Source organism: Numenius arquata, chromosome 2, assembly GCF_964106895.1.
Source record: "Numenius arquata chromosome 2, bNumArq3.hap1.1, whole genome shotgun sequence".
Classification (NCBI taxonomy): Eukaryota; Metazoa; Chordata; class Aves; order Charadriiformes; family Scolopacidae; genus Numenius; species Numenius arquata.
The window spans coordinates 43,460,891-43,532,979 of NC_133577.1; the positions used below are offsets into that span (position 1 = coordinate 43,460,891).

At 40.1% G+C, this 72,089-nt stretch overlaps 1 protein-coding gene across 1 annotated transcript; it reads right to left on the reverse strand.

Moving 5' to 3' along the window:
- Positions 1-2,179: 2,179 nt before the first annotated feature.
- On the reverse strand, positions 2,180-41,450 carry LOC141474298 (spermatogenesis-associated protein 7 homolog). The gene is made up of 10 exons (XM_074162143.1): positions 41,390-41,450; positions 36,641-36,733; positions 33,718-33,765; positions 20,177-20,298; positions 18,182-18,687; positions 17,903-18,074; positions 16,732-16,796; positions 16,017-16,088; positions 12,797-12,854; positions 2,180-2,305 (listed from the first exon to the last, which is right to left on the reverse strand). Exons 1-10 carry the CDS (start codon positions 41,448-41,450, stop codon positions 2,180-2,182), a joined length of 1,323 nt encoding a protein of 440 aa, XP_074018244.1.
- Between the last annotated feature and the right edge of the window lie 30,639 nt (positions 41,451-72,089).

Consider the following 72,089-nt stretch of genomic DNA (forward strand, 5'->3'; position numbering starts at 1 on the left):
ACCTGCCCACCCCGTAACAACAAACTGTGCTCGCTCTACCAGTGATGGCCGTCTGCTGCTCCTCTGCAGATCACCCTTCACCCTGACAACACTTGGCCTCAAATGTGTCACTTTAGATGAAAACCCTTGCAGACTTCTCCCTGATGTAACTTGTGCCTGAGTGGATGTGTTGGAGGAAATGGTCAGGTGTCAAGGAATATCTGCATAGAATGCACTGAGTTTGCCCCTTTTCATTGAAGAAAAATCCTATTTGAGATCCCAAAAGAAGGCAACTCACCTGGAAATAGCATTTAAGATTCTGGTATCATCAATATAAGAAAATAACTCCATCTAGTTCATGAAAGTGCACTTGAATTTAGGATGATTTATTACAAATAAGCTCACCACAAGCAGCTTGTACTTGCAGATTTCAAAGGTCTAGTTAGGCTTGTTCAGTAGCACAGAGCAATTCTGTGCAAGAGGAAAGGGTGACATCCACTAAATCAGTCATTTTCGAACTGAACAGAAATTACTTTCCGATAATTCATATTGCTTACACCTACCTACCCTGGCCAGGTATTAGGAAAGCCAAGCTCCTGTAGGTGAGCAGTAGTGCTCTAAGACTCCAAGTTGCACAGCAGAGAGGCATTTTCAAGTTATTCTTCCATCAGAAAGGTGGTGTTTTCCCTTTCAACAAAAATGGGTAATAATCTTTTCTACTCCTTGACAAGATTCCTTAAAAGACAATACTTTTGGTCCAGGTTGAACTTCCGAAGTATAACAAGTGCTTTTCTAATGATACAAAGTTAAGGTTCTACTTGAAGTTGTTAAGTTTTATACTCGGAGTGTTTTTTCTCTATTTACATATACATCATTATTCTGCCTTGCCTATAGCATTGTCCATTAGAACACAGTTTATGAGAACAAATAATCTACTCATCAGTGTAGCCGACAGGCCTTTAAAAAAATTCAGCATTTGTCTGAAATAAGTGTAACAGAATAACACAAACCCAAAATGCTCCATATGGTTCAAACAAAGAAAACCAAGCTATCCTTCAGTAACTAGATATACCTATGGTTGGAGTCAGATTGGTAGATCTTGTGATTTTTTCTTAAACATCTCTAGTTGTTTGTTAACTCGAGTATTAGGTAATTAAAACAATCCTTGTGGCACTATGCCTAGAGGCATCTTCCAGGGACAATGAAAGAGGCCCATCTTAAAGGATGCATTTTGATTGCCTCATCTTCTGTCAGTACAGCAACAATGCTGCTCGTAACAGTGAAATTATTTCAAATAAGGTTTTGTATCTTCAAACTATTTAGGGGTCATGTGTGGAATTGTAGTAATTTAAAAAAAAATAACTTTCTTGAGGTAGAAGTGTGGGTGTGAAAATGCATTGGTAGTGGACAATGGGGAAAAAAAACCCAACAAACCAAAACTGGTGCATTTTATTTATCCCAGTCATTGTTTTTCTATTTTAATCTGATGCTTTGAAAAGTGTCCCACTTGGAGAAGAGTGTGGAAAAAGTATCTATCTTTAGAAAGCTGTCTAATCTTAACCAGACAAATTTAAACAACTATGTTATAATGAAATAAGTAAGTATCACTAAAAGAAAGGATTGAGGCTTTAGTTATTACATTTTTTCCAACTTGGCCGTGTTTGGCTAATATAAGCGAAGGTTTTAAGAAAGATCTTAAGGTACTTAGATTAATATCTAAATCACTTGAAAATAAGACTTAATATTCTAGATTCTACTGTAAAGTGATGAAACCAGGTCACAATACATGTAGAGTTTTGAAAACTGTATCAAAAACTTAATTTCAGACCTATCTGTAAATGAAGCATGCAGTAGGGAAAAATCGAAATGCCTCATCAGAATTCTTAGTAAGAGGAGCACATAGCACATGTGCTGTCGGTGTCAGCTATCGGTAATGAATGAAAGGACTCCTGCATCTGGCTTTCTATTGTGATTGTGAAAGTCCCTTTAAAAATATCATCTTTGGTGCTCTGGTATTGTTCTTAGCATGTGAGCCCCAATGGTTGCCATAATGACACCGTGTTACATCAGAAGAAGATGCATTAGTTGGTTCTCTTCTTCATTTTCCTGTTTGCGCAAGGTTTACATTATAATTGGTGTAAAATCTAGTTTGCTGTCCTAACTAATTTTGCGTGCTCTCTGAAATGCCCAAGGCCTTAGGTTAAAAGTGTGTTGTGGGAATGCTGGCGGCCTTTTGCCATGTGCCATTGCAGCTGATGGAAGGGTCCAGTTGGTTTGTGATGTTCAGCTCTTTCTTCAAGCTTTGAACTATTCTTCTTCTCTCTACCTAGTAACGAAAGGAAAACAAAAAGAGGTTGGTTTGTCTGCTGCTCTTCCAGGATTATTATTATTATTATTATTATTATTATTATTATTATTATTATTAAGGGCCAATGTTTGAGCTGATCTCTCATGTGTCAGAATCTAAAATGCTTCCAGGTCAGATCCTGCCCTGGCTTCTTGCAACCCACTCAGCTGTGGAGATCCTCAGGAGTTCCCCAAGCCTGGAGCTCAGGAACAGCACAGCAGTGGCAGCCTGAGACAGCCCTGTGCTTCCCATAACAGCCAGAGTCTAATCCACTACCGTTTGGACAGAGTTTGTACAAAATTTTTTAAGCTTAATCCTTGGTAGAAGAGATGCCATTTATCGGCCATGGGCCTGTGGTACTCTCTGAAGCATCAGCTTCCAGAAGATGCTCTGCATTGCACTGCAGTTCCACACTTGGGTACGGTGCTGCCATGGCTAATGTTTGTTGGCTCACAGTGGGCTTGCTCGGAAGTGTCTGCCAGCCCAGTAACCACCAGTGGGAGGGAAGGATGGAGCTTAAGGAAGAAACACATTCTTGCTATCCAGTTTACTAATTTTGCTGATATGCCCTACAATTGATGCAAATTGTTATACTTTAAATAGAGGAATTAAAATACCAGGTAGAGCTGTGGTGAACGCAAGTCTATCTAGTCTCAGGCATGCATATTGAGCAATAATCCCGCAGTGCCCTAAAACCTCGAAGGCCATAACAGAGAAAAGCGCAACACATGTCTAATGTGGATTGTCTTTGTGCTATACATTGCAAATGCATTCCCTTTTAGACAGGGAAACATAGCTGAGCAACATAAATACTGTGTATGGTAGTCACTCCATGGCCCAGGTTCTCACCTCTGTGAGAACACTCTGAACATGACCCAGAACTGGTTTCAGCTGGCTGATCCTTGTTACTGCTGTTTGAGATTTCAGCTGTCTGACCCTTAAAGTGAGTCCATCTCCCTCTGCTTTTGCCACCTTATCCTAAATAGCCACAAATTACAGTAAGTAATTTTCTGCAGAAAAGAGTAATTCAAAATAGTTTTTTGAACTTTTTAAAGTTGTTGACAACTGAATACATGGTGGACTACTGTGAAAGCAGATTGCAACAGCAGTATTCAAAAGCAACGTTGTGGATTTGCTTAAAATATGAACTAGTATATCTGTAGTTCCAGTGACAGGAGATAGGCCCATCTCCTCTCTTATATACATGTGCGTGTGCATATTCTCTGACACTCTCATAGGCACAACCAAGCACTTATTTCAGTGTAGAGTTCAGAAGCTATATGGAACTTGGGAAAACAGGATGTAGCTATAAAATAGCTAAATCTGCTTAGCTTTTTGCATTGTTTTATTTGTCTTCCTGGAAGCTTTTTTAACAGCATACAAATAATGATCTCTATTCATAATTCAGCTGTTGAAATACTGAGGTGAATGCACTGATGATTGATGGGTGCACAGAAAAATCAGCAGCTTTCTGTGTTTTGCTTCTCTGCTTCTGTGGTTCATAAATTAAACAGATGAAAGCTTAGTGAGAATCTGCTCTCAGTACTGGATGGTGTTTCAGGGTTCCTTTATTTAGAAGGCCTGCTGAGTGCCACGTAAAATACAGCGTAAACGCATCTGATACCATGAAGGAAGATTGCCTTTCGCCCGAAGTTTGTGTATCCACTTCAGATTACTGATTTTTATTTTTTTAAGAGGCAAAACGGGGGAGTGGAAAATTAACTATGGTTGTGGACTGCTTTGATTTTTCCACTATAGAGAAAGGAAAATGTTCTGTATTCTCTTGACCCTGTACTGAAAATTAATCTGTTTTCAGTACTATTGGTGATGTTTAAAGATATGCGTGGCTTTAGTCATTGTGTGGCACTGAGTGATTGAAGATTTTAGTTCTCCTGAGGAGCATAGTTTGGATCCTTTTTAATTAACTTAGGTTCAGAAGGCTAAAAGTAGTAATGGAGATGACTGATGCTTCATACTTTTGGATATCTTTTTTTCTTGTCAATTTCTTGTGAGCAATTCCAGAGCGAAAGACTCTGTTTTGTGATTCCCAGATCTCCTACTTGCTAAACTACTTGTTTAACTTGGTTAGCTGCTCTTTTACCTCTATTTAAGTGTTTGGTGTCTGGCTCCTGGTATTATCTCCAGATCAACAGATCTGCTGCTGAGACAGGCTGTTACACGTGGAAGTACTGATTTATATCAAAGAATCTAAGTAACAGTCTCCCATTAACTGCACATATCCTTACATAGTGTTTTTAGTATGAATGGGAAGGGTACCAAATGATTGGTTTGTTCAGGCATCTAGATCCCCATTGCTGGCTTCGTTGACACAGCAAAAGGGTTGTGAGCATCATTTTGATGTGCTAAAATGACATGGAAAAAAATGGAAGGTCAGTGAATCAGCTGCAGGAAAGAGAGCACAGCCTTGAAAGTTCTGCCAGAGCTTCCAAAATGTACGTAAGTTCATGGGTAGAGTTCACACTGTGTTTGGCTACAGCTTAGAACTAAAAAGGGGGAAAACAAAAGTCTTATCTTTGCTCTAATGCTAATGCTTCGAAAAAACACACAGTCAACCTACCCTGCCATAGGTCTGGTGCTGGAACAGGCATATTCCGTACCCTGTGAACTGGTAAAGGGTTGTGCTGTGCTCTGGTGAGCTCTAACAAAGGAAAGCAAGTGTCTCTTATTCCATATCTCTTCACCAGCAGAGGAAAGTGTGGAATTACAGTCATTTTAAAGGCAAGCCTCCCAGTTTCAGCTACCACAATTGCTATTTCTGCATTGCTGCCCAGGGTACATTGTAAAAATGTTGATGAGAATGTAAGCGATTGCTGGCTTGCTGTAACAGGCAGGAGGATTCCACAAATTTGCATCATCCCTGTGGTACGCTGGAGATACTTCTATAAATGCAGTAATGCAGCTATGGTTATTCTTCTCCTCGCCTCTCAATTAACCAGTACTGCACATATTGTTCCCTGTCAAATATCTTATTTTGTCAGATGCTAGAGAGCAGTGTTGTTCTCTTTTCAAATTGCTGGTTTGATTTCTGGCAGTACTTGATTGTCTTAAAATGTGCTTTCTACATCCATTTTCCTCAATACTTAATTAACTGGAGAAAAAGACTGAAATGAGGTTTCAGTTAAGTAGGTGTTTCACTTTTGTCCCCACTATCTCATTCATTTAGTTCCTCTGGCTCACTCAAGTAGTCTCAGAGACTTTATCTTTCATTTGCAAGAAATTTTACAGTCCAGGATATCTGTGTTATATATAAATCCCCCCAGAAAATGCATCCTGTGCTGGGAAGAAGCAGAGAAGCAAGGCTGCCGAAGAGGTGGTGAGAAGCAATCCAATATCAAGCCAAAACGGCAGGGAGTGTAGGTAAGCAAAGCACATCTGGTCATCTGAGAAGACTGTTCCACCGTGCCTGAGATGATAGCGGTGCAGTAACAGCTCGAGAGCTGAGTTACTCAGGAGTCACAACACACTACAGGAATTCTTCTAACTGCACAGTGAGGAGTTTAGTTTTAACATTGCAAATGCAGATTCCATCTACACTAAATAGCACAGTTAGAAGTAAGCGCTGCTTTACAAGACCACAGCTATCACAGCACTAGCAATGCTTGAGCAACACCCGGGTACTTCTCTGCCTGTACAGGGATGTCTCTGGGCATCTGTGGTGCAGGTCACTGCTGGAAAGCACATGGCTCTCACCTTTATCCCCCTTCCCTTGGTGTGACCTGTTCTGTCATAAGTGTCTGTGTGAAGGTAAGAGTCTGCATGCAGTAAACTACTCTGGAGCAGCAGTTCTGTGACACACGTTGCATAAGGTAGTGGCAAATTCACCTTTTTGTAAGAATAATGTGGAAGACTGCTACTAAATCACAGCCCAGGACTCCATATGGTCTAAGGTTATGCATACCATGGGCGCAGGTTCCTCAGAGGTAAGAGGTAAGACACAAGCTTGAAGTTCCAGAATTCACTGGAGCAAAACAGGCTTTTTTCCCTTTTTTTTTTTTTTTTTTTGGCATGTTTTCCTGCAATGCCATGTGTTTATCTATTTTAGCCTTACAAAGAGCCAAGAGCATTTGAGCGAAAAGCACCAGTGGTCCAGGACAGTCGTAATGGGAGAAGGGAAAATGGTGATGAACTATGCGGTTTGCAGTTTGGAGTCCAACTAGTTAGTAAGCAGCCAAACAGTTCACCTACCTTGAAAAATGCAAGAAAGATTCTGAATGGCAGGTGGTTGCAGAATGGACTGAGAGCGCCTGACCACTGTGGTTTGACTTGCACAAGACTGAGAAAATTATTAGTATTACAGTAAGAATGAATCAAATAGAAAATGGATTACAGGTTAATCAATTAGGATTACTAGAGCTTCCCCATGGAATTTTGCTTTATTAAGAGATAATAATCATGATGACCTCTTTTTCGTCTGTGGAAGAAGACCTGTGGGTATTCATGACACAAAATGAAGCCTAGAAGCTGTCATGTAGAGAGGGAAAAAGGATGGGTGGAGTGAAAAGCTGTTCAGTAGATTCTGAGGAACTTATTGGGAAAATCTTAAAACTCCAATTTGAAGGTCATTACAACAGGCATTCAATCTTAAACACTTTAAAAGAAAATTAGTTGTTCTAGTTGAAGCACATTAAGGCCAATGGATAATCCACTCTTCAAGAGCTGGAAACGCATAATGTCCAGTGCTTCAAAAGGAATCACTTTTCTAGCTCAGCATACTGGTGTCTAGAAAAAAATCCAAACTCCCTGAGATAGAGATCCAATGGATTTCTCTGTGCACATGCTTTGTTAAACTGATTTGCAGTCTTAAATGTCAAGGGATTGCTTTTTCTTTTGAGAAGTTTGTGGCCTTGTTAGACATTAAGAAATGCCCAAGAACAGTGAAAGGAACAACTCTAAAACCTCCTCTGTGGCTCTAAAGCAATCCTTACAATAATTTCTGAACTAATCTAAAAGTCACTAAAACCTGTCCGCAAGGCTGCTCTTTGTAAATACTAGACTTTATATCTCCTGTGTTCTGTTTTGCTAAGTTGACTGCTAAAGTGAACCTTCAACAAAAGGGAAAAATCCAGTACGGCAGCCAAGGTTATGGAAGGCTGAGGGACTGTTAGAGCTTGTGGCCAGACCCACACAGTGCTGAGCCAGCAGATTTCATCCTGTGTTTTAACTATGCGAGTGTCACCCTTTCCTCTCTTTTCCCCTCTAAATCTAATTTTGGAGCTTGCTGACATACAACTAAAGCGTGGCCTGGGTTAGGCTTGGTTTCAGTGGTTAAAGTAATCAAAGCTGTCACCTGTGAAGGTGTATATGTGTGTCCTGTGGTTGTGAAATGGACTTTGTTTAGATGATACTCATCCATTTATATTTTCCAATCATCTCTCTGTTTGGAAACCTTGATTTACATAGGCAGATACCTGTGTACTTGAAGAAAGTGGTATTTGCCACTGCACATATGCATATGAAATGCGAAGAACCAGAGCAACATTTCAGTATACTGAGCTATGCAGTATATACTGCCGGAGCAGGCAGTGAAATGAGTATGTTCAGCTGAAACTTCAGAAGAAATTTAAGAAATTGAAATGAAACTATTCATGGTGGAATTTATAAAAATTTTAGCCCTGCCAGCTTGCCAAAATAGAAGATTCCCACTTTAAGTAAGTCCCATGCAGAAGAGAACTTGTTTCGCAGAACATTTCCCCTTCTCTCCGTGATGGGGCCACTGGGTCAGTACTGGTTTGGAAAAAAGTTTCCACATACCAGGTCACTGACATTTTGTGTTGTGAGAAGAATAAACTTGGGTCCTGCGCTCATCTCAGAGCAGTCATTTTCATTTTTACTGGTTTACTTTTAAAACTTTCCCATGTGCAGTATCTAATTATGGTACATTACAAAGATCTGTATTTAAATGGTAACAGTGCAGTGCTGAAAGGGACTGTTGGTAAATTGCTTATTCACTTTGATGATTAAGCCAGTAATTATTGCATTAGCATCCTAAACCACACTTGTCTGCTGATATATCTCCTCCTAAGGCAATCCCATGAGATGCAATGGGCTAAGTAGAAAGGGTATGGCACTTGAAGAAGGGAAGGGCAAAGAATATGTAGGAGTTAGTGCCAGGGATGAAGCGGAGGTTGCTTTCTTCTGTATCTGCTTCAGCGTGACTCAGGATAGTGCTGGGGTGTGGTACATCAAAAATGTCTGAGAAATGTAAAAATAGACCTTTCCACTGCTGGCTATGAAAGACTCTATGACACTTCCTGCCAGGTCTTGTCACTGAGGCTATACTCACACAGTAATCAAAGCAAATAATTTTATTTGGTAGAGTAAGATGGCCTTTCAGCTTCCACACTGCTGCTGCGTTCAGCAGCCTGTGTTAGTCTGTGTTCCTGTCCTGAAATGTTTGGTAACACTGCTGGGTGCCATTTATCAGCTGTCTTCCACCTCCCCCTCACCTGAGGTAAATCTTTTGGTGTCTTTGCACTGCATTTTTTTGAGAATGAACGCTTTATGATCCTCCTAAAAGCAAAGGCATAAAACAAGTGTAAGATGTTACTTTGTATTTTGGCTTTATATGATAAAATTCCAGGAAATAAGTTACTTGGAACAGTTTGCTCACTGGAAGACAGATGGGCACCGGATCCCGCACCCCTGCAGGAGCTGTGTTAGTTTCCCATCAATTTCCTGAAATGATGCACTTACAGACCCATTTCAGTGGCTATTTCAAGCCCAGGAGTGACATTTTTTTTCCGCTGTCGTGGATTCTAAGAGCTACTCTCTTACCTGTACCTTTTAGCAAGAACCAGCTTTTTTTTCTTTTTAAGGAAATATTTTTTATGGAATTGATGGCTTCTTGAATTGTATCTGAGTATGGATCAGGTTTTGAGACCACTATTCTGCAGCTGAAGCGTCATCCTTGCATTTCTAAGATATAGAACTGCCTGGTGTTGGTTTTGAGCGAGTGGCTAGCTAAAAAAAACACTTCTACAAGCTTTCTTGAGTGGCAGCCATTTCATTACTAGAGAAAATGGAGGAATCTATTAACTCCATGAAAATTTTTTAGGAAAAACTCTCCAGTTTCTTAAGCAGTGTGCTAGAAAAAAAAAATTATACTTCTAAAACATACAGGAATGTTTGAACCTCCAGGTCTGGGCAGGTGAAAAGCAACCTCAGCTGAAGATACTAAGCAGACCACAGAATGCAGCCTGCAGAGGTAGTAAAACAGTGTGAACAGCAGAAATAAATCTTGGTGGGAGGAGCGGTGCATGCTTTCTCCTGGGCACACTATTTGAAATTGCATGTTCTAAAGCAAAGAAAATTGCTCCTCAGACATACCTTGATGAACCAGACTGAAAATTGCCTTGTGCTGGAGTACAGTGAAAGAACTGCCCTCTGTGCCCCTGACTTTCCATCAATAACTGTGCCATGAAGGTACATAGAGAATAACATAAAGGGGAAGGTGCTAGTTGTTTTAAAAGGCTCTTGTCTTTGAGCACTGTCCTTTCCTCCACGTGTGTTTTTCATATATTCTTTCTTCACTGCCTCCTTCCCTCCTATGCAGTTACCATCTTCTTTTTTCCTAACAGAATTAGGCAATTAACTGTTTTCTTCTACTTCTCGGTCCCCGTTAATGTCCCATTGAGTGCATATCCTTCTCCCCGGAAGAGCAATGGTGCTACTCTCTCAAAGCTGGAGAAGAGGCTACAGGTGCTACAGCCACAAGTTCGCTGGTGAGTGGTGGGAATTGCTTGGCTGATGGATGGCCAGACATGGATGGTGGGTCAGGCAATGCAGCTGGATTGCCTGAACTGGCAGGAGACCTGTTGGTTTAGGGAACAGATCTCAGACTCTGTGCTGGAGTAAGTGCTAGCAGGAACTCGGAGCGGGGCATTGGTTCTGTATGGCAAGTACCCAAATAACAAGTTGGCAGGCATCCAGCATGGGTAAAAAAACCATTGCTAAGACCTTGACAAATGTTTCCATCTTCTTATTTTGGCTGCCTGGTCTAGAAAACAGTGATAGTGAAGAAAAAAAAGTTTAGAAAAAAACTAAAAGAGGAAAACATATTTTTGTAGGACAAAAAGCCCACTCACTATAGAATTCCTTTCCATCCGCTGGCCAATTCACTTTTAAAAGTCTCAAAGTGATTCAGCTTTCATTACTACTTTTGTGGGGATCTGTGCCTGTTCTAATAAATGTCATTGCCCACAAGCTTCTCCTGGTGTTGGTTATGCTTACACTTCTCATTTAATCCCTGTTCTCTGCCAATTAATTTTATTTGTCTTTTCTGAGTTTTTTCAAAGTCTTCAGTTGGTATTTTTGCAGAGGAAAACACTACGCTTAAGCTTTATTCAGGTGCAGAACATTACGTTGCTAGATATCAAACATGTCACAACAGGATATAGTCAAAATCCACTACTGTTTACAAAACTCATCCTTCTGGAAGTGCTGGGAGCCTTCTGGAAGAAGGAATCAAGTACCTTCAGTCTCCTGTTAAAGGATTCTCAGCTCAGTCTCTAAGGCACTCAGAGCCTTGCAGGAGTTGGCTTTAGCAATATGCTCGGCATTCTCTAGCCAGATGTAAATTACATATCCTCTCAAATTGAGGTTCTGGTGTTGATTTTTTTTTTTTTTTTTCTTTTTTCCCACAAAACTGACTGAAAATTCACTAATTTCAGCTCGAATCATTCCTCAAACACTCTTGCTACATACTGGCTGTCACTCTGACCAGCACCTAAACAGATACCAAAACACCATCGCTCTCCTAATCGTGGCACTTTGAAAGACAAAATAACCATCTGCATCCTAATTATTTTGTAATTACTTTGATTGTTACTTATTCATCATGCAAAGCATATGCATAACTCCCACATGCCTAGTGTTGAAGAAAATACAATACAAAATGGCAGCATTACAAATTTGCAGAAAAAATTAAGCGAAGGTAGCCCATTTAAAAGCCACACTATGCCAGTTCCTCAGAAATACTCCCACCTGAAGCTGCTGCAGCAATATGAGCTTTAGAATGCAAAATCCAAACCCCGGACCGTGAACCACGAATCCTCTGGATCATCAGACTGAATGAGGTGCCTTCTTGCAGAGTGGCCCTTAAAATCAGATCTAGAGGAGGACTGAAGCATCAAATCCCTCTCAAGGCTGGAGTTAGCAGCCTGCTCCCTGCAGGACATGGGAGAAGTGTGGGACAGAAGAGCCCCACGACCCAAGCTCTGTGCACTGGGCCCGGACCCTCCGACAAGCAGTTGGCAGGCAATGCAAGTGGAACACTGTGACTAAACCCTTGCACCCTCTGTGGAGCTCAGAGTTCTGCTCCAGGCCCTTAGTAATGTGGTTTTCTTTCCTTTCTTTTCCTTTAATGCAGAGACTGTAAAGAAGAAATAATTTAAATTTCAGTTATTGGGAGGGAGGAAAACATAGTGACTTTTAAATGAGTGCTGCAACCTCAGTTTATAGTGCTAGTGTCCCCCATTTTGCTCCTACTGTCTAAGCTAGAGGAACTAGTTCAAAAGCCCAGTTGAGTCATCTGCTCATCAGATGTGGTGTTGGATTTGGGTGTCCCCAGTTGGGGAAGGCATTGAAATCTGCCTACTCCCATTTCACGGGCAAATGCTTCAACCAGTCTGGGGTAACAGCAAAGATAACAATGACACTGCTAATACCATCTTCTCTGTGAATGACTTCTTTTAAAAGGAAAACAGTGTGTTCTTTCCAATTTTTCAAAGCGATTTTAAGCCCTGTTCTCAGAAGAGGGCTCCAAGATCTGGATTAAAACAGGCAGAGGTGCTTATGCTTATCCTAGAGAAGATGCCAGACTTGCAGAGGAGAGAGACAGGACTGTGGCCATGTATTTGTGCCTGGCATTTCCTATGGTCTCTCCACAGGCCGCTTCCCTCTCAGCATGTGAGATTTTTCAGATAAGCATTTTGAGGTGTATAATTCTCAGCAGGCACCACATGGAGAGCCTTAATGTTGAACTTAAAGAGTTTTATATTCTGCCCTGGTGATGAAACTCCTAAAAGCAAGCTATTAAACAAGGTCTTCTGACTGGATGTAGTCACAGCCAACAAGCTTTTCTTGCTGGTCTGCTCCAGAAAATAGCAGTCACAGCAAAAAAGTGCGGCAACAAAAATTCTTTGTAAACATTTTTTATGTAATTAAAGCCATTCTGCACCCTAAGTACATTATCTGTCTTTTAGAAACCTTGTTAGACTAATACACAAAAATGTACAGAAAAATCTCTTTGCCAGTCCTCCATGGAAATATTTGTTGGTGTGCTTCTTTGCTGTGACTGCTATTTTCTGGAGCAGACCAGCAGTTGTTTCTCCTTGCCTTGTATTTAAATTGCGTAGCAGTCGATCTGCCATAAATTGTTGCTCAGCATTGATGTACAACATTTCTACTGGAGATGACAAGAGTATTTAATAATAGACGTTTTTTGCTCACCTCATCAAGGTTATGCCTCTTACTTTTAATGTGCATTTGAAATACATCTTCCAAGGCCCTTAAAAACGAATAAAAAGGAACATCAGTGAAAAAAAAAAAAAAAAGAAAAAAAAAGACTGTTCAAAGGCCATGTACTTGCAAACGAAAAATACCACTCAGCGTGTCTTTCAGATCACTTAAAATACATCCCAGCTTTTCACTTTTGCTCCATCCCCTACCTGTCCCTACCGTACCTGTAAATGAATTTAAAAGACAAAATCTGAAACATTTTAAGGTTGTTGAATATTCTCATTCCAAGTGCAATGCAGTTTGTCAGGATCTCTGATGGGGAAAGTCTTTCATGTATATAATTCCACTTTCTTCTTTCATATTTCATACAAATATCTCATATTGGTGCTCTCCATTGCAACACAGTAGTCATAGAATGGTTAGAGTTGGAAGGGACCTTAAAGATCATCTGGTTCCAACCCCCCTGCCATGGGCAGGGACACCTCCACCAGACCAGGTTGCTCAAAGCCCCATCCAGCCTGGCCTTGAACACTTCCAGGGATGGGGCATCCACAACTTCCCCGGGCAACCTCTTCCAGTGCTTCACCACCCTCACAGTACAGAATTTCCTCCTAATATCTAATCTAAATCTCCCCTCTTCCAATTTAAAACCATTACCCCTTGTCCTGTCACTACATTTCCTGACAAAGAATCCCTCTCCGGCTCTCCTGTAGGCTCCCTTCAGATATTGGAAGGCTGCTATGAGTTCTCCCTGGAGCCTTCTCTTCTCCAGGCTGAACAACCCCAGCTCTCTCAGCCTGTCTTCAAAGGGGAGGTGCTCCATCCCTCTGATCACCTTCATGGCCCTCTGCTGTATTTTCCCCCTCTGTAGTCCCCCTCTGCATTTTCATGGGGCCTAAGTCTCTCTGTTGCTATTGTCAAGCACTGTCCCACCACATTAATTGGGTGAAACTGAGGGTACTGGGGTGCTGGGCAGTACTGCAAGCATCTTCCTGGATGCATTTATAGCTGTAGTTCCTTTTTCTAAGATACTGCATTACTCAAAGAGGACTTTTGAGCTGCTTCTACTGCCCAACACCTTCTAGACCTCTGAAAGTCATTTGCATAGTCTCTTTGTTCTTGGGCCACCTTTTTAATAACTTTTAAGGGAAACACTGAAGGTTGAACTTCCACGGTCATAGCTTTGTTAGCTAGGTGTACTAGGGAAAGAGAGAAGCCATCAGAAAGTGCTCTCAATATTTTTCCTGATGGCTATGACCAGCTGCAAGCAAAAGATGTGCTCAAGCATAGGTAAAATTAAAGACCTAACTGACTAGGGAAATTAGGTCTCTAAGTTCTACAATCATAATTCAGTTAAATCTAAACCAATGGTTGCATTTTCAGACAATCTTAAAAAATGAAAATATGTGCAATGAGCTGGAGGGCTCAGCAGAGCTGTATACTTGAATTAGGAGGATGTTTACAATTTTATCTGCAGAGAAACTGGTCTAAATAAATCAAGATATTAAAATATGCATCTATCATATTATTCCTGCAGCAGGCTAACTGAGGCCATTAGTTGTGTCTTTTCTAGTCTGTCACAAAATCTATTTAGAAATTCAACTTTTGATTTAAAATGAAAGGCCACTATTGATTATTCACTTCTATTCTGCAGAGAAATTAAGGTCTGTTATTAGAGGCTACCCAAGAAAACAATGGATGATTTTTCATGTACTTTTAGTAACATTTATTTTTGAGGGAGGTAAGAGCACCAAGCACCTAAACAACTTCCATTTAAGTCAACAGAGAGGTCCATTCCCCCTACAAGCCCAAGCACGGACAATGTGGTGCCCCACAATGTTCTGAATTGGGCTCAATGTGGAGCACACCCACGACCCCTGCTGCTGTCACATCATACAGGGACAAGTTTGTGTTCTCTTGTTTGGTTTTCACTATCTATAGAAAAAAAAGTTATTTTCTTAAGGATACCAGTCCTCCTGTTAATATGGGGGCTGCCATGCAGTAGCTTTCCGAGGCTTTATTTTATTTTAATGTTATTTTCTTTTTAACCGCATGTATGGCCAGGTGTGGTACTTAGCAACCTTTTCAATGTGTGGTGAGTCGGTGCTTTTCAAATCTACTACTGTTGTGTAATCTACTCCCAGTGTAACCAGAACATTCAATTCTAATTTGGGCCTTGAAGTTTGTCTGCAAACTGCTATACCTAGAAGGAAGGAAGAGAACTCTTACCTTTAACTGATCACTCAGAAAACAAACTAACCACTTGTGCTAACGGCCGCTTAAGAAAAATATATCTAAAAGAGCCTTAGGGATTTTAATTGAAGTCCTCTAGATTGAAAGGGAAATATTTTGGTTTGGTGTCAGACTGTCAGACTCCAGAATCAAAGCACAGCACATGACAGAGACCAAGATCTTAAACACTGGGGTTAAATCCTCTACCAAAGGAAGAGTTTCTCCCATTTAAGATAGAGGCCAGGAAATGGCATAGAAAAGGAGCACACAGCGTTGCTGCTTTCAGCAGGCCTACAAACAGACCTGGGGTTTATCACAGCTCTCTAAATATTAGAAATGTGATAGATTTCTACTAGAAATGGAAGTGCAAGGTGGGGGGTGTGTGACAGCATGTCACGTACGGAACATGAAACCAGAGAAGGATGATGCTGCAGTTAGACACCAGCAGCACTGGGTGCATTTGGCTCTTGCCCTTGTGTGTGGATCATTAACTTGATAGCACATACATCCTAAAGAAAGCAATTATTGCATTTATTTATTTTGCTCTTATAGGAGGGAGGAAGAACTCTAAATACAAAATCTTTTGCTGTGATGCACTTTGCTAGGGAAGATTTATTGTAGCTCCATGGATTGTTAGCTCTGGATTGACTGGGAACTGGAGTAAGACTGTTGTAACAATAATGTGTATCACTGTACTATATAAGGGAAAGAGCTTGAGAGCAGGGTCAGAGAACATAATGTTTCCGTGTTTCTACTAGAAGTCACTGCGAAATAGGAGGCTGGCTGAAAATATTTTCTGTTCAGCTACTCATTTTAAATCATGACTCCTGTAAAGTACAGTCACAAAAGTATTAATCAAATTACACTGATTTCAAGTTTCATGTTAATCTCATTAAACACACCAATTCTTTACACTGATTGAATAATTGGTTAAAATTTTGTTACTCAAAGGAATAAATAAGAAATGCAAAGCACTTACTTTTCCTGGTAACAACTTCTAATCAAAATATCATTTGTAAGATCTTGAAGAAAATGAAGATATTCTTCTTCTCTATACAAATACACAAGCTGTCAGCATCTTTCTTTAACATACACTGCATACAAATAAGGTTTACAATACCATGCAAAGAGATAGCAGTTTTAGAGCAATTAAACTAACTCAGAGTTTTGACAACATATGCAAAAGTGATGAATCTATTTACTAGTTTGCATTTTTTTGCTATCCAGGTTTATGCTTTTTTAAATGACTAATTTTCACAGCTCTGTTAGTCAACTCCCTAACTACTTTAATCCAGTAATTTAATCCATTAATTTCATTAATCAAGAATATCTATGGTTTTTGTGAATAATCAGTTAAAAACAGTAGTTCCAATACACAAAATGTAGGTATCAGAAGATAAATTATTATTAAACTTGTTTGTTTATTTACTGTTTACTAATTCTTAACATATTTAGTTTGCATACAGCAAGAGGGGACTGGGTGGCATGACTCAGAAAATCTCTTCCAACTTTCTGATCCCACACTTCCTGAGCAAGCAGCTGAATCCTGTATCCCTAAGAGAGTCCCTTCTACTCACCACATAAAGTAATAGGGTCTTGTGCTATGCTTTCAATTTTCCTCTAGATTTCTACTTTAATAGTCTGATATAAAACTTAGAAACAGTTAAAAGGGACAAACAAATATTTTAACTTACTTTTCTTCAAGTTGTAATCCTGGAGAAACTGGCATTTCAGAATCAGGGGTCTGTAATTCATGGTTCTGCCACAAACAAGTAAAGAGGAAAAGAAGATTTTTTTAATCTTTGTATTGACATTTTATATTTCTGCTCAGGGCACCAGGGGGAAACCTGATTTCATAATACATCAAAATCACAACTACATCATACTGAAGTGACGGGCCAGCTCATGTGAAATAAATGTCCTGAGTGTCAATCATTCATATAAATAAAGTTGGTTTGTGTTAGCAGAAATGGAAGCAAGCTTGTATAACCTGAGAAAAATCATGCAAATATTATAAAGGAAATCAGAAGTTCTGACAAAACAGAAAATATTTGCAGACATCACTCGAATAAGACAGTTGTTTGTTTAAGATGATGTGCAAAATTGATTTGTATCTTTGAAAGAAAACCAGATTGATATTGAAATTATGTTTTGCTGCAGATTATCAAATGGGAATACGAGCTTCTCTTGACAGTGCTGTAAAATGAAAGTTTTGGTGGTTGGAACAGGGAATAGAATAGTCCCATCTAACACAGGGCTAGCACAAGTCATGCCTGTGGTGCTTTTGCTGAGCTGTATAGAAATTCAACACTGATTTTGTAAAGGGATGAGCAAGCCAAGGAATCTTACAAAACCTCTCTATCTTGTATGCCTTTGGCTACTGTTAAGCATCCCTTATTTTTAAGAGCACTAAGATTTACTAAATGAATTCCCCATTCATCTTAAAAATCCAGGTGACTATTGGAGTGCAGCTTTCAGACAAAGTCTTGTATGGCATAGCACAGTACTGACCGTAGGCTGAGTGATCAGCTCTTTGCCTGCATGTTTCTGGGCTCCAAGTTATTATTGAGATGGAGTGAAAGGCTGTAAATCAATCAAAAGCTGAAATGACCACTTGCAATGTTAGGAGTGCAGCAAGATGTCAATCACTGCTTTCAAAAGAAGAGATTTGTGGTGGAATACACTGTTTTTCACATTGCATAAGGCCTCATTTGTGTTTCTCAGACCAGTTACTTTAGCTGTTCCTGTGTTGAACACAGAAGTCTGTTGACCCTATCTAACCACACATGCTAGATTTCTCAGTTGCCATCTTAGTGACTTCTCACAAGATGACTTTATTTTTGGTTTTGCTCTTAACATATATACACCAAAGCCAATGATTCCATTATCCATCTCATTTCCACACAACCAGGACAACTTTTGTGTATGAACAGTGAGCTCTGTTCTTTTTATTTGTAACAAGCTGGCTACACCAACCTCAACTGGCTGCTGAGAAAAGTGATCTGAATGTGGTCTCACATATGTATCTTCTAAAAATCTGAAAGATTAAAAGCACAGTGAAAACCAGTTAAGCTTAAAATGATGTGTTTGAAAGGAAAAGTACTTAACTTTTAGCAGTGATGTATAAACAAACTGAGTAAGTACCTGTGCAACTCTCTTTTCTTTTCCTTATTGACATCTGCTGATTTAACTGCTGATTTGCCAGGGGAGATCTGTTTTTTGGTAGGGGGATTATAGTACCTATGTTTTACAAGAAAAGATTGCTGTGATGTCTTTAAGATTTGAGGGGTAAAACGCTGCTTCTTTTCTGTGAAGTAAATTGAATGTCTGTCAAGGAGGTCCCCAGAATATGTTTTATTACAAGAGTTTTGAAATGCCTTCTTCCTGTTGTGAGTGCCTAAACTCATGTGAGACTGCAGATGTGGTGAAGCAGGTGATCTGTCTGTACGAGAGCTGTGAACAGGATTCTGAGAAAAGGCATGCTGAGCAGTACTTTGGATAGTCTTTCTTGCAGTAGGAGCTGGCATCAGAGTCCTTGAAGTGAGCTTCTGAAAAGATACAGAGGGGGACTGCTCTCTCTTTGTCCTGGAATGGTTGTTTGGACCAGACGTCAAATATAAGTGACCATTTTCCAACAGTGACCACCTCGCCTGTAAGTTAAAGAGCAAAATAACTGACACAAAAATCGCAAAAGCAATTTACTGAAGACATTGTCTCCTACAAATTGATTAACGCAGGAGGACTTTTAAGAAACTATTTTCAAACTGTCTCAAGTGGTCTAAATTACTTGTGGAGTTTTGGGAACTGCAGTTAGGAGTAAAGCCACCCTGTCACTGTGCTAGAACTAGTTAACAAGTCCCTTTTCCAGTTTCTTTTTCCTTCCTTCACTTTACAAGGTTGAGGTTGCTAATGACAAATAGTCTTGGGAAATTACAGAAATTCCATGTTGCTTGCCAGGGCCCACAGAGGGAGAACGTGAGATTTTCTTCTTCCTTGGACATTGTGCATTCTCATCTGATGAGAACTGATGTCTCAATGGCAATCTCACAGCCCTTCTTCAATAGCATCTTCTCTCTTCTTGTACGCCTGTGCAGGTGTGAGCATGACTCCATCTTGTGAGTCTGAAGTCAAACAGAACCACTGTTATCCTCATAAATACCATATGTGAAATTGTGGCCTATCACTTTGCTATTTCTGTCAGTGGGAGCAAGATTTTACAAATCAAAATAATGTGCATGTTTGAATTGGATTACATTCTTTATAAACAGCATCATTGGTAATATAGTGGTAAACCCACTATAATTCTCAACAAAAAGAAAGTTTTATAATCTAATGATAGTCTACTGAGGAACTTTTGCCCCAGAGAGACTCTGGACTATGGCAGAATGTTTTGCAAGACTTAGTCTATTAAGTTAAGGTCCACTGGCAGAATTTGGTGAAGAGCAGGCCTACTTGCACTTGCATGAGGTTGTACAGTTTCTGGTATCTGGCAGAATATACAGAATTAGGATTAATTACTTGAGGATCTTGCTTTTACCAGTAAATACCATTCTGAAATTCAGAGGATACTGTTAAACAATGTAAAGTTACTGCACTGTGTTCAGTGGGAATACTAAGAAAATCATTGGGATTTAGTTCTCTTGAAAATATTGTGTACAGAAATCATCCTAATAAGAATGTTGTCACACACATCAGCAAATTATTTCAATAAATTAATTCAATTTTTTTTTTCCTGGGCACCCATATAATACTTTGTTAAAAATTCTAATTCCATTTGCCAAAGGAGCAAAGAGAACGCATGTAGGCTTGTGAGTGGCATGTACACATTCATGCTGTCCGTGCAGGGACATATTTTAGTCATGTACTTGTAGTCATGACATGGGTACCTGTCACTGTATGCCATGTGGGGATAGCAACAGTTAGATGAGAGGATAGCTGCCACCTGACAAAACTGAGAGTCAAATATTATATCTGTTTGACCAGACTATAAAAAGCCACACTGAATAAACCTGCAGTTAACTTCTGTGTTACGGACACTTCCGGCACTTCAGAGTACAGCCAACTAAGGGGAAACTGCTTCCTTCATGCGACTCAGAACTACCTGCATCACAGGTCCTACACAGTCAGAATATCACGCACCTTCAGCTGGCTTGGAGAAACACTTCTGGAGTTGAACGATGAGGCAGGAAGACCAGGTACAAGATCCTTCTTATATTTCTCAAGGGCTTGAATAAGTCTGTCTCTTTTCTGCTGATCCTTGTCTGTAGATGTAAATTTGTAAACGCGTAAACACAACCCTTTCCAGATTAATCAATGGTCAAGTCATGGAGTATTACTCTTCGTTCTTCTTTTTGCCACTATTCTGTCTCCTCCTCTTAATGCCAAGTAGCAGACAAAGAAGACAATCACTCTCTCACTCTCTACAACTACTTGAAAGGACATTGAAGAGAGGTTGGTGCTGGTCTCTTCTCACAGGTAGTGATAGAACGAGAGGGAATGGCTTTAAGCTGCAACAGGGTAGGTTTAGACTGGACATAAGGAAAAAATTCTTCACAGAAAGAGTGGTCAGACACTGGAATAGGCTGCCCAGGGAGGTGGTTGAGTCACCATCCCTGAACGTATTTAAGAGTCGTTTAGATGTGGTGTTGGGGGATATGGTGTAGGGGAGAACATTGTAGAGTGGGGTTAATGGTTGGACTTGATGATCCCAAGGGTCTTTTCCAACCTGAATGATTCTATGATTCTGATTTTTACAGTTGGTGCTTGCTGCCTCTATGCTCAGCACACATCTGAATCTGAAATAAATGCAAGCCAGGACTCCGTTACATCACTCACGCAGTAAGTAATGAGGTATTGGAGGGATAAAAGAGTATGGCAACATTTTTTTTCCACCTCTTGCACACTCTTTCCCCTATCCTAGTCAGGAGCTGAGGCAATCAAGTAAGGATTCAAGTCTATGTACTAAGTGTTGAGTGACTATAGACTGTGGTCTATGCAGACTGTAATCCCAAGAAAGCGCACCTTTTGTATTGGTCAAAATCAGGCTGCAAAGAGTAGGGTGACACTTCTGCTAACATCTCTCACACAAAAAGGACAGAAAAAGACATAGTCCTTTGGATCTTCCGATCTTACTGAAAATATGCAAGTGAGAGTAGGAATAAGAATACTTATTCTCATAATAAGCATGATTGTTATATATCATATTTTTTATGTATTATATTATATATCAAGTATTATAAACCAATAATAAGAATACACAGGAATAAGAAGGGGATATGCGTTACCCAAGACCACAGAGGCTCACAGGGGCATATTCATGGGTAATGCAAAGCCTCTCACAATTCACTGTCTTTTGTCAGAACCTTACTTTTAGCAATGCAAACAAGAATGATGCATGACCATTTTACCTGCCGTGTTCCTTCCAAGCATAGCTCTGAGAAAAGGGATATGAATTGTGACGTGCAATACCACCTTTCTCTTTGTAGATGGTGTTTAAAACATAACAGCCTCAGCAGTTCTACCTGAAACTAAGGATTCACGCACAAAATATCAGTAAAGTTGGGTCCACTGAGGTCCCGCAAGCTGCATATGGTTTTTTCGGGTTGAAAATGTGGCTCTGTCAGAATTTCCTTGCCCTGTGAAGCTCTGGCACATGGCAGGCCAGCAGAGAGATGTGCTCTACTCCTTCCCCTCAGCTGCAGAGAGTCCTCAAACAGGTAATTCTAGAGGGTTAGCAAGGCTTCAGGTGAGCTGCTGAAATGTGACTTCTGGCTGTGTGATGTTACTGTGAATAATACTGACTTATTCCTGACAAAATGCACAACTGGTTCTTGATTAGCCTAGGGCCCCCTTACCCTCTTACACTGCTGTTGTGGCAACGTACTAGAATTTATGCTCACAATTACCTGCAAATTTTTTGCTAATAAGAAGCAACTCCTCCTGCTCTGAACTGGTGTAATTGCAGCACATCTCACTAGTAACGTGACAGAATAATGCTTGAAACATGGCAAAGCAGCACTTACTGCAGATTTTCTTTTGAGGGGGAGACACATCGACCTGAATTTAGTATTGCACATTCTGACTTAGCAGAAGGGTTACGGAGTTTTCGTTTGTCTTAAAGAAAGTAATATTTCTTTCAGAAAACGAATAGCTGAGACTTGTTTTTAAAAAAAACAACAAACACTAACCCCAACATTTAAATACTGCACTAAATAGTTGGCTCCTCTGAAGTTTGTGATGGCTTTTGTATGGGGCACCCCAATCCCTTGACAATTCCCCTGAAAGGTGGCCTCAAGGCCATTGAAAAAAAAACAGATTTCACTAACAGCTAAAACTGATATAGTCTCCCGGGACATGTAATCTGGCTTTCCAGTCTTGCATAGACATGAGTTCGTAGCATCATCCTATTAAGAAAAACATGTTGACAATGCTAAATCCTATTTGGATGACTGGGAAGCAGGATTATACAACTCACTGGAACAAATAACAAAATGTACTTGCTCAATCGCATTCATGCAGAGATTAATACCTTCCCCTTTTATCTAGGTTTGTACAGTGCCCAATCAAAGAACCCCCCAATTCTGATTAAAAACTGCATTCTGCAGTCATATGAAAAATGACAGACAAGGCAGCTTGCTGAAGTGTCTGTGCAACAGCACTGCCAGTCAGGATACCTGGCTTCTCTCATGGCCAGTGCCAATGACTTGTGAGGCCTTGGGAAAAGGTGACGTCTGTGCCTCTCCGCTCTTCTGCATGTGCTGTCTGTCTGTGCGCAGGTGAGGCAGGATGACAACTGTCTACTCGAGGCATGGCTGAGTCTTCAGCAAGCCTTGCCAAGGACAAGAAAATAAAATGTTCCAGGTCAAAGAGCCACAGGTTTTTAACAGGCTTTGTCTAGTATTTTACTGATATTTTTACTATAAATACAGGTTATAAATGCGCCACAAGTCATTAAGCCTATTTAAACAACTACTATTCCACTGCATTAGAGTTTTTTTGTTTTGATTGGTTAGCAAAAGCTCCTGGGCCAGAACGTCTCATAGCAATTCTCCTTCCCCTTCCCTAACAGACGCCAGGATTCACTGCCCAGACTGTTAGGTTTTGTGTGTGCCTTGGCCACGTGAGACGGACTGAGGGGTCCTGCAGCACATCCTGGTTTGCTGACACGTCTGCTGAGCGATTTATTTGCCTCCCCACCTTCTAGCCCTGCTATCTCCAGTTTCTCTTCCCTCACTATTTTTTCCTCATTCACATTTTTCCCTATGCCCCTTTTCATAATACCAGGGCTGCAGAGTCTCGCCAGCTCCCAGGGTCCATCGGCTGCCAGCAGAGCTCCAGGCTGCTTCCTTTTGAAGCTTCCCTCCTCCTACACTTCCCTTCCTAAAATGACCTCGCCCCGCGGTGACCTGGCATGCTCCCCAGATGCATGAATGAAAGGCCTAAGAGAGGAAGTCATTCTTAGGTCTTCAGGTCACGTTGTTGGCTTTCACATGTATTCCCTTATGGTTCTGTTTGAAAGTCAGCTGCGACCGTGCCACACCGAGCAGCCCGGCCCAGCCACACGGGCTGCTCCTCGGCAAGAGCTGCGTAAGGAGAAAAGGATCACCTGCCCGTTCTGCCTTTCTCCAAATACTTTTTAATAACAACTAGTAATGACCAAGAACAAAAAAGAAATTAACATGCAAAGTTTGTATCCCAAATTATAGGTGTTTGGGGTTTTTTCTTTTTCTTTTAGAAAAGCAAAAATTAGACATCCCTTGCCTTCTGATCTCATGTCCTAGCTGAAGTCTTTAAGAACTGGCTGTAGTTTACAGTTAAAACCATATCTGGGAATAATTAATTGGGGGAGAGGGGGAGGGCAAGGTTTCACCTACAGAAGCATATAATGATGCAGTGTGTCACCTGAATCCTCTCAGGACTTGACTACTTTTATTCCTGTAACAGCCAGTATCTCTTGACTACCTTTTTACTGCTTCCCAGGGAATCGAATCATGTGGTATGGCCAGCAGAGCAGTTATTTAGACAAATGTATTCAACAGCCTTTCTGTTAAGCTCATTTATTTGCTAATTTATCATCCTTCCTACTGTGGCAAGTGTTAATTTATCAGTGCTATTATACAATTTCACTGGTACTTGTACTGGTATCTGGTACTTGTCAATGCTTCAAATGTACAGAAAATAGAAGAGATTTAGTTGAAATCTGGTCCTTTGAAAAACACAGGAAGATTCAGATACTACAGCCCCCACTCTGTTTTCCTGGCAGTTCTTGTTGCTTGTCAGTTAATAAAACATCTTGTCTCTCCTTTGCTGCTGTATGAAATGCAAAATGAATGGACACAAACTTACTCAACGTAGTAGAAGGAGCTTAGCTGATCATATTGGTCAATAGGAATGAAACAAACTAAACCACCTCTTTTTTTTTTTTTTTTTTTTTTTTTTTTAAATCTAATGCTTTTCTGTTATCTTTATCTTAAATAGAAAGAAGAGCCGGCAAGCACCTCAGACTGATTCCACAGCTGCCTCCTAGAAACAGAAGGTTATTTTCAGGTCTAAGACAGAACATTATGGCCCAAGTATGAACATGGGATATGAAGCCGGAACAGCCTTCCCCGAAGTTGTTTACCAGATGTTACAAAACTCAGTGATTATAGTTAGAAATAGAATCCACACCTTGGCTCATGCCTTCATTTTTGGCTTGCAGTGGGAGTTCTGGTTTAATTCCTACCAAGTGTTTTAAAAGAGTTGGCTGATATTTAACTCCTGATGAGTTTTGAAACAACAAGGAAATTTTCAAAGGGCTGTTGGGGAAAAAGAAGAGCAAAAGTGGTAAATGAACTCCAGGCTGATATCGGCTCTGAGCATAACAACTGAATGGCTGTTAAAAGACTCTGTTAAAGTAAATAATGTGAGCAACCCCAATCAAAATGGTTTAAAAAAGATCACCATGCTAACTTGATAAGAAGAAAAAGAGAGATTCTGATTGTGGTTGAGTGAGATAAAGGTGCTAGTTTAAAAGACTTCTGGAAGCTCCCTGGCTTTGTTCTGCATGACATTTTGACTAAGCAATTGGAACACTACAAAATTACATGGGTTTACAAAATGGCTAACTGGCAGATCTGAAATAGTAATTAGAAGTGAGGACTCCTTGCAAGGCAGGTGTTTCTAATGCAAAGATCATTTTTTATGTTATATTATTAGTTTATTTCTTTCAGTTATCTGAAAGAAAACATAAAATCATTCTTCATAAAGCTTGAACAACTACCATTGGGGAACTGGTGAATAATAAAGGGGTGGTTAACACAGTGATCTGTATCACTCAATGAGGTAGATATAGGCAAGCAGTATACTTTTCAGCATGGATAATGGAACATGTCCGTTCAGAAAATGCGGGCTCTAACTTAAAGGAGGTGAGTCTTATCTGGAAATCAGTGTCACTGAAAAACATTCATACCTTCTCCTAGACAGACAGCTGCCTGTAATTTCCCACAGTGACAGTGTAGCCAAAACCGGTGTGATACCATTGCCTACGAAGAGTGGATATCTCAAGTGTAAGTCCAATGACCCTTTACTGCATTTTCCTTTGACAGGTGAATGGCTGCTACTGGAATTATATATCCTGCTCTAAAACTTCACTACTCAAAAAACATTTATAATTTGGGAAGGATGCAGAGAAGATCCATAAGAATGATGAAGTCTGGAGAACACTCTTCATGGTGACAGGTTTAAGGAGCTCAATGTATTTAGTTCCTCAAAAGGATGGTTAAGAAAAATCTTTATTCTAGTTTATAAACACCCGTAGAAAGAGCAGAAATTAAACAACACAATTTGTCAAGCACAACACAATTTACCAAGGCTGAACAAATTCATCCTAAAAGAAAGTAGTGTGTTCCTCATAGCAAGGTAAGTTAGCCTTTGGAACAGTTTAATGAGAAGTGGGATGTAAATAAATAAGGTTTGGACATACTTCTAAACCCTTCCCCCCAACTCTGTAAAACAGCAATGAATGGAGAGGAGACTTAGGGAAAAAACAGGCAATATAACCACAACAGTTTACTCTCACTGTGTCTGTGAAACATGTCAGTCATCATGGATCATCTATCAACTTATCTCAAATATAATTTTTTCTCAATTTTTGCTGCTATATTTAACTGATGTAATCTCAGATTTTTCAACCAGTGCAATACAAAGGGACACAAGGACAGTTGCTCATGATGTTCACATCTATGGGCCAAATGCTTCAGTTTGCACTGGTAATAGTTTGTCTGGTGCAGGCACTGCTTATTTTGGCATTTCAGAGCAAATAAGACCATTCCTTTAGCAGAAACCAGTGAGTGAGGCTCAAGTGCTTAGACTTGATTTCTGATGCTCTTTGCCTTGCTAGCTATCATTATGAAAAGCCTATGTTGGCACATTGATCTGCAATATGTGGGTGTTTTTTAAGCCCCAAGCTCTGGTACAGCATTATTTGTTTTCTTCAATATTTAAATGCTGCAATACTAGCAAGTGACTGGATAACAACAATTTTTTAGGGGAATAGAAGTCTCTGAGATGCCAGGTGTACTCAGTACACATTGCTAAGCAACACTGCCTGTTGTTTGCCATGTTGTTTTCTAATCCCGTGCCAAATTCTGCACATTTTGTTAACGTGAGTGCTCATGCTGATGTTAACAGGAATTTCCACAGGAGAAAGGCAAGAAGTAATGGGCTTTCCATAACAAACCAATTCTGCAATTCTGAACTGCTTGAAATCTTTGGCCATAACCCACGTCTGCTGCGACTGGTTCTGCCTTATTGACAAATTAATGGACACCAATGGAGCTGACAGCACGTGACGCATCCTTCATAGACCACATCAAGATAAAGAAAGAACACACTCTTTTCTGTTATTTGAGCAAGGACAAGATTTGGCATTTGTTTTACTTGCTTACTTAGGGGAAATAGTCTTTCTTTCGTAATCTTTTAGTGAGTATAGATAAGATATAGTCAAAAGGTGAGGTTCATAGCTCAGTAACTACCACCCGCTCTTAACCTCTAAGTATTCACAACTTCCCGCATAAGCAAATAAGAGCAAACTCTGACACTTAGTGCATCTCCCATTCTTGCAGCCTGTTTCTCATGTAAAGCATGTTTCAGCACATTTCTGATACAAAAGGCCAGATCACCCTCCCTCTGATCAGTACAGATTTACAATTGTAATTTACACTGGGAAAAGGTGGTCCAACAGAGGGGTACATCCAGCATATTGCTTTTGATTTTTTAAGAACGTCATCTCCCAAGTTACTGAAAATTGGTAAAATTTCTTTAGCCAAGGTACATATTTCCATCTCTTACCTGAAGCCAACAGTGGAGGATGCTCAATTGTCAACTCTGCTTTATGCCAAAGAGTGATCAAGAATTTCTTTCTAGAATTTCTGTTGCATTACCAAACAAAATTTCCTATAGCGAAGTCACTCGTTATTTGAACTGATTCTATATTTTGTGGTGAAAAGACATTATTGGAAAGGCCAGAAGTAGAAGTCATAACATCTGTCTGCAGATCACTGACAGGAATGTACAAGTCTCTAGAGGGATAATGACACTTTGTTTTGGTACTGATGTTGTACAGAGGTAGTCAAGAAGGGAAGGAATTCTAGAAGTACAAGAGAAATGTCAAGATACCTCATCCCTGTTTAAAGTACTGTCTGATTTCTTACATATGCTACTTTCTCCTTTGGCAGCGTTGTAGGAACGCAAAGTTACAATTGTCAGCGCACAATGGTTATGACAAGACTGCTGCTCTCTGCATCCTCCAGTAGCTCCCACTACCACCTTCCTCCCCTTTTACAAATACTCCTTTCAACAGCGCTGACTCTCAAATTGACGGGAAGGATGGTTTTGTGATTAAAGCACTGCGGTGGGACTTAGAAAACTATCACTTAATTTCCAGCTCTACAACAGGCTCCAGTGTGATCACAGGTATGTTAATTAATCTCTGGTGTCTTAATTTTTTCCCTGTAAAAGAGGATGATAGCACACATTTACTCTGTTCTAGCTGGCACATCATTTTGGGCAGATATCCCCAGAAGATATACTGTGCAGTGGCTACCATAATGGAACTCAGATCCCAAATGGAGCTGCTAGTGTAGCGTAGGATTCGAAGTGTGAGAAGAAGAATTTATGAACCAGACTGGTTGTTTAATCATTGATAGCTGAATGACGCAGTGTAGTCATACACTGGATATTCCCTTCATTGCAGCTCCCTTGTAATGGTGATATACACATTTATTTTTTACAGACTGCAAAATTTATTATTAAAAACCATCTCACTAACGCTCCATAAACTTACAATGATAGAAAATTGATGTTTGCATATATAAACACATTAATATTCACTGTTTGCTAAATGATCCATTCAATTGCCCAAGATTAGTGACAGCTAAGATTCTACATCTGAAAGAATAAAATTATGTTTACATAATTGACTCTATAGATTATGCACACAAACCGTAGATAAAATGCTGCGATTTTGTATGACTTGAACTGCCTGGAGGAACAACTTGTTCTTTTTCACAGGTGTTATGGTCTTGAAAGTTGCAAAGCAACTTAATTTTAAACTGGTTAAACCCGAATGGAAATTATTATTTTGACTAATGTCTGTCTCATGCAGAGAATTAGAAAGGGAAAAACATAGGTTATAAAAAGACCACTGTGTGCCATATCTAAGCACTTAAGTACTCTGCTGGTACACAGAAAAAATAAAATTCCTCTTAAAGAGAGCTACTATTCCATTTTCCAATTACTAAAGCATGTGTTTCTGCACACATTTGTATGTACTTTTGACTTTCATATTTATAAAAATTAGTCACAGCACATGGAGCAATTATATGGTCAATACTCCATAAAAGGTATTTTTGGAGTATGTGGCAGTTTCTCATGTACTTACATGCATGTAATGGCCTCAGGTACTTACATGAGGCCACATAGCCTCATGTACTTACATATAATATTACTTGTAATTCCTTTTGGGTAAATGTATAGACTTTACTTCTAAAAGTGCAAGGGAATTGTGCAGAATATGCAACGGTCTGAATAGCTCATTTTGCCGTTGTAAGTAGTTGACCTTGGCTTGGTAATCAAATCATAGCTCAACAGAGAGGAGAAGGAATGGCTTTGTCTTACAGCCAGCAACACGGAGCCCTAAAGGTGCACCCAGAGAGTCAGATTTACTTTAGGTCTTCCTTCAGGAGATTCTTTAACTTGTGTAGAGTAAGCCTGAGGCACCTGACCACTTCCTACCGCAGCTTCACTATGTTGGTGTGCTTGTTTTGCTGGACTGCTACCCAATACTCTGCTAACGGAAGCAGACCAGATACTACAAAAACAGGAGTAAAACAAGATATGAGACCAGGCCTTGGTGGAGTCGCTCTCATTCCTGGAATGGGAGAGTAGGAAGAGAATTAGGGCAGGGTGTCCTGGACTACCACACTTCCTTGGAGTGGTGGACTGAGTGTGACGGAGCCAAAGAGCTGAGCTTTCGTAAGGGATTTTCAGAACTGCAGGACCAACTAACGATTTGGGTGGCTCACTTTTCTCTATGAAGTGTGGGTTACCTTTATGGATTCCCTTGTTAAGGACTGGTTTTGATTAATCTTTCATGAGTGTTAAGTTTTTCCTAGTTTCCTGCCAGTTCATCTGGGACAGCTTCATTGGTACATCAGCCAAGGTTTCTGTTCCTCTTAGTGAGCTGATCAGCCTCAGGAGACCTGACTCAAGCTTGGGCTCTGTGAATCTGGGGCAGAGCATCACAGTATCATGGAAATGCTGGTTGGAAGAGAATTCTAGAGCTGGTCATCGGAACACTCTCTCATGCTTCCAAGGTCAACGAATGTTATTCAGCTGCTTATTATTAATTAATTGTTAATTGTTAATCCCTAATAACTGAGAAATTGGGAGGACTCCCTGGGTGCAAAAGGTAAGTTTAATTCTTAAGCTCAATGCTGTATAAATAAATAAAGTATCTGATTTAAAACAAAATTATTTTGAATTTTCTCCTTTGTTGAAATAGAAACAATGCCTCAAAATGAATTATTTTTTTTTCCCCAGAAATTTCACATTTCCATTGGAACAGAAATTCTTCTTTTTGATCACGAAGACACCCTTCTGAAACCTGGTCACTGGCGTGTTCAGCAGAACATCGTATGCTCTTTCCATGTTTATTAGATGCTCTTTCTAGCAAATGTGGCTTCTGCTGAGAGTAAGAAATGCAAATATCCTCCTAGCCAGACATTTTCCACACTACGATGGCCAAGGAATCACTGTTTTCACAGTAGTTTCATAAGTCATGCTGCTCTCATGACTCTTAAAACACCTCTGTTTAATTTTATCTCCACAAGAACACTTATGATGATGAACTGTATCTCCTATATTCCTGATCTCTGATGCACCTCCAGCTAATATACCTAGTCTTAAAGCAGGGGACAGATATGTGTTTCCATTGATGAGAGCTGAAAAATGGACTGTGATTCTTAGAATGAGAACACCAGAGATGCAGTCTTACTGCTACGACAAAGCCAACAGCATGTTGGAGAGAAAGGACTGCTCAGGAGGCTTCATGTTACCTGTTTCTCCCTGACTTATAAGTTTGTGCGATTTCAACAGCATTTCAAATGTTACTCTGACAGAAAAGAGACACAACTATTCTTTCACCCTTGTATCCAGCGACAGGATACATGGGAACGGTTCAAAGCTGTGCCAGGGGAGATTTAGGCTGGACATTAGGAAGCATTTCGTTACCGAGAGAGTGGTCAAACACTGGAACAGGCTTCCTAGGGATGTGGTGTATGCCCCAAGCCTGTCAGTGTTTAAGACGCATATGGACATTGTCCTTAATGACATGCTTTAACTTGGTCAGCCCTGAATTGGTCAGGTGGTTGGACTAGATAATCGTTGTATGTCCCTTCTGACTGAAATATTCTAGTCCAGTCTAGTCTAGTCTAGTCTATTCACACAAACTGATGAAAGCTGGCACTTGTAATGCTTTATGAACTTCATTTAAAGATTGTTAGAAGAATTTTTCATATGAAACAATATCAGCTAATTCAATGACACCCTTACCAACTGCAACATTAGTAACTTCATGAAATCTAAACCAGCAAAAAGCCCAATGAAGCACTGAATTTAAAACAGCGCCCTTCTAAACCCCAAAATTGAAAATCCAAGCTATAACTGAAGACATTGAGGAGAAAGTCCTATATATTGCACGTCTCCCACTTTGTCTATACAGTTCTAAATCTAAAGTGCACCAGTACAGACAGCTTGTGAAATCGTGCATTTTCAGATTGTCAAAAAAGCTAATTATTTGCAGTGTTTTGTCTGCAGTACATTTATTCATAAAGTGAAACAAAGCACTGCACATTGTATTTTCTTCTGTCTTTTCAGAACTAATCTTTGTAGCTGTTTGAATTTTTTTTTTCTTTATTTTAGTAGGTTTGCATATGTCTGCATCACTACGGAGTGACCTGAATTTTCTTCTTGCAGCCTACCATTGAAACACATGCTATCCAACACAGATCAAACATTTGGAAAACAAGGTTATACCTATCTGAGTGTTTGGACTGAGAACAGGTTAGAAATCGTACTGCATCAGAATGTGTATCTGTCAAAGCTCTGATAAATTTCAAGGTTTTAAAAGCACATCGTACTTAGTAACTAGTAACAGCAATAGCAGGGGATTGTTGTGGGAGAAAATTTTCATGGAAAGAAGAAAACGCTGTAATCTTGTACTAAGCATAAAATTAATTTTGTCCTCCTATTATTCTAGTAGGCTGGCAAAACAGCCTTCATTTATTTTGTGTCTTTGAATATGCAAATGATAAACAGAAGCCTATTTTTGTAGGCATAAAGTCATTTTATACTGCTCAAACAATTTGCACATCAACCCATTAGCAGCAGCTGTACCTTCATTGTGCTACTGCCCTACTTAAAACATCTGAAGACCTAAGTTCTGCTGCACCTTTTCATTGTGACTTCAAAATTTTCAGTTTTATCCTTTGAGGGACAAAACTTCTTGAGCCAAAATGGATGTTTCTGGAGCTAACCTGTTAGAAAAAGGGCTTAGGTGATACATAGTATCTTTTAGTGAAGATAAATATTAAATGACAAAAGTGATTTGCATTTCCCCAATGGGCTACTGACAAAAATGATGTTGGCTCCTCACTTTCTCTGACTGAAAATCCTATGTTATGGTCTCTATGTGCACCAGGAGCCTTGTACTCATGTGGGCTTCTAAATTAAGAGAAACTCCACACAACAATACAGTCCTGTTTGGCTATGTAAGAGGAATACCTTCCTAAGAAAGCATTATGAGAAACACAGATAATGTTTCTCTCTGATACCTGATCTAGGAAAACTGACTCTTGTAGCTAACGCAGGTCGTTGAGCAAATTCTACGTCCTCATGATCTTCATAGGTACGATGCTGCTCCTCTCCCACTTTGGTGTCAGAATTACCTCTCTGTCAAAGATTAACATTCTAAGAAAGCTTCTACAGCATTTCATTCTGTTACTGCATCACTGTTTTCATAAAGTGTTTAATTGAAAATACTGAATTTAAAATTATTTGATAAAAGACATCCCTGCAAAAAAAAAGAATAACATACTGTTGAGAATGAGGAGTTAAAAAACAAAGAGAATTTTGACTGTGATGTATTACAATCCTGAACTTGTTCTCTTGCTTTCCTGTACTGAAGATCTCATATGATCCATTTTTTCTGAATCTTTATGGGCAAAAGTTTTGTTTGCCTTCTTGACTTGTGTGTATCTTGCTTGAGCAACTGCATCTCACCATTGCCTTTAAGATATCTTTGCTTCCAATGATGTTATACCCCGCTCAGAGCAATGGCCTACTGCAATCTCTGATACATGTTTCCCACTATGAATGTGCTATTGAAAAATAGAAGCTTTCATTCTTCCAGCCTTTTAAATTTCATTTTAAAATGGGGGTTTCCTGTGTAGAAAGTGTGTGTGCTGCCATGTACCTAACTATCAAACAGAGAAGTAGCATATGCCTCACAACCTGGTGAATGGAGAAAACTAAGCAACATCCCAGAGTGAATGCTCTGTTTCCAGGGAAAGGGATGAATGTATTGCTTTTCATCAATCTTTCTTCCTTTCAAGGAAGGAAGGGCAGGAGAGACTCTGCCTACACATTGGGTACCGCAGGCTTCTGCCAAGAGGTGGCGTTAAGGTGCAACGTTCTCTTACCAAAACTCCGTTAATTTCTCAAAACCTGTTTTAGCTGTAGTATTCCTGATGCCCAGAGACACACGATGCAGTTAAGGAAATAAAAAAATACAGTGCGGATTGGCAAGGAATTCAATGGGCCAGTGGTCTGAGATTAGACTGGAAAACTAAAGCAATTCATTCTTCCAAAAGACCTGTTGCTTAAAGTATGTATATAAAAGAATTCCACAGTCTGCAAGTTAGGTGTATCTGTGCAAACATGAACCAAGTGCTAGATACAGCTATTAAGTTAGATACTAGATTAGATATTAGTTACTATATACTATCATCTTAATCACAATGAAGCATATTTTTGGCACGTACATTCCTCTTTAGAAAATCTTCATCATAAAAGAAGACAAGTATTTCCAAACCAAACAAATGGAGCCAGTCCTATTTTGAAAACAAACCAGAACTACTCACATTTAACACTGGTATGCAAACTCTTTGGTGCAGATGAGTCAACAGCAGCTGTATTAACAAAAAGAAGGTTCAGTCCAATGAAACACTAACATTACAAATAATCATACAAAAATCAATAGAGGTGAAACTGATTATCCTAAGGTGTGGAAGTCCCTGTGGGAATGTGGTACCAGTCTGCATAATATTAGCAGATCTATGAACTACTAAATCCCATTGTTTCCCTAGTGATGTACACTAATTTCTTTCTATTTCCTGTTATTATCTTGGCCAAGGGTCAGCTCTCAAAAGCTAGCATAGCTTAAATGTAGTGAAGTTAATTGAGTTACGCCAACTACAATTACACCAGTTTCACCAACTGAGGATTTGCCCCTTGTCTTTATTTGGGTAAAAGCATAAGTAAGAGAAGTGCCTCAGCAGTGCTGCTGTTGGTTCAAAATCAAACCTGGGTCTGAATTTTCTGGCATTCACCCATAGATATATAAGTAAGAGCCAGTACAGCTACACATACTAACCTTCATTTTAGTTTACAATTTAAGAAAAGCTGTACTCCGTTTGTATTGGCGTCTACTGCTACCCAGAAAGTTTATATTTCAGGGATGAGTAGAAGTGTTGCTATCAGCCAGGGGAAATTGGCAAGTGAGGCTCCAAGAGTGAGATTCAAGTTGTCCCTAGGCTCAGGGTCATCAGTTCTTCATCATTCTAGCAATAGGAGTTACTTGATTATACAATTACATAGGCAGTTTTGTACACAGCATTTTCTGTTATTCGGCCATTTGTTTTTCTTTGTAAAAGGTTAAATCAAGTGAACTTCAAGGAACCAAGCCCTGCCACTCTATTGCTGCACACTCTTCATTAAGTCATGTGTCCATACAGCAGATGGTATGGATGTTAATGGAGCTGTGCATGTACCTGGATACAGCTGAGGTATAGGGGAAATACTATTCTTGATTGTGGAGGGAAAAGCAATCACCTAGGAGAAGTTCAATATTCTAGTTTCATTTGAAGGACATTGACTCCATTTCCATCCAAGACACTTTTGTGATTACTGCCAAATGTCACAGCAAATTGGAGTTTGTATGAGTGCTCCAATGTTTCAGACATGCAAGGCCAGCTACTATCTGGAGAGAGGCCAACTAGGCTGTATTTTAAAAAGCAGATGTGTTTCAAAAAGATTGGAGAATATTTAGAAGGATACTGGAGAAGGCCTCAATGCTGACCAGATTTTTCAGAGGCACAAAATCCTATCATCTCCTACAGAACACGTAACAAGTTAGTACTTCAGAGCAAAGGTATGTACAGAAGAGAACTTTGATATCCTTGCAATATTGCAGTGTTTAATTTGTATGCAAAAGTTTAGCTCTACAAGGAAAACCTGTAGGAATGAAGCACTATAAAAGTAACATAAGCGTTTTGATATTAAAGGCTCCTGCTCTAGTATGCTCCAGATATGACTTTTGAGAACTATAACTTCAGATGGTGAAACACCTAAGAATTAGAAATTTTAGCCACTGGAAATTTTGATTAGCACCTACCGTGAGAAGATATTTCCAGCTTGATTGAATTTTGCTACAGACAAGCCGGACTGACATTGGAAAAAAGGAAAATGGAAACCTACTTGGAAACAAAGCACTTGGCTCCTTTTATGCCAATAATATCTTCTGTGTATTTTCTTCAGAGCTTTAAGAATGTAATAGACAGGAAGACTGCAAAGCATCTTTGTTTCTTCCTTTTATTTTATCTTCGCTCCCTCATTTAGGATTTACCAGTTCAGAATAAAACAAATTTAAGTTATGTACGACAGTCTTTGCTGTTCTTAATTAGTCCTGATGCTTTTCTATATTTATGAGCAATGCACTAGGATGTGAATTCTACAGTCCTTAGAGTTCACTGTCTCTGTGACATTAGCCATGCCAAAGCAAAAGTCATTTAAGTACAACAGTGTACAGCAGCAATCTAGCCTCCAGCTCCCAATATGAGTGGGATGGTCATGAACTGTAGCACGGTGGAGGTCATGAATACCATGTTCTGATACCATGATAAAAAGACACACTAGATTTGAGCTAAGTAGTTTAAAACAAAGCATTTGGCACTGCAAATTGATGAAAGAATTGGTCATCAGCAATCTCATCTATTGTTCGAAAGCCATGTGTTATTATAAAGCTTACTGGTTATCAGTGAATTGTTTGGTTAGAAAGCCTTGGGAACCCAAGGACTGGACATCTTGCAGTGACCTAACTACAGCTGTGACCATTCAACTCCAGTAGTTTTCATCTGTACTTGAAGCACCAGGAAGTTTACACAGCTCCAGACAACTGATGGAGGACACTTTTTTATTCTAAATTCTCATACTAGTGGTTTGCAGCTATTTACAGGAGAGAGGGTATTTGAAAAGCCCTCTCAAACATGAAACTTCCCTCTAGGTTATTTAGGACTGATACTGCAACTTTCTAGACATCAAAAACTCTAAACTTCCTGTAACTCTTCAGTGGTTTCTCCCAATTAAATAGGTACCTGTCCTGGTTCTCATTTTACCTTTCCTTTTCGTCAACTGCCATATAAATCTAAACAGAAACCACTATTAAAATAACACAGGAGAATTAAATAATATTTCCTTTCCTAACATGAGCTTGTCATTCTGTGGAATGGTTTGACCTTGTAGACTTTACGTCTCTCAACAGTTAGGACTGCTTCTCCCAAGACAAGGTTACAGTTCCAATCAATTGTTCTACGTATCTCCTCTTTTAGGGCACACCATGTTATGCCTCACTTTTAAATCCTCCTACAGTGTTGAGTTATTGACAAGTAGGAAAGAAAGGGGAAGAAATTCATGAGCCAGCCAAAACTAAGGGCAACCAACATACCCTTGACTATGATTTCATCTTTCAGCTACATAGATATTGTCATCATCAAAGACTGTACAAACCTTTGACAGACATCAGTTTCTTGTAATGAGCAGCCATGTGATCTTGAATGATGTACTGTTTGGAGAGCTTGCAGGAAGGTCCAGGAGAAAAAGCTGCAAGAGGTTAAAGTCTTAATTATTCAACAGGGCAAGAAATGTCTCAGGCAACAATCACAGAATGGTTAGAATTGAAAGGGACCTTAAAGATCATCTAGTTCCAGCCCCTCTGAAAACATTTTAATATTTATGATCTCCTGCTTGCAATAAAATCAAGTCAATATTCATTCATTTCTTTCAAAAAGTAAGTGTAACACAAAGAGTAACATGAAAAAGTGGTAAGTTATTCTCATTTTGCATGTTTTTGAATACCCGAGAATTATGGCTTGCAATAAGTAATGTATGAGCCTTGGATATTATAGAACACTGGAGAATAAGAGAGGATCTCACTGTTTAATATCTGATATAATAAAAATTACATTTTGAAAGATTTAATGCTAGAGAGTAGAACAAAGTACTGTAAAAAACTGTATATGAATATCTTACCTGTTGGTAATACCAGGCCTAACTCTAACACTCTGTAGCAAGGAAAATGAACTGGATATATGCAAAGACAGAAGTGGGCCCAGAAAAGGAGCCAGGAGGTAGAACAGAAATGTGTTATGCACAGACTGACCATGACACCCTTCTGAATCTCTAACCCACAAGACTCCTCAGATTAGGAAGAATTTGTCTCTGTATCTGACATAAGTTCATTAGCCCAGAAAAAAAGCCAAGAAGCACATAAGCATTTACTCATTTTAAATATTTACCTGCTACTGTGGCTGAGATAGATCATTGTATTTCAACCTGTCTCCAAACAAAAATATTATTTATTGTTTCCTTCTCAAATCATCAGACAGGGTTTGTAGATGGAAAGTTGCTAGTGAATGATATTAAAAAATAAAGAGAATACTGGAAACCAGAAATGTAATGTGCCTTTGGCCTTTCATCCACAGATGCAGAATAGCCCTTACACTGGGATATTCAGCAAATCCAGCCTATTCAGATTTGGCTTTCTGACACAATGAAGTAAATGATTGTTTCATCGCTTGTGTCACCAACATACAATTTCAGCTAATGAATTAGTATCGAAGCTTGTATTGTATTTTGAAAGAATAGGAGACATTGGCTTGAGAGTCTGGAAATAAGTCCTTCTAACCTCAGTTTGGCTGCTTTCTTGCTGTGTTGCTTTTTTCTTGTCTAAATCTCTTGCCTACCAAATGAAACAGTGCTACAAACTGTTTTTCACTGCCAAGGAGTTTGACTACATTCAATGTATTGTGTCATCTTTTGAACAAGAACCATAAGAAAGAACGGGACAGAACACCTAATGCCATATTTGTTGCTTCATTTAGTATTATTTACTAATGTGCTCCTGCAGGTGGCTAAAGGCCTGCCAGATGGGCACCGCTTTCAACAACCTGTCCAGCTGCAGCATCACATCCCAACATGACCAGCCACAGAAAGGTGGTGTTACTTCAGCTCCAGGACCATCCATTCTGATTGTTCATCGAACAACGTGGGCACAGCCAGAGTGTTTCCACCATGACACACACAGGTGTGGAGACATCAGCAGAAATGATGACTCTATGTTTGCTGTAAAGCAATGGAGAACTTGGTGCAAAATTATGAACAAACTGCATTTATCTCGTGTCTCAATGAAATTTAGCATGAGTAGTACAGGTACCACAATGGAACCTGATACTTGAAGCAGGCAGATATAAAGCTCACAAAAGTTCTAATCATGAGCATTTACCATGTGTCCAATTTCAATCAGGGAAACCACTCATGGGTGTCAGTAACATACTAAAGAAATCAAATAGTTAAAATCAGTACTATTCTGTTTCAAAGCTTTTATGTACTTGAGACCAGTAGTTATTCACTTCCAAAACTTTGAAAACCTATTTTTTTTCATCAATTTTGCCAATTGTGCTGTAACTTCCTGCTGGCAAAAGCAACTGGAACAAGCTTTTCAGTAATATCCAGCACCATTCCTAGTTGGTGTAAAGTGGGGTGGCTCTACTGAGTTCAAGGAATGGCAATGCCCTAAATCACAGCAGCTAGAGGCTCTTGTCACTAAGGAAAAGAAAATAGTATTGCGGGAAATGCCCGAAATCTTTCCCTGATTGACAGTGACAGCCTGATTTCAATATATGTAGTGAAAAAGACAGCATGACAGAAGAACAATGTGATAATCCAAACAATATCCGAGGATTAAAAAGGGATGGAAAATCCATTTATAAAAAGAATGCTGAAGATATACAAGGCACTAGTAGTTTAATCTAATTTTTTGTCTTTCATAAAATCTAACTCTATCCTGTGTCCAGAAAATTACTAACATTGTGCAATAAGCAACATTGTGGTTATTCCTATGTAAGGAAAAAAAAAAAAAGGAAATGCTTTTCTTTGGCAGAGACATTCTGTTGAACTTTGGCAAGTCATTTTGTCTTTCTGTGTCTCAATCTCTCTAAAAAAAAGAGGGCATGAAAAAAACACATCCATTTCTCAAAGAAGATGTTTTAAGGATAAAAACAATAAAATGGGGGGATTTAGTGGGTGCCCACCTAAGTATTCCCCATCCCTAGAGAGGGTGATCTTACTTGAGCCAACTAGAAAGATCAAACTTTTTAACAGATTTTTCTTTTATTGTCTTTTACATCTTTGAATAACTTCAGATTGAGGGAAATGTTAAACAGAAATCTTCCAGGAATTTTAAGTAGCCCTGTTATGAGGCTCTGTTGATGGGGCAAACACACGTCAGGTCAAATTGCAGCATTGCTTTCATGTGCTGTAGACCGGCAGAGCTCTCAGGCCCATGTTTGAACAGAATCCAACTTCTGCATTTTCTGCTGTCTTACGGAGATCTCATTTACCTGTAACATTTAGCAATCGCTTTATCCAAGTTTTCAACATTTCAGAGTTTCAACATTGTCTATGTATGAGCACATCTACCTACAGAAAGTTGCCTGCCTTTGAAAACCTTTCTAAACTCTGAGTACTATTGTACTTTCAAGACATTCACATCTTGCTTCTATATATGAGGGAAGATCTCCAGGAAACACAGATTCAAGAACGAGCAATAAAGAACAGCGACAATTCTCTCAACACTGACTTTTTATTTCCTATTTTGTAATGACTTTCCTAGTAATTTATTATAGTCCTGAACGTGTAGTTGCATGATGACTAATTTACCTAGTTTCCACTGATTGAATTGCAAGAGATTACTTCTGCAAATCATGTCTAGAGAATATATCATGTCCAGAAGTATAATGTCGTACCATAAATCCAGTTGTAGCAGCATTAAAGTTTGACTAATACACAATGACAGTGATAAAACATGTCTTTTCCATGTAGCTGAAAAACAAAAATATGCTTTTGAAAAACACAAGATTGACTTTGCTCCTCAGCAGACTGCTAATTCAAAGCAACTACTTTTTGCCTGTTACAGGAGCAAAAACATGTTCTCAAGAACATGTCAGCTATCTCACTCTTTAGAAGAGTAGAATAACTGCAGTGCTGCTATACTGCAAATAGTTTATACCACTGCTAACTGCTAATTCCTACAAGTGGAAATTTCACAACGTGGGGACAAAGCTACATGTATTTATAATCAACAAATAAAAACTGTTCAGTGATACCTACGCCTCAAAAGCTTGGAAATACCAAATTCTTATCTACCCTTCACATTACTGGCAAGTAACTACCTAGCATTGCAAGGAAAGAGCAGTCTCGTACCACAAGCAGTAGTTCACAGTTATGGTCCTGCATCTATATATATCTGTCTACTTCCTCATCTTGTATTTAGAGCCTAAATTTGGAGGGGAGAGGGACCACCTTTTCACTCTGCGTTTGTCTCACGCTTAACAAGGCAGAACATTTGCCCATGCCTATGCCCACAGTGCTTGCTTCAGTGCAGGTAATATAGAAACCAATGAGACAATCTCTCAGCAGAGTGGCCCGGTCAATGGCTGACAAAGGTTTTGCTGATCCTCTTACTTTTGTTCAGCTGCATGGTTATCTCAAGCTTCTCGCCTTCTGGGTACATATTTCTGCCTGTTTTTAGCTACAGGAAGCACTGGCAGGCATTGAGCTTCAGCTTCTGCCTTGAGCATCTACCAGAGGTGTCTGCTTCCGTTCCCTTCACAAAATACATATATATGACTTTATACAGGAAAGCAGTATAACAGATTGCTGAGGTGGGGACACCATAGGTGTCCTCCTCTCAGTCCGCTGGGGTTCCTTTGAAGAGGTGGGAAGAGGAGGATGGCAGGATAATACCCTGTGGGCCCTGAAATGCAGCACACCCTATGTGCAGAGAGGGAAATGCCTCTGACTGCAGCTGGGCTTTGTCAAGAGAGGCAAAGGACTAAAAGGACAAAAATTGAGGGTGGTGACGCTAATTGGTGGTGTGTCTGCCAGCATCTAATTAAGGACTGAAAATATATGGATCTGGAGAAGGTATAGTGGAACAGCATTTCTGAGATGGGAAGCTTCAGACAGAATGGCTTCCTAGCAATTCTTCTACAGGTGCTTGGCAAAGATGCTGACCAGGAAAGCTGCTTGCCTGAATTAAGAAGGTGAGATTTTTTAATAGCAGATATTAGAGGCACTTATCTACTTCATATTGTTTCAATAATAAAATATGTATTTTTAATAATCTCATAACATTCAAGCTGTTATTCCAAAATTGGAGCACACAGGCACCTCTCAAGTATTAATTTGAATACTTACGGCTACTTTTGAGACTCATGTGTCCTCTGAAAGGTCCCATCATGGAGTAAGTAGGCATCATGGCTATCTGGGACCTCTGGTAGGGAAGGCAAACATATTGGTTACATAGTACAGAAGCATTAAGAAATTTTATTATCTTTCCGCAGGTCCTGTGGGGATTACAGAAGAGTCATCTCCTGGCTAGAATGCTACACTACAACTGACCCAGGTATGAAAAAGACTGGCACTTTTGAGTTTACTTTCTTCGCCAGATTACTTCTGTTTGTTTTAATCCCTACCAATTATTATGACCCTTTTGACCACATATGCTGAGAGAAAATTCCCTGTTACAATAGCATCGACAGGGCAGTTTTCTGCAGGCCACAAAAATGAGCCATGGCATTGCGCAAATGTCACATATTTTGCAATCTCAGAGATCGTCTCTGCTAAACATAAATCTTCAAGGCAAAAGAAGGAGCAGCTCAGTATGCTACAGTACTGCTTGCGCCCAAGGGAAGCAGTGGGGGAAAAAAGCACAACGTTAAAGATTTTCTGAAGATCCTCTACGAAATAGTATGGGCTCACAGCACGGAAGCCAGACCTAGAAAAGCCAGGCCCAGCACAAGAAAATAAGCAAACAAGGCACCTCTCATTTCAATTTATAGGCAAGTAACAAGAACACAAATTCCAAATACAGGGAATTCTGCCCATTTTATGAAGATATAGTCCCACTGCTGACAGCTGAATTCATCTCAGATGAGTTGCAGGGTACGTTTTTCTGTATTTCATCATTAACAGAAAAAGAGGTCAAATCTCAATTTCAAAAGCCACTTAGGTTCATAGGAGTCAGACAGATACAGATTCATAAGAAATCCAGGAGATTTTAGTCCCTACCTCTCCAGTGGTATGGTTTTCAACACAATCATGTTTCTAACTCCCACTAAAATCATGGAGAAGCTGGTACCTTAATTTGCAAGTCTGATCATGGAGACTAAACTTCAGTCCTCATTTTTAACTTACTTTTAAATTAGTGAAATGATTTGTCTATATGCTAACATTCCAGCAATAATTTGAATTATAATTAAAACAGACTTTTTCCAGTCTAAAAACTTATTTTATTTCAGCTTAAACCTATTCCTGGTTAACTTGAAGCAAGCCAGTCACCAATGCAATGTGCATACATAATCTTCTCCACCAGATAAATCTTATCACTTTAAATCCACATTAAAAGTCCATGCTTCTTAAGCAGATAAGCCAACTGGTGTATAGGAGCCGAAAGGTCGGTAGCTTTGTACTGCAAAGGGTTGTCTACCAGCAGAAGTGCCTTAACTGTGAACTTACATTTGCGTGATTAGATTTGTGAGCTGCAAAGGAAAGATCTCCTTAGAGATGATCCTGAATGTCAAAGGACATGCCAAGTGCCATCAGAACTAGAAAAATCAATGTAATTCTTTCTTTGGTTTCAAGGCAACATTGTAATTTGGGGGCGGAACTAGGAGTGCCAGACTCTTACAGAACGAAACCTTTACTTTTGTTCTCACACACAGTTCAGGATAATTTTTGCCTTCAAAAGCATTGCCGCAACTTCGCAAACCTTGTGTTTACACAGCTATAACCAAAACCTAAGGGCAGGGACTTTAGAAAGTGATTACAGGTTTTGGATTTTGATTTGGAGACTCTTGACAAAGAGGCTGTTTTTTCAGAGAGTGCATTCTCAACCTGTTCTGAAGTTCAGGCCTCACCACTGGTAGCTTAGTTTTTGGCAGAATCACCTGTCTGGAACAGCCTTCTTAAAGATAAAAGGATGTAGGTATCAGAGAGTATCATACAGTATTCTCAGAAAACAAAAGCTGGAAAGATTATGAGCAGTTCTTTTCTGCCACCTTAGACCACTGGCTTAAAATAAAAACACTATGAAATAAATGGGAGCAGAGTAAATGTTATTGCTTTTCCTCTGTGCTCATATTTCTAATTGTCATGGGTCCCTAAGTTAATAAAATCATCAAAAGGTCAGCTCTTTTTTTTTTTTTTTTCAAACACATCCTTCTATAGTCACAACAGGATATGGACAAAGGAAGCTACTGCTCTCAAATCCAAGGAAAAACATCAAAACATTTGATTATTTTTTAAGAAAATTGTATTTATTCAGATATATTCCTTAAGCATTTTTATTCATTTTTTGAAAACTAGTGCAATTTATTCATAGTTTCATATATACCGGCTAAAGACATAAAAGCAGATTAGTTTAAATTCATCTCACTGCATATTACTAATGATAATTTTGATTCTTCAGTTTCTTTTAAAATATAAACTATCTGGGTAAATCCTCGCTTCTTTTGCTTTTTCTTTTTTATGTCAAACATCTGTGAAAGGCATGACAGGTAGAAGGATACTATACTGAAAAGAGCTCTTTAACATGTGCAACTTTATAACAGAGAGTAATTCTTTATCTTCTTGTGTCCAATCTTACCATTTTAGCTTAACAATTACTCCATTATGATTTCAAGCAGAGAACATCAGTGGGAAACTGCTCTGAGTGAGGACAGATACAACAGAACAGGCACGTATCAAAAATTGTAATTGTTTCACTCAAATACATTTAATTTAATATGTGCTTGCTATGTGTAACACGTGACACTAAAACCGTTGTTAGGACTGAACACAGTCACAGTAATGGAAGATCTTTAAGTTACTTGTCCTTTACATGTGCATTTACAACAGTTAACTCATGCAATAATTTTGCTGCTGTTATTTGAACTCTGGTGACTTCCTGAAGTCTCAATCCGATCACTGTCCCAGACTCTGTACAAATAGTCACTCATTAACGTACCCAAAGAGTTTACAATTGAAGTTTGAAAACCAGATAAATATCAGGTGGGGAAACACAGCATTGCCTTCATTTCAGAGGCTGAAAAAGATTAAGTGGTTTGTTCATTGTAACAAGATCAAGAGAGTTCATGGCAGAGAAATGGAATGATGTCCTGAGTAACAGACCAGTGCCTAAACCTCAGGACATCTATTTTCATCTTTATCTAAATATCTAATATGTGGGATTTTCTTTCTCATGAGAAGAAACACTGGACAGTTTCCATAGCTGCAACAATTTTTGACTTACGGAGCCCTAAAAGCTTCTAGGAACCATGTATTTCCCCATAGAAAGCCATACAAAAAAGAAATCATTTTGGCAAGAGGTACTTTGAAAACCAATGAGATGACAGCATAAACCCTATTGTGTTCAAGTTATGGTGATTCACTGTGGTGGTCCAATACCACACATGGAGCCAGAGCATATCCAAGGAGATGCCACTAGCAATATACTCCAGTTAACTTCAAGATCAAGCCTTGACTGATGAACCCCCTCTTCCACAGCAAAGTATCTGGTAGTGAAACAAGGTAACTGTCTGATGGAGTTTCTGAATCCAAAGGATACAGTCTCTTAAAAGCAGTAATTTGGCAATGCTCCTTACCACAAGCTTAAGTCCTGTTGGTTTTACACACAGATTTTGTAAAACCATACTTTAGTCCTATTGCTAAAATAATTCAGCAGCTATGCAGATGCTGTTAGTTTTGCCTTTTCTTGTAATGAAAACAAGTAGTATATTGCCTTTGAAGGAATGGTGTTAATTTTTGTGAAGCTTTTCATTTGAGCCATAGCAAACAGAGAGAGAGCAGAGCTTCTGTCTCACCTCTGCTTAAACTCAGATGTAGTAATAGAAGCTTCTGTGTTTTGGGATAATTTCAGAAAGCAGGAATTTCCTAAATCTGTCAATTTGTGATCACCTTTGTCAAACCGATACAAGACACAGTAGGGAATCTACACCGCATACTCAATAGTCACTTACCCAACTATAAATTAAAACCCATCTTTGCAGTCATCAGGTAAGGGAACAAGTCCCAGACCTAGCAGAGGCTCATTTCCATTTAATGATGTGTTTTGTTGTCAACATAGTCTCTTCAGTTTCTTTGTATTTTCTGCATTTCTGTAATACCTGAATCTGTCTCCCTACACAAACATTGCGGCAGCTGCTTTCATTTGTTCCAAACTGCTTTTATTTCACTGGATTATAATAAAAAAATTCAATCAGTAAGTGTTATAGTTTGCTATTTTACAGCAATCCACACTTCTTTTAACAGGAGACCCAGGCTGTAAATTATATGGAAGAAAAGTCAGGTCTTTCTTATAGCAGACAGATAGATACTAAAACGCTTCACAGGGAATTGTTTCTATTTAATATAAAACACAGCACACCTACAAAGGTGATAGTAAAAGTGCTGAATGGAAGTTAGAGAAAAGAAAAATGCTTTTTTATATTTTAGCTAATAATAATGTACAGATACAACATGACATTGCTAATGGAATTCACAGAAGACACAGGACAGACTCTTTGTGAATATTTTGCATGATGTACAATGAACTAGATGAAACCACAGCTAAGCAGTTGCTGCTGTGAGAGGATCACTCTCCAAAAATAAGGGGTTTGATTCTGTAGCTTTGTACTTGCCTCCAGTAAGCTGCTGTGCAGCATCAGCTCCCAGATTTGCAGGGCTTTGTGTGTTGCAAGATTTGGCTCTCAGTACAAAAGTTAGCAACAAGTGCACTTATTAAGATAGTTTCTACATCAGTCTAGTCTCCTGTACTTATTATTCAGTAGTGATAGAATATCCTGTTTCACATATTCATACTTAAGGATTTATCACTGCATACTACAATGAGTTAAAAATTAGCCCCTGTGTGCCTAAACCACGACAGCCACATCTTAGGCTGTTCCCATTGATGGGAATGTGGAAAGTTTAGCATAATTCTGAAACAGAAACAGATCTGATCATACATATTAAGCAATTGAATTTATGCTTGAAAATGTTCTCAGGGGTTTTCTATTGATAGAGTAAGTTTGGGTAAAAAGGAGTGGACCTTCATCCACAGGAATGCAGCCTACAGCATCTGAGATAGGCGCACGGCATTTAGCGTTCAGAACTGATTACTAGAAATGCATTATTTGTCAGCACCCTGAAATCCACATTAATTTCCTAGTGGACTGAAATCACTCTGGGTCCATATTTGAACACCTGCAGAAGCCTGCATCCCTCGTCAGGCATCAGATGTGGAAGCAACATTCTCAAATTTCATCCAGAACGTTAAAACAAACCCAACCTGACCATTGTTTGTGCAGCACTTTAAAGTTGGTTGAAAAATTTCCAGAAGAACTGGACTTTTGTGGGCAAATTTTGTCAGTTTGTCAAAATAGAAATATTTCTCAAACAAAGAACAGGGTTTCACTGAATTTCAGAAAAAAGGCCAGCAAGGAATCCTGCCAGCTCTCCTGTTGGGCTGCAGGAGAGCACGGGCTCCCGGGACCCACAGCTCCACAGCAGTCCCACTGTATGGCCTCCCTTCTGTCAGGGACTGCAGCCACTCCAACACCTTCCATTCCCAGGCCCACTGGCTTCACGGAAGTAGCAGGGCCATCCTCCCTCTCTTGTGAACCTGAAAGCTACATGTCACGTTTGGCCTTTCAGTTGAGCAGAAGGAAACCTGAGACCTGTGAGAACTCTGCTTGTGCCCAGGTTCTGAGTCTTGAAACCCTGGGAGATCCTCCTCTGGGCTTCTCAGGACTCACTCTGGTACGAATAGCTAAAAGGTGTGGAAGCCCTGGGATTTGGGAACCTATGAGACAGAGCCTCCAGATTCAATGAATTTAAAAAAAAAGAATTTAAAGGCATGAGTAGAGAGGTTCTACACATTCTAATAAAGCATAATGTATTTTCTTTAATTTTGGACCTTCCTATGGAACAGTTTTGCCACTTGACTGCCTCTACTAAAGCCTACCATACTTGTATTAGATGAACACTCTGATATTTGTACTTCGTGGTATTTAATCATCTAATATCTTAAACTGCATGATTAACTATTAAGAGCTGGAGGCAAATTAAACAACTGTTACAGTTATATAAGCGATACCCTAGAGAGCCCCTGTGAAGATATGTATGAACCCATACTCAGGCCACCCTCCCACTGATCAGCAGGATCCAATTTTAGCAGTGTGCTTGTCAGCTGCAAGGCCCCTCAGTGGAGCAAAGAGACTCCTTTTCAAATGCCTTTGCTGTCACTGGGTGGTATCCCCTTGTAGCTGCAGAGAAAACATGGAGAAGCAAGGAGAGACAGATGAAAGAAAAAAACGAACAGGGCACTCCTTTATCAAATCCCTTTGATGTAAAAAGGAGACGTTAGAGTTTGGGCATCTGTACAGGCAGAAAAATAAGAACAGAAGACAAATAATAAGAAACCCATGAAAGCGTGTGGAAAAATTATGACTGCTCTTTATTCTCTGTCTCTCTTTGTTAACAGAACAGAATATGGTTTTACTAGGAATATGTTTTAGAAAGTTGTCTTTCTTTTTATAAGAGCTGAGACATTTTCACTCACTTCTGCATGTCGTTTCTAGGTAGCTGCGTACAGATAAATTATTTCTTCTCATCCAGGACAGATTCATAATTTCCTAGTAACACTTTCAGGATTCTTAAATAAACAGAAAGAGCACCATAATTGTATCAGCCCTTTTATCCCAATTAAATAACTCGGGGTTGCTCAAGCACTGATTAGCCTATACTCTTGCCCTGCAGGATAAAAAATCACTCTTATTTGGCTTCTCATGGGCCAGAGCTCATCCGCAAATTGTTATCGTTTACACAGTACCCAAATGAGAGAACTTCTTAACAGCAGGGAGTCTATTCATTAATATATAAACTGTAGTTGATGAAGAACAAATTACTTGATTGCCTGAGAAAGTAACTGAGCTACCTCTCAAGTACGCAGCCATGCTGTGGCAGCTCATGGATTTCAGTGGGCAAAACAGTCAAGTAGTTATTTCAATAAAGGCAGGAACCCTTTTCTGAGTTTCTAAAATAAGCATATTGTAAGTGAAGCACTTCAGATTGAATTTATCAACAAGAAATATGGCCCCATCCTGGGCAGGTAAAAGCAAGATATAAATAAATTTATGCTGTCTCTGCTGATGGATACAAACTTGCTGCTGGCACATTACTTCAGTTAATTTAGACGCCTTTGAAAATTCAAGCCCTAAAATAATTTCTACCCCCTTGTCTCTTCCAAAATCCTATTTTTCTTCTTCTCAGCATGGAGAATGCTGACACTAGTAGGATGGCTGCAATACAGTCTCTCCTTTCTCCCGGTGCCCAAAAGTTGCCTCGGACACAGTCGGTGGCCTGGAAGTATCCCTTTCTCTACTGACTGGGAGGTTTGTGGCAGCATCCGGCCAAGGGTGTGCAGCTGCTCCACCAGCATGCTCCGCTCTCCCCCAGAGCAAGCGAATGCTTTCTCTCTGTTCCCTGTGAAGAGGGTTGAGTGCTGTGGCAGTGGAAATTTCCTTGAGCTTCAAATTGCTATAAAGGGTTCTGCTGCCGTGACTCTGCAGCAATGTTCTATCTACCAGACTGGAAATGACTTTAGGAATATATTTATAATTAGTGCATAACATAGAGCATCAAAGACCACGATGTGTACCTTTTTCCCTTCCAATCTGTCTTGTCTAGTCAAACCAGAGATTTAAAGTTTCTCAGGGCAATAATTGTCCTTCACTCTATGCAGACATGTGCCTCACAAAATGAGTCTTAATCTGTCATATTTAAACACTAACACAGCATAATCAGCAAGTCAGGAGAAATAAACTAAGTACAAATAAGCAATGAAACATGAGATGGGTGCTGTTAGAAAGCTCTGAGGTTTATGTGTCCACCACATTGGTTAGCCAAAGATTGAAGGCCATTTTTCCCCAAAGGGCTGAGAAAGGAAAAAAGGGAGGAGGGAGAGTATTAGGGGAAAGTATTGTATTCTTACCCTGTTTTTATACTTTCCCAGGCATCTACTTATGGCCAGCACGGGAGACAAACTCGACTAGATGAACTTCTAGTCAGATGCAGGGCAGCACTGTTAAAAGGTTTTGCCACTTTGCAGCCTCCTTTACTTATAAATTACATTATATATAATATATATTGTATTATATGTTATTGTAAGCTATGAATTAGAAAAAATATTCAGACTCAGTTTCTTCTGTCCGTATAGTTTGGCTGATAACTCCTCTCTGTTGTTCTGAGCAAGATAAAGTCACAAACTGCATCAGGGCCACTGACCTACACCCAGAAGAAACCCAATCTCTGCCAGTCTTGCATGTTTTATTTACATTTGGGCTCCTCTTGTCTCTGAAGGCTGTAACTGGAACTAATGCCTAGTGAAAAAAGAAAAACGGACTGAGCAAATGCACTCTTAAGAACACAGGCCTTCATACAACATATTCTGTTAATTTTATCCTAGTGTCTAGATGCCAAAGAATGGCAGGACATGTGGGAACTATATTCATTTAAAAATAACAATGCACCTTAAAAAAGAAATTAAATCAAAAGCATGAAGAAAAGCACAGAAAAGAATATTTAACCAGAGCTGCCGGTAATTGCTGTCTCTTCTCCCTTGAGTTTTAGCTATTTTTTCCTCTACTTGACTGGGTTTCCTCTGTTCATGCACATGCTTTGACTTTTTCTACACAACATGACATTGATGTGTTATTGCCTGACAAAGCAAGAAATTTTGAAGCCAACTTCTGTTCTATACAGTGAGGAATTACTGAATTTTCCCCCTTTTTGTCAGGTACAATGTATTGTCAGATATAACAAGTGTTCAGTACAGTTGCTGGAACTACAATATTACATGAATGAATTACATGAATAGGTCTATCATTTATTTGGTTAGGACTTTGACAAGAAAATAATTTCATTCCATTAAATTGTCATACTATTTATTATTATTCTATTATTTCTATTTTCCATTTTTCAACCCACAGGACTGTAAATCATCACTGATGTGCCATGTGGTAGGTCAAAGGTGACCATCTTGAACATAAGATCTTTACAAGGAACTACAGTTCACATTTGAAACCTGCTGGCTCACAGCAGCTAGCTACAAGTTTCAGCAGTTCACAAAGGTAATACAGCCTCTTCCTGCAGCAGCTGCAGCAGATAGAAATAACAGACTGATGGTTGAAGAGGAGGAAAAAAAATTTGGGAACTTTTTCTCTTCTTTATGTCACTTCAGGAGCATGCTGTGCACTTGGCGGGGCTGCCAGGAAGCTTGCTACAGCACCTTTGGCACTGGTGAGGAATAATCAGTGCCAGGTGTCACAAAGCAAAGCAAGACCGGCCACAACTGTGGCCACAGCAGTGACAAGGGAGGGTGAGGCACCGGACGCTAGCAAACTGGAAATTTCTCCAGAGTAGGCAAAAACCTCCTGGTGGCCAAAAGCCAATAAACCAACTCTGCTCTATCTGGTCATAAAGCCTCCAGCATAAGGACAGCAGGAACAGCGATGTGTCTGTTTCCAAATACCAAAAAAAACCCCAAAACCAACCCCATAGGAGGATGTATGAAGCCCAATTTCCAGGATAACTACAGAGCCAGTATAAATCACTGAGAATATGAACACTGTCAATTCAAGAAGCTGAGCTTTCTGTAACTTTTTAGTGACATATGTGAATAAAATGATTGCTCTTTTGCATCAGAACTGCAGTCCATCTGGTTCAGCATCCTGCCACCAGGATCCTGCCTTTCAAGTACCTGAAAAAAACCTTCAGCAAGTATATATATAAAACCCAATCTGTTCTTCTCCTCATATTACATCTTCTAACACCCAGAAGTTACCTTCTGAATAAAAGAAGAGATTTATTACCCTTTCCAACAAATCTATTAGAATTCATTAGAGTAGTTGATACATAAGTTTGTGTCATCTCTAAACACAATTAAAAGGATGAGAAACAAGATCTTGGTATTTATCAATACTTCATAGTATTAGCAATAACTTCAACAGCATTTGGGATGCATTCAATTCCTCTAAGTAATATTAACTCAACATTTGCAACCTTTCCAAATACTCCTCCTGCTAACTATGTACAGTGACACTTCAACTAATGAGGCCAAATTAACAACTTCCAAGTTTTAAATTAAATAATTAAAAGACAGCCACTGATAGCTAAATCTGCTGAGATAAAGTTAAACCCCTGATTTACAGATGAATTCTCTAAAGTCATACTGTCACAAAGTTAATATGGCATTGAAGGAGAGGGAAAAATACGCTATCAGGTATTAATGATAAAATTAGTCAAGGTTGAGACCAACAAATTTTGGGGGGAATTATAAAGTTAGCTTCATATGTTTGTGTGGTTTTGGCTTGACTAATCAGATATTGCAGGATGAAAATAATGATATTATCATGTTTCTTTCCTGAGAGACAGGCATAAAAGCTTTCAGTAAGGATTCACTTCACATGCAGAATGGGGCCAATCAGTTGTAAATAACTAAAAGAGCTAAGACTTTCTCATCTTAATGGATCTGGCTTCCAACACTGGCCATATCTTTAAGTCTTTATTTACCTACCTGCACCTTTATATTACTTGGTGTTTCTCAGAAAAGATCTTAGGTGTCCACATTTTTAAGCAACAAACAGCTCTTTGTACAGGAATGAGCATGTTTCTATAACCTCAGCTATGTAACCGTTTCATTTATTTAGATGGCAACTTTTATATTTTGTTTCAATTTCTTGATATTTTTCATATTATGTTAGTAAAGAAATCATCAGGACACCTTTTTCTTTATATTTCCATTTCATTTCTTTGTAAGTCATTAAAAAAAAGATAGGAAAAAACCCCATAAAACCTGTTTTCCATTTTTATCTTTTACAAAATTGGCCCAGTTAAATACTTAACAAGTGTATGATGACCGTAATAGGCAAGTATGTTTTACTTTGGATTTTCAATCACCATGGTAAATTTGCTTCCAGCTCCAGCCCCCACTGCAGTCCGTAATGATGTTGACATTGACTTCAGCAAGGTCACAATTTGATCTACAAGCTCGTGGGTGTTTCCAAGCAGAAGGTATGAAGAAATATGGGCAGGTGTGTGTGTGTGTGTGTTTGTGAGAGCAACAGAGAGGCCACACCTCCGTCTAGTATTCAAAAGACTATGTATTCAAATAATTTCTTCAAACACCATCAGGGCTTGGCTGAAAAAGACTGTGTTGGCACCGAAAGACATCATAAAATGAACCCTCCAAAACTTGTAGCAAAACTGGACTATTGCAATTAAACTTCCCATTTTCTGAGAAAAGCCATTTTCTGCTAGCAGTTCAACAAACAGAAAAAAACCCCACCTAATTACAATGAATCTCTCTGAAGCGGGACTGAGTATCTTCAGATGCATGAATATTTGCATTAGACTACTGGCTATGCTGCTGCGGCACTACTCTATCTTCATCACGGAGACCTAGCTCTTCTTCTCAGTAAAAAAACGACCTATAGTGAAGCGGGAGAGTTTTTCTGGTTTTTGTTTATTTGCTTTTTCTTAACTTCTCAAATGATGCGAGCCGCAGGTTAGATCAAAACGCAAGCAGAGCATTCAGTAGGACAAAACAGAACCATTAAACTAACCAGGCTTTACAGCCACATGATTTTTTTTTTTTTCATTGTGCAAGCAAAAGCATTCCTGTTACAAAGGGAAATTAGTTAACAGAGCAAGATCATACAGCATAGTAGGGGAGCCCTGCTGTTACTTGCTAAAATAACGTCAGAACTGAAAGGAGGAGGTATTAAATGTAATTCCCTGCTGCTCGCTCTCTTAAGGCACAGGCAGCTCTCCACTGGAGGCCTGCTAGCTGCAATCAAAGTTTGCCCTAAGAGACCTTCTCCACCATAAAGCCATAAGCAGAAGCAACAGCAGACTATAAAGCCTTTATTAAATTTAAGCACAATCCTGGAAGTCCTAAGGGACTGAGGACCCTCAGGTCTGGTAGTTCTGAGCGAAGCTCTGCAGGGTTTCACCAAATCACGGAGTGTCTGAGGTGGGATGGGACCTCTGCAGCTCAGCTGGTCCAACCCCCCTGCTCAAGCAGGCCCACCAGCAGGCCTGTCCAGAAGCCATGTCCAGATGGCTTCTGAATGTCTCCAAGGATGGAGACTCCAATGGGCAGCCTGTGCCGGTGCTCGGTCACCCCCACAGGAAAAAGTGATTCCCGATGTTCAGAGGGTCCCTCCTGGGTTTCAGTCTGTGCCCATGGCCTCTGGTCTCCGTTCACCCCTGAGAAGAGCTTCCCTCCTGGCAGCCTGAGCTGCCCCTACCCTCCCCACAGCCTCGGGGTTGCCTCACGGCCGCCGGCCAGGCCGGCGCTCCCTCCCGCGCACCCCGGGGGCAGCCGCGGCCCAGGCCCCTGCCCGGGGGCGCCGGGTTACCTCACGGGCGGAGGAACGGAGGGAAGGGGCCCGCCAAGGTCCCCCGGCCCAAGCTCCGCACAGCAGCAGCCGCCGGCCCGCGGGGATCCGCCTGGCAACCGTGGCTGCCCGGGGAGGAGCCCCGCGGTCGGACCGGGCCACCTCTCCTCCTGCCCGGCCCTGCCCTGCCCTGCCCTGCCCTACCCGCCGTCGGCCGCCCTCCCTGGGCCCGCTGCCCTGCCGCCACCCCCAGCCGCCTTCCCCTGCCCTCGGGGCGCCTCCTGACGGCGCTCTCCCCCCCGAGCAGCGGTGTTGTCGGAGTATTCGGAAGCACTTTAAGCGACTCCTATTTATAGCTCTCCCGTCTTATTTTTAGAGCTGAGCTGGGGTCTCAGCAGCAGGGGATGGTGAAGTGTGGTGGAGGTGCAGATGGAGCAGCCGGCACGTTGCCACGAGTGATAAAATGTGTTGGCTCATCCGATGAAACACTCAGAGCTTCAGTGTTGGGGTTGGGGCTGCCAACGAGGGCCGTGTGCCCACTGCCAACCAGGGCAGGCCCCGGGCAGGCACCCTCACCAAGGGTCTGAGGTGGAAGGGAGGCAATATGGAAGAGGGACTCTTCATTAGGGAGTGTAGTGCTAGGACGAGGGGTAAGGGGTTTAAACTGCAAGAAGGTAGATTTAGATTAGATGTTAGGAAGAAATTCTTTACCGTGAGGGTGGTGAGGCACTGGCCCAGGTTGCCCAGAGAAGTTGTGGGTGCTCCATCCCTGGAGGTGTTCAAGGCCAGGCTGGATGGGGCTTTGAGCAACCTGGTCTAGTGGGAGGTGTCCCTGCCCATGGCAGGGGGGTTGGAATGAGACGATCTGTAAGGTCCCTTCCAACCCAAACCATTCTGTGATTCTATGGCTGTCAGTGCGGCCTACAAGCAGCATGTCTTTGAGCTCTTCCTCCCAGTGTGTCTCTCCGAAGGTATTGTAAACAATAAGATCTCAGAAGGAGTAGTTCTCCCCACATGTTTAGTGTTAAGAGTGATATCAGATGGGTGAAGACCTGGCAGAAAAGCATATTTCACTGCCATCAATAACAGGCTATTGGTTGAGATGAACAATTGAAGCATATGTTTCAGTCATAAGAGTGCTTATCCAATCTTTAGCATTATGTTAGAAACAGGCACCATTGTAGGAATTCATTAGCTTTCTTGAGAACGTGCATTCCCCCTGAAGGGTATGCCTTCCCTTTCCTTGGTACGTTAAATTCACATTAAACTTATGTGCGTAATGAACCAGCGTATAGCCCAGGACACGCACATTCCATCACCGGCGTCCATTATCCACATTAAGTGACCAGAGGATAAATTAGATTTCATGTGAGCACTACCCTGATATTTTCTGCAGTTCTTTAAAAATGTGTTTATCCAGACCTCTGTATCTCCTGCCTTTCCGATTATGCATCTCTAAGAGAAGCTGTTAAGAAGTTCTGTCACAGGGTGAAATTGGAACCAAAGAAGCCACAGTGGAAGAATTACAGGCCACAGTATCAGGCAAAAAGTTTCAAATACCATAGACAAAGCAACTGCATAGGCTCATGTAATTTTGAAATAAGCCTATGCAAGTGCACGAAGCATGGGGAATAAACAAGAGGAGTTAGAGTCATGTACATGCCTATGGAGCTATGATCTTATTGGCATCACAGAGACATGGTGGCATGGCTCCTATGACTGGAGTGTTAGAATGGAAGGATACAGGTTCTTTAGGAAGGACAGGCAGGGGAGACAAGGAGTGGAGGTAGCCCCCTATGTCAATGACCAGGTGGAGTGCACGAAGCTCCACCTGGGGGCATATTGAGAGTTTATGGGTCAGGATTAAAGGGAGGGCAGGGACAGGTGGGGGTCTGCTACAGGCCACCTGACCAGGAAGGCCAATCGGCCCTCTATAAACAGAGCTGCTCTATAAGAGCAGCCTCATATTCACAAGTCCTGGCCCTCATGGGGGACTTTAGTCACCCTGATATCTGTTGGAGGGACAGCACAGCAGGGCATAAGCAATCCAGGAGGTTCCTGGGATGCATTGATGACAATTTCTTTCTCAAAGTGATAGAGCAGCTAATGAGGAGAGGCTCTACGCTGGACCTTGTTCTCGCCAATAAGGAGGGGCTGGTGGGGAATGTAAAGATCAAGGGCAGCCTTGGCTACACTGACCATGAATTGGTAGAGTTCAAGATCCTTAGAGCAGTGAGGAGGGCACACAGCAAGCTCACTACCCTGGATTTCAGAAGAGCAGACTTTGGCTCTTCAGGGATCTGCTTGGCAGAGTACTATGGGATAAAGCCCTGGAGGGAAGAGGGGCCCAAGAAAGCTGATTAACATTTGAGAATCACCTCCTCCAAGCTCAGGAGACCTGCATCCCAAGAAAGGAATTCAGACAAAAATTCAAGGAGGCCTGCATGGATGAACAAGGAGCTCCTGGACAAGCTCAAACAGAAAAAGGAAGCTTACTGAGGGTGGAAGCAAAGACAGGTAGCCTGGGAGGAATACAGAGAAATTGTCCGAGCAGCTAGGGATCAGGTTCAGAAAGCTAAAGCCCGGACAGACTTAAATCTGTCCAGGGACATCAAGGGCAACAAGAAAAGCTTCTGCACGTACATCAGTGATAAAAGGAAGACTAGGGAGGATGTGGGCCCTCTCTGGAAGGAAGTGGAAGACCTGGTTACCTGGGATATGGAGAAGACTGAGGTACTCAACGTTTTTGCCTCAGTCTTCACTGGCAAGTGCTCTAGCCACACTGCCCGAGATGCAGAAGGCAAAGGCAGGGACTGGGAGAATGAGGTACTGCCCACTGTAGGAGAAGATCAGGTTTGAGACCAGCTGAGGAACCTGAAGGTGCACAAATTCATGGGACCTGATGAGATACATCTGAGGGAACTGGCAGATGAAGTTGCTAAGCCACTATCCATCATATTTGAGAAGTCTTGGCACTCCAGTGAAGTTCCCACTGACTGGAAAAGGGGAAACATAATCCCCATTTTCAAAAAGGGAAAAAAGTAAGACCCAGGAACTACAGGCCAGTCAATCTCACGTCTGTGCCCGGCAAGATCATGGAGCAGATCCTACTGGAAGCTATGCTAAGGTACATGGACAATAAGGAGGTGATCGGTGATGGCCGACATGGCTTCATGAAAGCCAAATCATGCCTGACAAGTTTGGTGGCCTTCTGCAATGGTGTTACAATGTTGGTGGCTAAGGGAAGAGCACCTGACGTCATCTACCTGGACTTGTGAAAGCATTTGACATTGTCCCACGCAACATCATTGTTTCTAAATGGGAGAGACATGGATTTGATGGATAGACCACTCAATGGATAACGAATTGGCTGAATGGTGAGTTGTGGGCAACAGCTTGATGTCCAAGTGGAGACCACTGACGAGTGGCATCCCTCAGGGGTCGGTATTGAGACCGGTGGTGTTTAACATCTTTGTTGGCAACATGGACAACGGGATCGAGCACACCCTCAGCAAGTTTGCTGACAACACCGAGCTGTGTGGAGTGGTCATCATGCTGGAGGGAAAGGATGACATCCAGAGAGACCTGGACGGGCTTGAGAGGTGGGCCTCTGTGAACCTCTTGAAGTTCAACCAAGCCAAGTGCAAGGTACTGCACCTGGGCTGGAGCAATCCCAGTCATAAATACAGGTTGGGCGGAGAATGGATTGAGAGCAGCCCTTAGGAGAAGGACTTGGAGATGTTGATTGATGGGAAGCTCAACATGAGCTGACAATGTGTGCTCACAGCCCAGAAAGCCAACTGTGTCCTGGGCTACATCAACAAAAGCACGACCAGCAGGTCGAGGGAGATGATTCTGCTGCTCTACTCTGCTCTCATGAGACCCTACCTGGAGTGCTGTGTCCAGCTCTGGGGCCCCCAACATAAGAAGGACAGGGACCTGTTGGAGTGAGTCCAGAGGAGGGCCACAAAGATAATCAGAGGGATGGAACAGCTCTGCTATGAAGGCAGGCTGAGACAGTTCGGGTTTTTCAGCCTGGAGAAGAGAAGGCTCTGGGGACACTTTATAGCAGCCTTTCAGAAATTAAAGGGGGCCTACAGGAAAGATGGGGAGGGCCTCTTTATCAGTGAGTGTAGCAATACGACAAGGGATAAGGGGTTTAAACTGCAAGAAGGTAGAGTTAGATTAGATATCAGGAAGAAATTCTTTACTGTGAGGGTGGTGAGACACTGGCCCAGGTTGCCCAGAGAAGTTGTGGATGCCCCATCCCCAGAGCTGTTCAAGACTAGGCTGGATGGGGCTTTGAGCAACCTGGTCTAGTGGGAAGTGTCCCTGCCCACGGCAGGGAGGGTTGGCACGAGACGATCTGTAAGGTCTCTTCCAACCCAAACCATTCTTTGACTCTAAGTCCTTTGTAGGATTATTAGTAGGGATTAAATGCAGCCTTTTCAGAGCCCAGATAGTGTCTTGGCACTTCACCTGAAGGAATATTTGAATTAACTGCTAGTTATTGTATACCCTTATTCATTGTGCTCTAGCCACTGTAGAGGAACGTCTTGGTTTTAGCTAGTTTCACCTGCTGTAGAACAAGAGATGAGGAAGGACACTCTGAGTAGAACAGACTGATAATTGGTGCTCCTTGTGTATAAAGAGATTTAAATATCAATACCATGCCATGGAAAATAGTACATCCCCTCTCTAAGGTCTGTCTTGAGCCTAAGTGGCATATAGGGCAAGACTATATCTAGAATGAAGCAACAGTTATACAGGAGGGAGATTAAACTTCCAGCTTTGGAAAATTGTGTTTAATGTTTCCAGCCACTTCAAAATAAAATATTCCCAGGTGGCAAGTGGAAGACGGACTTTCACTAAAAGTCTTCAGATTAAATCAGGCAACTAAACATTTTTATCTTCTAGCTTCATGTCTTCTAGCAGATCACTATGGGTGACAAATGTGCTGAAGGGCAAGCTATGCTTTAAATTTCACCTAGGCAGTTAATTTGCATACAAATAACTGACTAGTCCTTTAATTATCCCATAGTTCAGTTGATGATAGACAAGAGCTCATACTCCCTCAGTTATGTTGGTGCAGCAAGAATAACAAGTAACTTAAAAAAAAGTATTTTTATTACTGAAGTCAGCGCATGCATCCCTGAATTCACACAGGGAACAGATGTAATAAGTAAGAAGATACCATTTACATGCAGTCACTATTTGGGGTTGAACTGTGCTTAAGAGAAAGTTGCGTAGATCATAAGTCTGAAATCAAGAAAAGTTGTTCTTAATGTGCTGGTTCTTTTCGAACCAGGATAAGGCTTTTACATCTTTTAAAAACCCACTTTTCTCCTATCAATCATCATCATTTGATTGAAGAGAAGGAAAAGCAAAACAAACACCTTATGCAGAAGATATAGAGCTATTTTGAAGAGCTTCCTTTACAAATGCTTCTCTTGGGACCCAGTCTCTCACATAGAGTGGATCTCTTGTCTGAACCATCCTTCTCTGTGAACAGGTAAGTTCTGATGCTTTTATTGCCTTTTAATCTAATGGGCAGGTTTCTACCTTGTATTTAATTAACATATCTTATGCTGGCACTCTTGGAAAGGGAAAAGAAGAGGTTTTTTGAAAGCAAACTGTTAAAGAAATTCAGAATGTTGAAGAACAAGCAACAGATAAAGGAGGTCAAACAGAAAATTGCTGTTTATCCTCATAAAAACAGAAAAAGCTGTCTGCTGTTCGTTCTTTCTTTCTTTTATTTCCATAGACTTAGCGGCTTCTATTCACACTGGCCGTGATAGAGTTTTGCTTACAGCCCTACTCTTGTTTAACTCAGTAGCAAGATTTTTTTGGTTAGCTATTTCTGCAGGAATAAGGCAATGTCAGTCTCAGTGCATACGCAGTTTCTGATTTAATATGTTTGTGAGCAATATTAATCTCTTACCTGAAGAGAGAAATACAACTCTTCCAAAGTGATTTGATCAAAATTATACTTGCGGTATATATATATACTTTTGGTGTACGTATGTACAAAACCAAGTACATTTGTATATGTATAAACCAAGTTGGGTTTGCAAATGTAGCTCAAAATTAAGAAACTTTTTATTTCAATTCACAAGTGGGAATAAAAGCTTTGAACTTTAAACTTGATTATTGTGACATTTCAGTTATGTTGTTGTTTTCACTTTTTCTAATACAACTTGGTCAGGAGGCAACATATGAGGAAGCAACAATAAATATCAGTCTGGTTCTGTAGCCTTTGCTCGAGTTAGTAATAGCACTGAGTCTGGGGGAACTGCTACTGCTATAGGGACCACAGCAATGGGAAGTGACTTGTGTCACTTAGATTTCATTAGTTAGTAAAATACAAAGAAGATGTATAAAAATTCAGTGGTTTTGGACTTTTCAAGAGGCACGGCAACTAAACAAACAGTTGAATGATCTAACAACAGCAGGAGTCCTCCTAATGCAAATACTTAGTGGAGTGACTCATAAAAACAAGCTGAAAGAAAAACATTAACCAGCTTACCCTTTCTTCCTCTCTCTCCCCCCCTCTCTCCCTCCTCCCTTCCCTCCTTCACTCCTTCTTCTGTCCCTTGTTTTCTTCCTCTCTCTCTCAGCTCCTCCACTTCCCTCTCCCCACCTCTGCTATCTTAAAAGCACAAGCAGATCAACACCAGGGAATTTTTCCCTACTTGCATATGGTACTTCCAAAAGAATTGGTAAGGGAAGTAAAAGTGAGATGCCATTCTATTTTAAAACCTAAAGCAATCTACGACAGTCTCCTTCTTGCTGAATCACTGTAAGGAAAATGGTCTAAAGAGCTTCTCTAGCTGTCTTACTACATAAACTCTTTAGTCATCATCTCAGTGTATAGGGATAGTCCAACCATGGCAGGCAGTGCTGGAGTAAAGACAAACAGTAAAACTAAGACTGCAAATGTAGTTGTGCGGCAAAAACTCCTTAGAGGCTTTAGAGACTAATTTTCAGAAGTATAAATATCAGAAATAACTGAATACTCCCAACGTTTGGAATCTTAATGTATCTGTGAGATTTTTGAACTAATTCATGTTATTCTTTTTCTTTCTCTGTCTGTGTGTTTCAGTGGATATTGTTATAAGCTGGGTGCACTGTAATGTATTTGGAGTTTTCTCAGCAGTTTTCTGTGGCTTTGCTAGTCTAAATTTTTTTTTCCAGGAAGCTGCAGTCACATGAGTTTAACCAACATACCTTTTAAATTGTGAAGTGGTCACATTAGTGAAGGATCCCATTTGAAACAGTGTGAGATTCAAACTATTAGGTGAAGGCTACTTATAGTACAGGAATTTAAAAATATTATTGTCTGTGGTTGCCCCATATGACTATCACTTCAGAAAGGGAACATTCTCTTAAGGGGCTCTCTAAAGCACATGTTTTACTTCTTGAGAGAACATACCAACTGCCAAGCTTAAACTAATCTATGAACATTAATGGAGATTGTGCATCTTGCAAGTTCTTGCAAGTTCAAGCATACCATAAAGACTGCAGAATTAAACTGCTGTTGAGATTATTTCCATTATCTTCTTTTTTATACATAACGTACAAAATCTACAGTCTCACTCATAACCAAGCTAAACTGATGGGTACATATAAATGTATTTACATCTGCTCATTTATCTCTAGACTGCATCTCAATGGCACAGTTATAAGTTACTCTTGTTGTTGCTGAATTTTTAAAAGTAAAATCTGTCCTTTGTGTTTCTCATCAAATATATAAATAGCCTGATTTGATTCTTGGAAACCTGTAATTTCTGGCTGCAAGAAACTAGTAGAGGAACATGTTTCTAAAATACATGTTTCCAGCCACTGGAAGGAAGTCTATCTTACTAATATCTTTATCATTAATTTGCAGTAATGATCCAGAAACTCAAACCAGCAGGAAGGATAAAAATATAGAGGCAAGCCTTAAATAGCTTGTTGACAGAAAAGCTTTAGAAATAAATTTAACCTCTCTCTCACCTACAGTGACCACTTGCAACTCTCTTTTTATATGGCATTGTATTCTGTGCTATTTACTGTTTTGTCATGTGTCTGCACATCCCTTGATGCTTCATAGGAAACTACATGACTGAATGCAACCCCAGAAGAGAAAGTAAGATTTGGGAGTTGGTGCAAGAAGTCTGTTCTCTAAGCCCTGTTTGGGGGTACGCCGGCAGTATCTTTACTCATGCTAAGGACTTTGCAAGCAGGACTAGTGGATTCTACAAATCCTAAAGTCATTAAGCTAATTAGGCATTAGTTACAAAATACCTCAGCCTGGATGAACCCATCCACCAGACATATGGAGCACTGCAGTAATTTAGTCTCTGCAGTGGCACTCAAGATACAAATTTGCAGTCTGATAAGGGAGATTATCTTTAGGCCATGAGTCAAGTTGGGCTTGGAGTGAAGGATTTAACATCTTCACCTGAGACCCTGCTGAGTATCGCTTTTCTGTGTTCATTGCAGAACACAAACTAAAGTTAACTTTCATCATCATTAAAGCTAACATTCCTCTGCACAGCTAAAGGAAGGATTAACATCAATTGAGTCTTTTTTAGAGAAAGGCAAGATCAACTATGGGTTTGCAGATTGATCATTGCCTTTCCAAAATTAAAACCATGACCCAGGGATTCCAAGCCCTTCACATTCAAAAGAAAAGTGACCAGCATAGATGTTGATGGACATCTGTGGGATTTAATTTGAATTGCTGTAAATACCATGAATTATTACTGTTGGTGTTAGTTATGCAATTATTTCATTAACTAGTGTAAAAATAATTAGCAGAATCTGTCTCATAATGTTTTCAACAAATCTCAACCTGGATGCGTATGGATGATTCCTGTAGAAGTGAAGTGCAGGGATATCCGCTGAAGTATTTAATTTGTGTTACAAGGGCACATTCCATGGCATTCCCATGTCATGTGTTACCTTGGCTGTAACATTATGTTGCCTAAATCAGTATGAAAGCCCTGTTCACTGCATTGTGCAAGAGACCTGGTGATTGCTTCCCAGCAGTGATGAGAATGAGTTATGAGCCTCTCTGCCTCTTCCTAAAATAACAGGGAATTAATTTCATGTGGGCAAACACTTGACTCATTCTTCTTGGAACTGATAGCTTACCACACAGGACTTGGAGGCTGCTCAGTGAACCAGTCCATGGTTCACAGGAAGAAGAAGCCTCCAGAGGAGCTCAGACACTCAAAGAATAACATTTTTGGCCAAAAATAACCCTGAGCACTGAAAACAAATTGAAAAAAAAAAAAAGTTGGTTTACTTGTAAATTTGTTGCAGCAACATGTACCTCCAGACATATCTGAGAGATGGATGGTACAGCCATCTTTGTCTCTTCACTCTTCTGTTTCCAAGTAAAGCTTCTTCCCAACTAAACCAGCGCTACATATGATATACATGGCTTGTGATCATGAGTCACATGAACTATATCAGCTCCTGCTCGTGAAGACCCTGGTGCAAGGTGTGAAGGTAAGAATGGCAATTGCAATGATACAATGATATCTGCAAAGGGACTGAAAAAAATCTGCAGAAAAGCTTAGGAAAGGCCAGAACTGTAAGAATGGCAGTAGGAGAGAGGGACAGTCGCACATGTGATGCTGTACAGGGAGGTAGTGTCATTCTTGGCATGTCCCGAATGAATGTGCGAAGGATGCAACGCAGCATGTTGTGTTGTGGGTTTCAGCTGGTACTGGTTTGTATGGATGTGTGTGAACATAGGTGTGGGGGTGAGATGCAGTCAGGACAGTAGAAGTAATACTTTGATCTGTTCACACACACTGGTGAACTGGAGGTCACCTTTTCTCCCATATCCTCCACAGATACTATATGTTTTTCCCTCAGTTCTGTAGCTGACTGTGGGGAATGGTGTGGCCAAGTGTACACCATGTTTTTGACTCTATGTGTTTTTGTCTTGACTGACAGACCTTCTGCAGACTCTTTGGCACGAAGTTGAAAATGGCTTACTGACAGCAGAAGGAATAAGTCCTTCTTGGAGATGTGAATCCTTCCTTGGATGAAGGATCTGCTGTGTACTGCCAGCTAGCATTCTTGCTGATTGTTAAGTTTCCAAATTAAAAAATTATTTAACTCTACATGAGGCAATATGTGCTATGAGATGCTGCTGTGGCATGAGCCTTTATGGATTATTGCATAGATACGGAACGAAAACCAAACCTACCCACATACCTTTTTCCTTCCTTTGTGTTCCCTTCCATACCCCCTGTGCAACCGCTCCTCCCTGGTGGTGATAAAACATTCCTTCCTCCTTCACATTTTTAAATAGGGAGATAAAGAGAGTGATCAGCCTGCCAAGAGCAAGGGAAAGGGTCTGGAACCGCTTGGTGGGATGTGTGAAGTAAAGGAGAGAAATTGATCACTCCCCAAAGTCATTCCCTTGCTTCTGAAAATATGTAATTCCACTTGTGATACCACAGAAAGAATAATCTTTCCCATCCCTAGGAAAATATCAGGAATTCCTGCTCCAAGAAGTACACTTAGCATCCTCATTTGTATGCTGACAAATCAGCCTTCATTCCAGAGATGGCATGGGTCTCCCAGGAAAGAATAATGTTTCTGTTCCAGAGTATTAGTGGCCTGAGGCTGATCTCTGTAAACTATCTACAACTAAGGCTTCTCCACACTGGGAAATGACATTCAAGTTGGAACAGGAATGCAGGAAATTAATGTGGTAACAAACACAGCGCTAAACACAACTGTCTATATTTGGAGTTGGGCTCTCATTTGTGCTGAACCCTGTTTACCTACACAGGATACTATAAAGGGATCTTGAAGCTGATAAAATTATTAGAGTTGGAGATTTTTAACAAGATGTGGAATACCCCAAGTTAAAAGACTCATCTTAATGCAATTTACTGGTGTAAATAGGGTGGGAAACTAATAATTTACAGGAGGCTGTTGTCATTATCTTAATTGGTCATGGTAGCTTCATGTTGAAGTTGAGTTTGTACTTGGTAACAGAGATAAGCAAAATGAAAAACCTTATGAGCATCTTTAGAAAATAAATGACAATCATGTTTTTATATTAGTTTGTTAAAAGAAATATGCTTAGCGTGGTAATGTTTAGCTGTAGACATTTGTGTCAAAAACCCTAGGAAACATCTAACACCATTTGCCCTTTCTTGTAGAGGGTCAGGAGACGTCACTTAAAAATGGCAGGTGCAGATTGACATGAAAATCCCATTTACTAAATGTCTTTAAGGAGCACGCTGCCTCTGCCTATCCAGCTGCAGGTTTTGTTAGGACCTGTGCATCACTAGGAATACTTCCTGTTATAATATGTTATCTTTGAACAAAAATAGATTGCATTTTCCTCCTCTGAGAACTGGGATATGTAAGTACCTGTAATGGGTTTGAACAAATCATAATAAGACTGGAAACATTAGACAGTAACTGCTCCTGCAGTTATTTTATTAATTTTTCTTTGTTATTAAGGTAGTAAAAGTAATTGAAATGTTAATCTAGGATATTTGCTAAGGCATTATGCCCACTCCATATTCAATTCATGTTCCAGTGCTGTGGGTTAAAGATGGATTCACTATTAGAAAAATATGAAATTCTTGGATCTCAGCAGTTTTGATTTAAGGGATTGAGTTGCATTAATTGTACTTGTCTGCTCACAGGGTGTAAAGAGATGATCAAAAGGTCGGCAAGCCTTGTATGACTTTGATACTGTGGCACGCTAGTAACAATATGTCTGCAAAAGCAGGAATTTCTCCAGAAGTTAGCCTCTAGGGTAACTGTTTTAGCAGGCAATGTAGTACAGGTGTAATAAAGCCAGTGAGGGTGTGACCTTGGGGAGTGCTATACTTGGTACTTTCTGATTCAGATTGTAGGTGCTTTTCATCAAGCTTGGATAGAGTTACATGAAGTATTTTTAAAATGAAGGGATACAGATAGTACAAGGTGGAAGACACTGTTGTTATTTTAATTCTGTTTTCGTGCAGCATAGAAAGTGAGATAGCATTTTGGAAATTGTCCTGAGAAGAGGAGCCAAGAAATTCTGTTTTTAAATCCCGATACTGACATTACTCAGAGCCAGAAAGAAAAAGGCGGCTCCTGAGGCACAGTTACCCCACTTTTGCTAGAGGACCGCTAAATCACCCCTAGCTGCCCTATTTTCAAAATGTAGAAGCAATGCTTATAATCTGAGGGTTAACTAGATAGTGTATGACAAATTGCTTTGAAGATTGAGTATCGAAGAAATTGCATACTTCTAAATAGGGCTCAGTATTTAATAACTTATAAGATAGCTGGCTCCTGCTCCCTCTGTCTTGCAACAGTTTTGCAATTTGTTTTAATAACGGTAGGATGACCTCCAGAGTTTCTACAATTTTAATCTGTGTTTTATTTGAAGACTGCAATGCCTGGTCTAAATGACTCTTTGTGTTGCCTCCAACACCAGTTCCATGAAACACTCAAAAAAAGTCCTATGATAATTCAGGAGACAAACAAGCTCCTTAGGCCCTAAGATCCTTTAGCATTTTATATATTTTATCATGTGTCTAAATTCCGGCATTGTGTCGGATACACATTTTCTCTACTTTGATTGCTCTCATCCACCATTTAAAAAGAAAGCCAGTTGTTCTGTCAGCTGAATTCTTCAGTATGTGGATGTGATCAAAGTGAAATCATGATAAATAAATGGCATAGGAACAACTTAATTGTACAATTGCGCACAGTTTAGCAGAATAAAACGTGTGCTCACTTACTGTATTTGGACAGGAGAGAACTATTGTTTAGTAAGAATAATTTCCCAGCTATGGGAAAATAAATTTTAAATTCCTGGCATATCTCTTCATCTGAAAATTCAGGGGAATTTAGAGCTGCATGTGAAATTTGTGGCTTAAACCCATCTCTGGGGAAAGTAGAAGTGTTGGAATAAGTCAGGGTAAACCAGCGACAGCTCATCCATTTAAAACGAGGTAACTCTATTGTGATAGATCTGTACGAGTCTGTTAAGAGGGACGGGATTTGCTTACCCTATTCTTGTACTCTGTTCCCTGTACATACTTGTGTCCATTCTCAGAGATAGGTCCTGAGCTGGCTGGACCTTTAATCTGGGCAGATGTGGAAGTTTTGGGGAGTTGCACCCTTTCCCCTCTGTGTATGGGAATAGGCTATGCCATATGCCACTCTCACATCCTTGACCTGAAAGCTTCATATCAGGAGTGGTGGACAGGGATGGTGACCTCAGGCACTTGTTGCCTCAGCTGGTGCTGAGCCCCTGGCCTTCTGCCATTGGCACTTGGGGGGAGTTCTAGCTCTCACTTACTTTTGTCTAGATCCCCCAGCTCATTCCAGGTAGCATATGGCTCTCTGATTTTTCACTCTTGCACGAGAGCTTTTCTTGCACTTCAGGTGCTGGGAAAACAAAAGGAGTACATGGGCCAGGTTTCTTCCTGTGTCAGTGCCACATGCAACAGGTTGGCAGGACGTTATGTGACCCTATTCTTGCTGATGGACACAGGGCTGTGTAGGACACTTCTCTCTTTCCCCAGTGCAGACTTACGATGCATTCCAGTGGGACTTCCTCACAGTTGCTGCAGAAACTTCTAGGGCTACAGTAGTACCTAAAGTTCAGGGTTGCTCAGACCCTGGAACAGAATTTGGTCTCTACTAAGTAAATTGTATTGAATTTAGAATGTGTTTTTGACTTTCATTTAAATCAACAAACATGAAGGAGAAACAATTAAATATATTGCTTGCTAACTACACACAAGATGTATGTGTTCTATTACATATCATTCTATTATTTTTGTCCTTTGGTTAATAAATATAATAAACATGCCCAACTTAAATACATTACTGCAGGATGCTAATATACTGAGGATATTGAATATAATAGTTGTCTTGGAGAAATGGTCCAACAGAACAAATAAAAAAATACATAAATAAGTTGATATGATTTGATGTGATTATTCTGTCTTAAATTTCTAGAGACAACAATTATCACTCTAATTTCTTTCTCAGAAGTCCCAAATAACAAGATAGAGGAACAAAGGATGGAACTGACTTAGACCATCTATAGTGAATTTTGCTCTAGTGTATTTTAAACAGTTGATTATTTAGCATATGTATACTTAAGGGACAGTTTCCTAAGAGAGATAATAATACTAATGAGTAACATATTTGTGCTTTATAGAGGTATATATCCACTAACGTAATTTATCTGACCTTGGTCAAGCTTTGGTTGTCTGTTATTTGGCAGCAGACTTCTCTTATTTTAGGAAAAATATATTTTATGACAAACAGTATTTAATTCAAAGCAAGCCTGCTACACTTACTTTTCAGTAAAACAAAAAACCCCAAATTCAGTGAGCTTTTCAGCACACAAAAATGTTGAACTAATCACTCGGCATTATTTTGTGTTCTTTGATAAAGCCTTCAATGCTGCAATTTTTATCAGCAGGGTACCTGTTCAACGTGATTTTCAGGGAGATTCCAACTGAGCCCTGATCTGTAAAAGTATATACTTTAAATAGGTTCCTATTTTTGTAATGCAAGTGCTCAAGGGTTGAATGAAAATGTGAAATCAAGGTGCATGTGGAGGTCTATTTTTAGTTTTGCATTTTGCACGGCCAGGTTGGTTACAAATATGGTGTGTGAACTCTAGAGTAAGAGTGGAAAGGCAGACCATAACCATGTTATTTCTTGAAATAGCACACAATTTAATAGATACTGCTACTTCTATTTTTACATGAGCAACGCTCTGACCATAACCACATATTTCTTGAAATAGTACACAGTTTAATAGATACTGCTACTTTTATTTCTGCATGAACAACGGTCTGTGGATTTCTTCAAAATCTCACGATACTGATGATGCTTTGAGCCTTTGGAGTCTTCTCACATCCTTGCAAGACCAGTGCAAGAAATCCTCTTGCTGTTTCTGTCATTTTTCTGTTATCAATCATATCATTCATACCAAAGGAGTTTAATCAGAGTCTCTTATGTGTATACATACAGCAGATGATAGTTCTGAAATCAGCTGCCTTGAAATACAAAATTGTTCTTTGTAGGGAACAGTTCTAGTCTTGTTTGTGTTGAGGATATACCCATATGAATAGTATTTCCAGAGTTTTCCAGTGGTTTTCCTTAAACTTGACAGGCTTAGTTGGATTTTGGGCTTGACTGTCATTATGCTCCATTTCCAAAATATGACTGAAAGAGGCCTGTGCTCTGATCTCCATATGAATGCTGGATTTTTATATTCCAAACACCCACTATCCTAACTGCAATATACCTAAAATATGATGTATAGCTTTCTGCAAATTTGTGCAGAAGTTCACAAATACTAGTAATTTTGAGGGATGATACTCATTTTAATCCCAATAGCACTTATGTGGCAAATAATTTTGTGTCTCCTTACCTATACACTTACGTTGGTAAAAATTATTTGTATCACACGTAATTGCAAAGTAGGGTAGACGAGTCCTTGTATGAAGCCTCATATCACTTTTAAGTTTACTGCTTGAAGACTGTGCATCAAAGCATTTTGTGCATCATTAGCTTGTTCCCTGCCAGACGACGTGGTACCCACACAAATATTACCATCTGGCAACTTCTGTTTAAAGCAGCTGTTGTCAGAGTATTCCAGAATTTTAATCGGCATCTAGATTTCTAAATGCCAAAGCCAAGATATGTTTGATCTCATTGCAAGTGGAAGAGCTTTTGAGTTTACAGGGCTGCACTACAGTGTGCTGATCTCCCTGAACTGTACCTATGCACAAAAGGGGCACATTCCAGATACAAGTTCCCAGATGATAATTGACTTGTTTTAGGATAACTTTCTGTGGGAACATCTGCAAGGTCATAGGGAGGGAAACAAGGAGTGGAAAGTGCAAGAGAGCAAGAGTTATCCACTAAGTTGTGATGGTCTAGAAGTTGCTTGGGCTTTGAGTTTTAAGGCAGGAAGCAACTGAAAGCATGTTAACTGTTTATTTTGGTGCAATGCTTCTTAATGACCATGCATTGATAAAAGCAGCTACTTTTAGGTTATGGGATATCTGAATCAGATCACAATTAAACACTGAAACAACTTGGGCTAAAAAGAAATGAATCTGATATACAACTTCACAAATAGTAAAATCTCAAAGAACCAGCATACAATGTATTTTTTTTCACAGAGATTTATTCATAATTTCAGAAAGACACAGAAGTGGAAAGTGATTGATCAAAGAACTGTCAGGAATGGGTCTTCCATTGCTGACATGTAACGGGCATCAAAATTTTATCCTCAGTTTCCTTGAGTCACCATAGGGTTCAAGTTTTAAGCTACATGAATGATTTAGTAGGAATTTCTGTGTGATACAGTAGCAAGGAGTAGTACTGCCTTAGCTACAGACACTGGACTTGATTATTTCTTTACCAACACAAATGTGGATTTTTCTCCAGGGAACTCAGTATTGATACCTTGTTTTCCAGTCAGTGGAGTTTTACCATTGATGCAGCATGTAATTAGTTATGACCCATAAGTTGTAACTATGCAAAACAACTGTGTGTTGCTGAAAATTACAATTCCTTCTAGGAAGTAATGAAGGAGAGAGAACTGGGGTACTTGTTGCTATAGCAGTGGGTAAAATGTAGCCCACTACAGATGAATAATATTGGCATGGGATTTCTGTGAAACACAGCAGAATGTAGGTAAGAAATCAGTGGGTACATTTAAAGAAACAGAGTTCCAATATCTGTCATCTGATGTTGCTCATTTCCAAAACAAACACATAAAAGCCCACCCCCCTCAAAAATTCTGCAACATATTTCCATAAACCTTAAAAACTTGTTCTGCTATGCTATTGTTTTTCACATCTCCTTCTTATAGTGGGCAAAGTTTGTATTCATGTTTGCCATGTAGCCCTTAAAAAACACCAGTTGCAAAGACTGAGGTACTCTAGTAGAAACTGCAGATACTAATGCTGTTTCTAGGGGATGCTCTTTGGGGGTGCTTTGCAGTGTGGGCACTGGTGTGTACAGATATTACAAGGAGAGAGGAGTGTTTTACTGCAATTCTTGTGTTCTGTGGAATCTCACAACTCTCTTTTCCTGATGAATTCTTATGGTTAAGGCTTTTTTCACATTTGAGGCAGCTGAAGAAGTTGTGTGGGCTTAACGTCTGGTTTTCCCATGGAGTCTAGGAAATAGGTGGAGTACTTGCCTCTGCAAAGACTGTGTAGCTGCAGGGGGAACGCATGACATTGTTGGTGTCTTCTGTTATTGGGACTACGTGTTTTCTGCTACTTGTAATCTCCCTGCTCACTTCTGGCAGGGTGGCTGGATATCTTTTCACCTGAAACTGGGCCACTTTTCCACAAGTGATTAAGGGACTGGATCTCAGTCCTAGGTTTTCACACAGCTATTGTTGCTGGTTTGGTTCAGATCAGAATACAAATCAATAGTGAGCCACATTTGTCCTGTGTTAAATAGCTCCACAGAAATAGCACAGGAGATTAATGTGGATGAATATGCTGAAACATATTATATGTAAGGACATACACTCTCTGCATTTCACTTACTTATGTTTAATGTGTATTATTTATTTTGTATGCTTTTCAGCCCAGCAAAGAGAGCGGGTTTCTGTAAAGCACTTTGTTTTCCCTTTTCTCTGACTTCACTGAAGGCAGAAACACGCTCAAGGCACCCACACTCTTTTATACATATCTACTGCTGTTCATCAATCAGAGAGCCACATTCAGCTCATCAAGGCACTTTGCAACCTTTGTAATGTGCAGTTGCTGGTGATTTTTCGCCTCTTCCAGCATATAATTGCTCAGTCCCTACTTTATCATAGATTTAATAAGATATTTTTCTCAACCATTCAAGTGCTCTTGCTAAAGTACAATTATAGCGATTATATTAAGGAAGGTTATGAACTGAAAAAATGTACAAAGCCTTATTTTGAAATGAGGTAATATTAGGAACACAAATTACATGAAGCTTGGAACTTGACCAAGATAAAACAGATTAAAGAAGACCAATTTTTGGAAGGCCAGGATATTTTTTTGAAAAACATAAAAGTGTTGAAAGAATTGCGAGCATCACAATAATGCTGATTTGGAACAGACAGAGGAATCAGATTGTTTTGTTCTCACACTTGAGTAAATCAAGAGTGATTCCATTCGAGCAAATATAATCCTGCCAATAGAAAAACAAATGTAAATAGGAGGAGAACCGACCTAGAGAATCTTATCCTTTGGAAAGCTCTACGCACAAGTCTGACATTTTCTATTTTCTGTGTTGAAAGAAGCAAAGCAAATATGCCTCCTGTTGTTTTATTTTGTGCCCTCAACAACACAGAAAAGTGTGTGGCATGCCAAATGTCATTTCAATCTGAATTACATATATGCATACACTCTGCTGGTGCAGAAATCATAGCACTTTGCAGGGCATTCTGCTGCCTCTTATTCCTCCAG

Bases quoted from the DNA above. Each gene is read 5' to 3' on its own strand.
- LOC141474298 (XM_074162143.1), bottom strand. From the start codon at position 41,450: ATGATGCCTACTTACTCCATGATGGGACCTTTCAGAGGACACATGAGT. The intron at 33,766-36,640 runs GTTTGTACAGTC...TTGTTAATACAG, and splicing joins GAAACTGATGTCTGTCAAAG to CTGCTGTTGACTCATCTGCA. The intron at 12,855-16,016 runs GTAAGTGCTTTG...TTCGTTTTTAAG, and splicing joins AGAAGTTGTTACCAGGAAAA to GGCCTTGGAAGATGTATTTC.